Source organism: Melopsittacus undulatus, chromosome 7 (assembly GCF_012275295.1).
Source record: "Melopsittacus undulatus isolate bMelUnd1 chromosome 7, bMelUnd1.mat.Z, whole genome shotgun sequence".
NCBI classification, from domain to species: Eukaryota; Metazoa; Chordata; class Aves; order Psittaciformes; family Psittaculidae; genus Melopsittacus; species Melopsittacus undulatus.
The window spans coordinates 47,559,584-47,631,672 of record NC_047533.1 but is presented as its reverse complement, the minus strand read 5'-3'; the positions used below and the strand labels follow the sequence as shown (position 1 = coordinate 47,631,672).

The following is a 72,089-nucleotide window of genomic DNA, read 5'->3' as shown; positions in this document are numbered from 1 at the left end:
GTACTGAAAATGTGGTTTCTGCTGACATAGGTTTATACCTGTGTTAAAATGAAAATATGTTGATGACGATTTTAGTGATTTTCACACAAAAGGATTTCTGCATTCAGATTACAAACACATGAAAGAGAGAAGAGTGGGAACTACAAACTGCTTTCTAGGTTGACATTGATTTTATATGTGGAATTGATAGACAGATCTGTGACTGCTAATTAGGAAGGGGACAATTCCTTAGCTCAGAAGGCATTTCTATTTGAATTCATTTATAGCCACATTAAAAGAGGATTATGAAAGTGTTTACCTTTTTATGTTCCAGTTAGCAACCATATTCACAGCATCTCAGCGTTTAAAAGATTTTTATGCACTGTCTGGAAAAAGATTTGTACCTATAGTTTTTCTTTTGTAAACTGTATTAAAACTAATGTCATCAGACATTCTGCTGTTGGCAAGAGGCAATTCAAATACTAATCCAGTTACGTGCTTATGGGGGAGAAAGTGCATGTAGGCACCTTATATCCCCAACAGGGTAAGGTTACTGGAACTGAAGGGTGTTTTGCCTAAGGATATTGTTTTTTCCTAAAATGTGAATTTTCCTGTAATGCATTGCAGCTGTTATCAATAGGAAGACTGTAGGGAGCTCCCTGTGGAAGCAGAGCTGCAGCTAGCTATGAATATCGTAAGGGGTCCTCTGTAGCTGCTGGCGCTGCTGGCTGGAAGTTAGCTAGCCCCTTCTTTCTGCCTGTCACCATCCTCTTGGTCAGAAGGTGGCTGGAGACAAACCTCCTTTTCTCCAGCATATCAACATTACTTGTTGTGCTGTTGGATTTCCTTTTGCTCTTTCAAATTTATCTGGAAAGCCTTGGATGCATGCCTAGAATTCTCTGGCTCTGTCACTGCACTGTAATGCTGCTCTGTTACTGGGCCCCTGATGTCTTCAGTGATGAGGGACTATGTGTGCAATACACAAAAACAATTCCTCAGTCCTGCTAGTCTTATATCATCCTTTTCCCTGCTTCCTTCATTTCAGATAACTCATTAGTGAGTTGTAACAACCCTTCTTGCTTCCTCTTTTCAGTGACTATAAAGGAAATTTAAGTAGTAATTGGGTCCACTAAGGCCATGTACTACCTCTTCCACTAGACTTGAAGCAATAGTTCAGTTTGTGGTTACTTGGCTCAGAAAGAGACTCAGCCCAGCAGTCCCATCCAAGAGGCAGTCATGCTGAAAAGCAGAAAAACTCCAACAGTTTTATCAAATTCCAGAGAGATTTGCAGTTTTTCTTAGCAGTAGGATGCTTGTGGGAACACATTTCATCCTACCAGAAGCTTCACATTAGTTTAGTGTTAGCTTCATCTGAAATATGAGCTTTCTGGAATTGGACAAGTGGATAAAAATTCCACAGTTTTTATTTGAGCCTTTTCCTATGATCATTTAATGATTTCACTTTGTTTGTATGAGTTACAAACTTTGTGAAATACAGGACCTCATTTCTATTCAGGCTAAGAGAAATGTGCTCATTTAAGTCCGTAGTTTTTAAACGAATGACTGCTCTTCAAAAACCTGATCACCTGAGGAGCCATTCCTTCCTGCACAGCATGCCTTTCATTTTTTGAAGTCTCCTGATAAAATGATTACATTGTTTCTCTATACGAAATACTAATTCATTTCAACTGAACTGTCTTCTTTTTTTTGTCTGAAGTGCTGTCAAATAGAATCTCAGAAATTACTTTTCTTACTAGAGGGAGAAAAAAAGCTTTCACCAACATTTACCATCATTCTTACCTGTTCTGAAAGCAAAGTGTCACTGGAAACTTTTTAAATTAAATTTGAAGAGGACTGATGTATTAATTTTATTTCAGTGTGATTTATAATCCACTCACCTAAATTTCTAAAACTACTCATACATAATTACACATACAAATCCAATACCATTTTTTATTTTGTTGTTGGCCCTGTTTGATGGTACTGTGCTGTTAAAAATATCAGCACATTGCTGAACTTCAGGCTGATGGGGTGAGACATTCAGATAATTTGCTATATGAGTGACATGAATGTGTTGCATCATTCATAAAACCTGTTCATTAAATTTTTTATGTTTTTCTATAGGATACAATTTGTTTTGACACATTACAAATATTGAGTATGGAAGCTTAAACACTGATGACTTAAGTTACTAATAGTTTATTTCTAGGTAAAGGTTTTCAAAGGTATGATGGTATCATGCCTTTCTAGTGTACCTTTCATCCTTCTAGTGGGTGGTAGCACTCATTGGAACTCCCATCTGTGTTTTTGAAAGTCCCTACTTTCAGGCATAATTTTCTGGGCCTGATTCTAAAACATTTGAACCCTCCTGCTTTGGGGTTGCATTCAGTACTTTCAAACACCAAACACATTCAAACACATTCAGCATATTCAAACACCAAATTTTCCATTTGTACTTGGAATTAGAGAAACCAAATACTTAAGCAATATTCCTAATGCAGAGAAAGGCAGTATGTGCTATATATCTAGGTTTCCCTCTCACTCATGATAATAATCCTTATGCAGATAATTTTGGTGATCTTAAGATTTCAGGATATTTTGAAGGAGTCCTACATGCAACAAAGTAGAGAACACAAATGCAAGACCACCATGGAGTAACGCTAATAAGACAGCATATGTAAAAAGTTCACCTGGAGACTGTATTGATCATAGAAGATCATCTTAATCATAGATGAAAGAATGCCAATACTAGTTAAATACAAAGAATGATTGGAAGGGGTCAGAAGGGAGTGGCATATGTAAATATATATATTTTGCATAAACATATAAATTAAGAGGTTGAGAAATTTTACATTAGAAAGTGGTACCAAGCATTTCCAAAAGTACCTACCATAAGAACAGCAGTACTGTGTTATTTTGCTGCTTCAGTATGAGTTTTGAGCCCCTAGGGAAAAAGAAAAAGCAGGGCTGTGATAATAATGTAACAAAAAAAAACTAAAACAGCAGAGAAATTAAGTTACAGGCCAAGATGAGGACACACACTCTTGTTTACAAGTCTTGCATAAGACTGGTGGAGATGAATGTACAATACAAGATCTGTTCCGCTGCTGTCTTGCTACAAGTCTGAACTAGACCTAGCAAAAGGGTGAAAATACTACTTGGCAAAGGCTTCAAGTAATTTAAAATCTGTTTTGGCTTATATAAATAATGGTTACAATGAAAAATGGTGATTTAAAAATCCTTAGGAAAGAAATATTCAGGGAAAAAAATTACTTGGAAGCTCTTTTCTGAATAAAGAAAACATTTCATCCTGAAAATATTAGAAGATACAATAACAAAGAACTGAATAAAGATGCAATTACAGTTATAAGAAATTAATTTCACAATGTCAAAATGGCACCTAGCTTTGATCTTTTCAGCACTAGTATTGAAGAACAGGAGAGTTGCAAAGATTTGGGAAAGGGAGAGAGCACCTCTGCTCTAGAGGAGGAATGTACCAAGATGAATAAGAGGATTAGAGGGGCTTCTGACCATGCCGGCTGAAGTGGGTGCTGCTCGCTTGGAAGATGAGGATTGCAGTATCAGAAATATTATCCTTTCTCCCGTGTCTCCCTCCATGCCCTGCTCCAAGCTTAGTGTGCATGGTGGGCTGTTTTCCCTCTCAGGCTCTCATTAAACAGATCTTCAGTTCATGCTTGCATCTCTTACTTAGCATAGTTGCTGTCACCAGTAATATATTCTCTTTAATTCTCTTTCTCATTTTCTTCCCTCCATAGACCTCCAGAAGATATCAGGAAATTTGCATTTCTATCTTAACAATGCAATACTTGAGAACAATGAAGACAACTCAGAACACATGCAACTGGGAATGGCATCACCAACAAGTTCCTATTTGACATAAACGCAGGCGTGCCCTACATAGCTCCTTTGGCTCACATGGCTCCTCAGTCAGTCACACTCCTCTTGTGATTATAGCCCTTCAGTTATGATTTTCAAAGCAATCTCTGCATACCTTTAATGAAATGGGAGAAGTCAGTACTCCTTCATTCCACCCTTCTCCCACCACCAGCAGAGAGATTTACAATGAAACAGGCTTCTTAAAAATAAGCATTAAAACAGCTAAAAAGTGCTGGAAATGTTAACATAATTGTATCACATGTTATCACACTTTATGTCAAAAGTGGTTTCAGGCATGCCTATATCATTCTATATAAGAGAATTGTTACTTGGAAAGCTAGTTTTTTGTCTCTTTTGGGTTCCTTTTTTTGTTTTTGAAAGGAAAATGGGTGGTTTAGTTTCAATATCCAGTTTTAAAATGCTGCCTGAGTGTACTATCTTGTTACATGACTTGTTTTAGAAGACTTTCCAGACTTTACCGATTGCATCCAAGTGTTTCCTCAGTCCACCAACATACGTTTTAGACAAGCAAACAACATACGTTTTATGCAAGCATAACATTTAGTCACTCCAGGACAGTTGCAGGTGTGCCTGAAATTAAGCTTGTGCTTCAGGTTTTTTTGTGCCTAAACTGGTGACAGAACACCTCCAAAGATTAAAGCCACAGTTTCAGAGTGCAGTCTCTAACAGCTGCTGCTTCTGAGACTGTTCAGTAAAACAACAGGATTTGCCACTCTGCTTCTCTGGTGTTTGCTGATGAGTTTTTAAAATAAAGATTACTAGAACAATGTCGTTGTAGTTCTCATTCTCATATTAATGTAATGGATTGCTTGTCAGCAAAAAGGAGCAATGAGCCACAAATGGTGTGACAATGGAGAAAACATGTCAGCTTTGTAATTACGAGTTAAATCTGAGGTGTGACTGTCTTTGCTATTCAGAAAGAATGCCACTCAGATTGAAAATACAACCTTATAAGAAGACTAAAGAAAAAAGTCGTGCTTAGAACAACCTTGAGTCCACATGCGGATATCCAGCATTCAAAACAGAAAAATCTAGCTCAAATATTGTAGATAAATACAGTTGAGTTCAGTGCAAGAGTAAAATGTAATTCTATCAACACGCATAAAACCCCTAAAGGATGGCAAAATGAGAACTTCTTTCTGATCACAAACAATTAGCAGCTGGCTGACATCCCACAGTAGGAAGATTGGCATCCTTTTCACATTTTATTCTAATGAGTGTAACTGTGAAAATAGCATTATTAACTAGGTAGGCCCCGGTCCAAGACAGCACTTAATCTTATCAGCAAGAATTTTAACCCCAACATACGGCTGAGGCAAATAGGTTAGTAAGATTAAAGAGCGATTAGTTGTTCTCAACCATGGTTCAAGGAAGTGCCTGTGCGTGCAAAGAACACTTTGCTGTGTAGGTCCTGGAGACATCCAGTCCAAGCTTTCTTGTTGGCTTTCCTCTAGGAAGGATTAGGGAGTAGGGATAGTGCCTGCTGAAGGGGCAGCATCCCCAGGACAGTGCAGGCTTTTGGGAGTGGCTGGAGGAGAAACAAGCTGAACCATCAGTGGCCAAAGCAGCAAGTGGCACAATACCACTTCCTTTGGCCTCTCCCTTTGTTTGCCTTACAAAGCCCAGCTTTGTCATACTGACAACCATTTCAGTGCCTCAACAAGTTGTAGCTCAGGCTATACAGGCTTTACATCTTCCTCTGACTTGTCCTTTGGAGGCCCTGCAGCAATGCAAAGAAATTGCCAAGAAAATAAAATTAGGCATTTACATTTTGGATATGTAGGGTATTTCTTGATCTGAAAAGGAAACCTGGTGGGAAGCAAATGAGAAGTGCAAGTGATGCCAGCCAGTACATTAAGTCTCACTATTTGTTTTGGGGTGGGGTTTTTTTTGGTGAAAGGTAACTTGGTGAGAAAGCTCAGTTTTCCTTTCTGTGTGTCAGTATCTCCTGCAGCGTAGCATATACCTGTTGGTTCACAAATTATCTTTGCTTTAATAGCTGTGCCTTCCAAGCCGTGCTAAGGTTTCTTATTCTTTTTTCCCCCTTTGAAATTGTTATCTTTCCCATTCACTGTTCGTTTTAATCTACTGCATGGCTGCCTTTGCCTGACCACTGGATCTAGCTGAAACAATACTAGAAAAGTTGTATTTGTTAACTCCTTATGCTTTCTTTTAAGTTATTTATCCATATATCCTATTTCTCTAAATGTCTTTGGTGACAGCAGTACTAGATTTTCAGAAGACTTTTGAAGTCCTTGATTTTGACTTTGGAAAATTATTACCCTTTTGCTTATGGTTTGTTTTGTTTTGTTTTTTTAAGGTATTGTTGCTTTTTTTTTTCTTATGCAAGAAAGAAACAGAATTCACACAAAGAGAAAGCCTTAAGAAAACAGGTGTCTTGACCCTTTAGCCTTCTGTTACAGCCCTTCTGTACTACTTGGAGTCTTTCATCCTCTTTAGGAACACTCATGATTATTTTAGAACAGTTTAGAAAGTTCCTGCCCAATTACTTCATTGCAACATCCCAGCTAAGCAGCTTTTCTAGGCTGTGTGAAAGCTTTGAGTGCTCGCCAGGATATTCTGAAGCACGTTCCATCAGAACATGCTGCCTCCAGGAAAGCTGGTGGCACAGACTGGTAGAACAAATTTCAGTTAAGCTACACCATCAGAGAAAGAGAAATAAGGTTAATTTCACGAAACTATCAATATTCCCATTCACAGATCTACCACCCAAATGGCTTTTATAGCAGTCTTTGTTCTTTTGTCATCAGGGACATCTCTGTTTTTTATGTTGTCTGTTACATGTTTGGCATACAGTACTTGAAAGAGTTTTCATTGGGTTTCATTTATCTCAAGCCATAGAGTCATAGTAAATAACCTGTCTAGTTATGTCGAGGTCGAAGCAATATCTTCTAATGTAATTACAAGCCTATAAAAGGTCATATGCAGGTCCATAATGCAGTATTCATCACTGCAATAACTAATTTAGAGCTGCCTGCTGATTCTACCTGGTTTTCATCAAAATACATTGAAACATCTGTCTGTTTATTCTCCCTTGTAGACACCTATGAAATCCATAGGTCTGCTGTGGGCTGGTGCCTTCCATATCACTGGGACACAAAGAGGTGGTCCCATTTCTTACAGCTGATGCTACCTGAAGGCAAGCCAGATTTTCCAATACCCATACTGAAATATTACTTCGTGCAGATCCAATATTATTTAGATTTTAAAGAAATGCTATATTGGGCAGGTTAAAGCTCCTCACTGATAAGAAAAATCAATTCAGCCAAGTTTGGTGGCTGAAGTGTTGTGACATATATTTGCTCATCCTTTTCTTCTCCCTGATGATCTAATCCATAATCCTTAACTCTAAAATGTAGGACATTATCATATCTTTTTGTCCAAGACTTGAATGGTATGTGCTGTTATGTGCTTTGGAAAGCTTAAATTGCCATTTTAAAATCAGTTGTGTAAGCGGCCTTATATTCTCGTCACCTTGAGAGCGGCTGAAGGTGCACAGAAGCCTTGGCACACCTTCACATATCCTTGCGGCATTTTACAACAAATGTTCTTGAGACAGAAAGAGCCAAAGTCACATGCTGGAATAGCTTAAAGGATATGCAAGGTAAGACAAAAATGTGGTGTTTCTCAGAACAATCCAGCCCAGCCCAAAGGCGTTATTTAATGCACTCAGCACCCTATAAGGCCCTTGTGAGAGGTTACAATTGGTTAAAGACCCTGTGCCAAGCCCCTGTAGAGAAACAAGTTTAACTCAGGGGAAAACCCAATTCAGTCCCCTAAAGGCAGAATTTGGCTTGGAATCAAAAACACAAAAGCAGAAATTCTCCCTACCTACCTCGCTGATGGAGGGACACTTTACCTGCTGTTTGCAATACAGACCAATGTCACCTGCACTTTTCCTGCCAACAAAAAGTTGTCAACCCAGCTTTGATATTTATTGCTGGAGATGTAAAAAGTATGAACACCCCAAAGCAGTTTTTCTGTCTCAAACTCAATTTGCAGCACAGGCTACAAAGCTCACATAAAACATCCTTTTCTTCTGTTTGGCAAATTGAGTTCCCACTGGGTTTTTTTCCTCCACTTCAGAGAAGGAATGGGATGTTTCTTCCACATAGATTATTTGTGCAGACATTCTCATTTCCGTCATAGCCTCAGCTCTCCCCTTCACTTGGTTAAGCCTCCTTGAGTCTCAGTTGGGCCACAGTGGAGGAAGCTGTGTTCCAAGCTGGATTACCTTCCTCATAGGATCTTCAAAAGGACATGGAAAAGGGATCCAAGAGCCTGCACTTGAAAATTCCTCTGTACACTGTCCTAAGTGATTGCCCTGGGTGATTCTAAAAGGCATGGGTGGTGCTGAAGTGGTTATGGAACCTTCTGAAGGGAGATTTCTACTTTCAACATTAGCAGCCTTCATGGTCCACAGAGCAGAGGTTTAATTTAAACTACAAATATGAGCTACCACAGGCTGAGCTAGAGTGCCCATGGTGACTTTGTAAGATTCCTGATGGAATCTGCTCTCCCCTAGCTATCAGTCAGCAAAATCTGCAAAATACACACAGCTCAGGACTAAAATGTATGCAGCCTTTTTTTTTCTTCCCAGGTATTTCAGGTGCATTTTTTTGCTAAGAGCATATTTTGCTGTTAATGCACAAACTGATGATTCTAATAAAAATATCTGAGTTCTCAGATTCTCAAAAAAAATACACCTCACATTGATCAAAGTGTGGCAAACAGTGTAAGAAGGACTGATTTTAAATTATGCACTGCAGAATCGTTTGAAAATTTCAAAATACATCATGAGGTAACTTCGAAAATGTTTCAATCAGCCTTCAAGTGGCTCAAAAATCCCTCCATTCTGATTTTGCCCTGTCCTTACTGATGCTGTAAGCACTACCAGCAAGGCGCTAATGAGGATTTTTTGTGTGTGTGCAAGCTGGGACATATCTCCTAACAAAGAATTTGACTAACCTGACAAGGTTGCTTCTCTATAAACAGCCAAACATCTGTCAGCCTGTAATGACTTCTTCTGATCAATAATGACATGGCCAAATTTGAAATTGGCAAGCTGGAGGCAAAAGGCTTTGTACCATGTTACTAATCTTCTGAGCAATCCAGTCTGCTCCAAGGTGCTGCTTTCTAATGAATACATTCTACACTGAAAATGACAAATGGCTTCAATTAAAAAGAGATGTTTGGGAAAACATTCCTGTTGTTGAATGAATGATCCTATAGTATTACTCATTTATTCTTTTCTGCCACCGGAGTTAATATGCCAGTTCTATAAACTAAAAGTTTCTGTGTTAATCAGGAACAAAGATGCCCAGGAGCAGCATCAGCTTGGGATGTGAGCCTTTTCTTCTGCAGTTACAATGAAATGGGCAGCACAGGCTGGGATTAAGAGAGATATGCCTCCAGAAGCATCATTGGTATCTACAGAATTGAAACCCTAGCTCTCTTAGGGCTTTACAGTCATTACAGGTGCCACTTTGCAAAGACAGCAAGGATTGCAGACACTGCAACAGTAAGGGAACTAGTGGGCTTAATTACCACAAGAGAGAGAAAAGCTTACTGGTCTCTTGTTACTATGAAGCAACAGGAATGAGGAAGAAAGACCTGCTCCTGCAAAACCGAGCTTTTAACAGGGAGTTTTGCTTCTTTACTCCTCCTCCCAGATTATTTTTCATGCTGCCTCCTGCAAAACAAGCACCTTCTTTCAGCATTGGTTGCTGGAGACAGGAATGGAAAACTAACGCAGGAGTCTAAGTGCACAATAGCTTGCTTTGTGTACCCCACAGACCTTCTGACTACTTCAATGGTGAGCTTTTCAAAGTTAAGCTTTTAATTCAGATTTTCAGGGTCTGATCCTGACATTCCCCCTGAAGCCTGAGGTCACGCAAAAGCTGTGCAGATAGTAATGTTCCTCACAGAAGTACACACCAAGCAATCCCGAATCCATCTGAGTCACAGAATGGAGCATTCAGGAGGTGAAGAGGAGAGACGATGCTAGAAGAATTATAAATCCTTGTCTCCGTTTTAAGTAAACTATATTAGAAACATATAATTGTGGTAGGGCAATAAGAAATGCAATGAAATTTACTGGCTCACCTAATTTGATTATGCTTAAGTTTGCTTCTTAATCATTCTTGAAGGAGATGAACGGGAACAGAAACTCTATAGCAGCACCAAAGCTTTTCGGCCTGAGGTCTTCAGATAAGCAGAGGCTTATGGAGGATTTGCACCCACTCTGCAGCCCCCAAATCCTCAGGACTCATCAGGCTGTGACCAGCTATCCCAGCATGAATTTGAGCAGCCCCACTAATTTACATCTCACTCCTGTTTCATTGCTGGAAGCCACAGAAGCACCTGACAGATCACCCAGCTTCACTCAGCCTGTGCTGCCCTGAGTGATGTTGCACAAGGAGGCTCACATCTCATTCTCTATCTTTATTACATGGAACATGAAATCCACCTTAGCTAGATATCAGTGCTATAATTTATTTCAGCTTTGTTACAAATTTGAATTCTCTGCTTCTTCTTTTCTACTGTATGAAGTGCTGAGGAGTCTGTGCAGATTTACAGTTCACTGATCTGTGCTGAAAGTATCTATTATGATAAGCAGAGGAATGAATGGAAGAGAAAATTGTCTCTCAGCACTCTCAGAGAGGTGAAGTTCTCAAGAACAGCAATCATGAAAGTTATAAAACAGCTACAGTTTGCAAGTGTGGATCTGAGCACATTTCTCCATTAGCTCTAGTGAACTGCATCATACTTGGGTGTATCTGTCAGTATATTAATGTCACTATTAACCAACTGATAGAAACAGGGCGTCTGCAGAATCCCAGAGTGAGAGAAATGAACACCAGCAATAGGATTCAATTCGGTGGTAAATGTATTCATTTCCACTTAGAAGCAGCTATACAGAGCAATCTGAACTGTAATTCAGAGATGTTAGGAACATTCAGAGGGCTTTAACCTGAAGAAGCACCAAATGTCACTACAGTTATACTTACATAGCAGCCCAAACTGCTGTGTAAGAAGTCATTTAAAGGCTCAAGGTACTTTGAGAATTTTCTTATGCTTACACTGATATTGCCAGGGCACCACCTTTGTAGTTCAGTGTAATTTTTTTACATCATTTTTATAAGGAGGATTTAAAGCTCTGTCTTCGAAAAATCAAGACAACTTTTGTCCCAGCTTCAGTCCTGTAGTTTTCTAGTTCATGTACCGCGTATAATTTGAAGTACTAAGAAGGAAAAAAAGCTCACCTTGCTAGCCAGCTTGTCTATCTCCCTCAACACATTCTCAAAGCCAGGATCCAAAACATTGACGTTTTTTATTCTTGTAAGTACTGAGGAATTATCACAGCAAGAGAAATGTAAGAGGCTCTCTGGTTCTTACATCACAACAGTGCTAACCAAGTGCTATCTGCAGGATTTTCATCAAACACAAATCTACACCTCAGCATAGGGAATCGAGGCTATTTGCAACAGCTGCTGATTAATTTGATTGCTATCATGCTTGGGGGTGGCACTGTCTCCTTTCATGTCTGTCAGCACTTAACAGACAAGAATGGTTAATTGTAATTAGTAACTATCACTAAACCTGTGCCAAAAATCAACTTGACTTCAGATTCCTGGCTGAAATACTAGTAGCAGGTATAAACTGTGTACATTTCTCTATTCGTTCCTCCCCAAACCAAGCAGACTTTTCTGGGCAAGAGAATCCTTAGTGCTTGTGAGAAATAATGTAATGGAAGAAGAGCAGAAGAGCACAATGGAAGGACCTAGATCTTATCTGCCCTTTCATTCTCTTGTGCCATGTGTGCCATTCAGCTGCACCTTAGCACTTTGTCAGCTGTGGCAAACCACTGAGGTGGAGCAGGCATCTTTTGCAAGGGCTCTCCTACGTCACTGGCTCAAGCTCTCTTGGTTTTTGCAAGCTGCAGCTGTAAGAAAGTGGAGACTTCAGCCTAATTTCCAAAGGAGAAGAGCCAGCGTCATGAGTTATCACAACTAGCGCCCAGTATATTCTACACCCTACAAAGCTGTGCAGTGACTTAGGTGCTGAAATGTCCTAGGGTGTTAGCTCAGACAGCTGACAGGGTGTAATCATCCTGTTGAAAAGTAGGGCTAGCCACCACAGAAGAACAAGGTAACACTTGGACTCTCATGCATCTCCTACTGAAGGCCAGGCAGCCTGTAGGTGGCTTGGACATCAGTTAGTGTAACCTACACTTGAGACACTCTGGCAATACAGGACTGGCTTCTATTGCATAAAGCTTCCCTTCTTCCTTCCTCTGCTTAGGAAGTATCTTGGGAAAGATGAAGTGGTGCAACTGGAGTGGCAAATACAATTGCTGATGTAAGCAGGGATGCCAGCAGCCTCAAATAAAGAGCTGGAAGTGAAAGGTGGCAAGAACAAAACATGCTGTGAATGATTTGGACATAAAAGTGTGTGGCAAACAAGCTCTGGAGAATCAGTTAATACATTGTAACTCATGTATCAGTACCTCCACAGACTCACAGTTCATTCAGAGATGAGAGGTATTCCTCAGGATTTCCAAACGACAGTTGGAAAGCAGTAGGTGTACAGGTGGTTGTGAATGGATTCCTATCCAAAATAACAACAAAGAAATGAGGCAACTCGAAGTCCACACAGCTGGAGTACAGACTAGTGAAGATACACTTGAATAACCTTGAAACTAGCTGAAAGGAGTGCTGCAATCAGCATAAGATGTCAATTAACTCGTTGTTCTAAAACTGCAGTCAGAGGCAAGCTGGGAACATGGAGGTGTCTCTTTAATCATGGCAGTGGAGAACAGCCTCTCATTTCTGTTGCTGCTTCTGGCCAGGTGCATGTAGCACTTGCAGTGCTGGTAGTTCCTGGAGGAACATGTCACCCCATCCAACACCAAGCCCTTTGTGACCAATACCATATGCCTGTTCACAGGTCTGGTGCTGATTGCCCAATGTGGTGCCACTCCCCCTCATTTTAGCCTGATTGAAAGTGCAAAGGAGAGAACCCCCTCCCATGCACAGCCTCCTCATTATGACCCACAGTGTGGTGCCCTTAAATAACACCTTTTTTATGTAGGTCTAATTGGCCAATATATAGTAGCTGTTACTGGCTCCTTTGAGTATCACACAGTGCACTGGGCGTGCCTGTATGTGATTTATCATGTCAAACTCATATTCTTTTACAAGGTATTGTTCCTGCTTTTCTTCTTCCAAAGAGTTATTGAGTGAATTTCCTTCGTAATTAAGTGCTTCTCTTGCCATTCCCAGCTATGGAAAAAATGACAAAGGGAAAAAATGAAAGAGCCACCGCCTCAAATTGGTTTGCATTCATCAGGGTTGGCTGCCATTTGAGGAGACCAGCAGATGTCAGCCTAAATTGAAAAACGGAAAAGAAATACTGTATCGTGATGTTAGCATCTCCCATGCCAGATGGGAGCCTTACGCAGCACGGCAGGAGCAGTTAGCCAGCAGTGCTTAAAATTCAGTGTTGAAACAAGTATAGTTATGCTGCACGCACCAATAGTGTATTTTGATTATAGAACTTAATTGTATCATAGATCAATGATAGTTTAATTTATGAGGATTGATTTTGTTAATTCAAGCAGTTCAAAAGGCACTGTTAAAGCTTCAGTTCATTTAACTGTATCTGACTTAAGCTTTGCTCGTGCTATCAGAAGATAAATGACTGTATATAAACTACTACCTTCACCCCCCTATTTGTATATTTATTTCAGCATCTGTCACTAACTGTGAGTTACATTTAAATGCAAAGTGGTAGCTGGGCAGGATACAGCACTGGGCTTTGAATACTTACAATCCAGTAACAAAAGGATCATATGATTTTTTTGCACATGCACACTTACTGATTTTTCTGACGTTTTATTATTGCCATGTCCCTGAATTTCATAATAAGTAATTGTTGCACTCATCTAAAACAGCAACATGACAGTTGTGAATGCTGTGTCAGAAGGAAAAAAGGATGGGCAAACCTATTCAAGACATGGTTTATGTACACCACAATTTACCAGCTAAGGTATGAAAACCCAGCATTCACTACAAGCAAGCAGAATGTTAGGTTTCCAAGAATCTCATGGGATTCTTTCTTGAAGGTCCAGATCACATAGCCAAGGTTCACATGAAATCTTTCACATTTTCCCAAAACTGACATAACCCACCAATCCACCCCCAACACTTCCCTGTCTCTGTTTTTTCAGGCAAAAGATCTGAGAATTAGAAAATCAGGCAAATTAAACCCAGCCCCCACCCAAAAAACCCCAACCAAAACCCCCAAGCTCATGATTTTTCTACAAGTACAGTGCAATTTTTGAGTCCTGAGAATTCTTACCCTAAATGTGAAAGCAATTTCCTGAAACAAGTCAAATCACAGGGTGGGACTGGTTTGTCAAATCCAAGTAGACTGTTTTCAAGGAAAAGCATTCATACACTCAACCCCAATTTCACACTGACTCTTGCTTCTTCCTCTGTCTCTTGTTTAATCTGGTAAAATCAGATAATACTCACTCTGATCTTGTGCTGCCTGTGAGAAGCCAAATCCTATGCATCTTGCTGCAACCTCTGCACTTTACAATGGGCCTGAGTAGACTTTAGGCACCACAACCAGGCCATTGACAAACATGGGTTTTGACTTCTTTGTTTTAATTTTTAATCGCATGCTTATCCTGTACCACTTGCAATGGAGTTTGGGGAAGAAATGAAATCATAGAATCATATAGAATACCTCGAGTTGGAAGGGACCCACATATTGATCTGATGAAAAAAAGAGGTAAAGGAGATGCATTTTTCTATGGAGACCCGGTGAATCTGGAAGGCTTCACCATGTGATAAGCATGAACTTTACAGAGGTGCTTGAAAAGCAAATAAATCATCTTTCTGTCAAAGAAGTGTCATATCATAGGAGACTGCTGAATGGAAAGCTTTCCGAATACCTATGCTGATTCAACAACATTGGTCAAAAAAATGAGAAACAGAATCATATCTATCATTATTAATTTTATGCTGCAATGGTAGGGGAAAGTACCTCTTCCTTTCAACCCCTGCCATGCCAGCTCCTCAAGCCAGTTTTGCTTCACCTCTTTTGAAGTCAGCTGAAGAGTGCTGACTCAGACCATCTGATGATTTCTTGAGCTTCTGGAAAGAACAGCAGGAAAAAATTATTATATAGTTGACATTCATAGCATGGCCTAAAACACAGGTTACAAAAATTGAGTCAGAGCACAAAGAGAGAACAGCACACAGGGAAAGATTAGCCCACAAATTTTAAGTTGCATTACAACAACAATAACTAATAAAAAGGATAAAAAGCAGAATAGAGAAAATGGTCCAAAACACATTCTTTGTGTTCGTTTCTGTCCCCTCTCTATTCCTTCCACATCTTTAACATTCAAAGCCAACACACTCACAGTCAAGTAACTGTGGCTTCAAGGGTCTCACAAACTACACAGACAGAAGGTACAGCCAAGCTTTCCTCAGGCACGTCAGCAATCAGCTCTTTCCCAGGCCATACAATCCCAAATCTGCTGCGCGGTGACTCTCCTGTCCCCTTGGATCAGGGAGCAGGACATGCTCTCACTGGGTCTTCATGTTTGCTTCTCTGGTTTCAGGGGTTCTCAGATGGATTTACATTTTACAGGATGGTGGGGAGAGATGATCAGACAACTCTGAGCTCCCAAAGAGAATGCCATCTTTCCACTTCAAAGCACCACAAAGAAGTGTTCTTGCTTCTGATTAAAAGCAGATCTTCCCAAAGTCTCCTAGGCAGAGGAATGTTCTTTCCCTGGAAGTGGCAAATTGGAGTGGACAAAGCAGAGCAAGCAGGCTGATCCTCTCACCAAGTTTTCCCATTTCAAAACAACCTTCATGGGCCCCATGGTGTTTCAATTTTTTGCAAGCTTTACCTGTAGAGTAAGACCATCTTTTCCCAGACTTTCCTCTTCACATAGCACAAGCTATAAGAACATATAACAGCAGGAAAGGAATGAAGCTGTAATGATCTTTAATAGGTTTCTACAGACTAGCACAGAGACAAATTGATCTGGCTTTAAAAAGTCAGGACTGTATGAAAATAAGCTCTGCTCTTGATAAAAATCTTTCAGTTCTTCCCCTCATGGCATTAAGCCAGTAACCCCAATATAAATTTGGGTCTAATTTTGGGCAAAGGGATGCTTAATTCTAGTCAAAGAGGTGTGCTATCTGGATAAGATAGCACTGCCTAGCTAAAGAATGACTCCAAGTTACACAAAAAGAAAGTCAGTGGTAGGGCAAAAATATATTCTCAGTGTCTCTCCTCTTTGTTTTATCTTGCTCACCAGCTGGACTCCTTCTTCCTTCCTTAAGAGACCTGAATCCATTTTGGAGCATACCTTGAGTCATTTTCAAGTGTACCTTGAGATGAACTTTAGCCCTCTGGAAATCACACAGATCTTATGGATGCTAGCTAATGTATCACTGCCCACCACCATTTCACCCCCGTATTAGCTTTTTTATTTAGTTGTGCTATTTTCTGTATTTTTCTCCTTTGTTTCAGTATCTCTTGTCAAATACTGCTTTTCCTTTGTCACTTGCTGCTTTCCACGTTTGGATGCTCCCCTCCAGCAGCACAGTAGCCTCCAGCTCACAGTACAGCTTCTTTCATGCCCTGTGAGGCATTTCCCTTAGTGCTGTCTTCTCTCACTCGAGTATGTAGTTTCTTTCATCGTTATCAGGATGCATCTCACACCTAGGCTGTTGTGGGTTTTGTTGTTGTTGTTGTATATTCTCACCACAGTCTCTCTTTTTCTCTCTCTCCCACTTCCATTTTCTGGTGACATTCCCAGGCTTGGATCCCGCCATGCAGCCACCTGTTAAGAAGCAGAGAGTAGGAGCCTCTGGGGAATGAGACTGTCATATTTATCTGCTCAGCACTAAGTTACGGCTGTGGGCAGGTGGTGTGCAACTTGTCACGGCACAAGCACAAATGTATTATTAGATTGGTAGCAGCGTTATAGCTGTTTAAAGGGCACAGATCCTGTAGGAGAGAGAAACTGGAAATCTCAAACAGAGCCACATGGCTACCAGAGGAACATAAGTGAACTCTTGACAGTGTAATTATACTCACCAGAGCACTCAAAAATAATTGCTGTCCTTAAGAATCAAGCTGCTTGTTTTAATCTTAATGGGGAAAAAAATGTTTTAGATGGTATTAGTATGAAGGAAAGAGAAGCCAGGCAAAGCAAGATGCTTTCCTTTTGTTTTCATTGGGTTTGTCTTTAAGTCTTGAATTGTTACCCTTCTGTATGTCTGCACAAGAAAATAATTATCAAATTAGCAGCTGTAAAACCCAAGCTCATTCCATATGGTGGGATAAAAGGATCATGAGGACACATGTATGGTAAAGACACTGAATTTGGAGGATTTTAGATTTGCAGAAATATCTGGCAATTCATGTAAAACTGGCAACATGTGATTAAATCAGAGCGAGTTTCCAAAGCAAAATGTCACTATTTTCTCAAAGATTGTAGCAGTTCAACAATCTGGACAGTTTTGTAGACAAATTGGGTTCACAACTCCTAGGAGAATAAAGGGACGCTTTGTGACTTCAAAATGGGCAATTTAGATCTGTTAGCTGCAAGGAGAATTAGTCTTGTAAAGCAACGGGGTGTGAAAATGAGGCAATTTTTACAAAAGTTTACAACTATTTCTGTGAAAGCATTTTTGTATCTATGTATCTGAGGAAAAATCTCTTTGAATTTTAAAGTGTTTGTCTTCAAATGTTTTGGGGACTCCAGAGGAATACACAGGTTCAAGCTCACTGTTTGAAATGCTGTAACAAATAGTCCCATTCCAACAAGAAAGTATTAGACATCAAAGCTATCCCAGGAGGAGAGGAAACAGAATCAGTCAGTGTATTTTAAGTTCCTTTTCACAATCAGAATATATAAAGCTATACATGACACCAGATTAGGAGCTAGGGTCTCTGCAGTTACCAGTAAGTGTAGCTTTACTGAAGTTGGTTTTTACGCTAGGAGACATTGAAGTCTCTCATCTCTCTTCATCTCTGGGTGTTTGAGGCACATCCTGGTTACATGTGAAACCTACCATCTAGAAATTGTTCCTGTTCCCACTGCTTTCCAGCTGGGTGTCCCCAAGCCCAGGCTGATGAGATGGAAATTGCCATCTGCCAGAGAAGTGAGGAAGGGAAAAAGCTGCAGCCTTGAAGGAAAACTACCCCAAAAGGAGAACTTAATTTTTTAAGGCTCACATGAATCAGCTTCCCAGGGATGACTGAAGTGTTGTTCACAGGCCAGACCCTAAACAGGTAGAAACACAATTGTTGTCTTTGTAAAGTTCATAAGAAAAAATGGAACAGAGATCAGAGATCACACAACACACACCCTTAAAAACATACACAAAGATGCACTGAGCTGGTAGAGAAAGGTGCCATCCCCTAGGCAATTCCTTTTACACTCCTGGATTATAGGACTAATACGATTTGAAAGCAAATTCCCAAGCATTTGATAAACCAGTGAAGCATCAGCATAACAATGATGGTGGAAATTATGCTGAATGTTGTCTGCTCCAAAGAAAAATAGAAGATCAGGGCAGCATGGATGTAAAATTGAGCACTCAAGAGATTTCACAGTGTGTCTGGAGTGAAATGGCAGGAAACAAAAGCAAGTTAAAAGCATAAAACTGCATGGGATTCACTACAGAAAGATTGAAAGACTGCAGAAGTATTGGCCACTTCTGAGGTGAACTGCTGTGATTAATTCTGTCAGGTTCAAGAGACAGGTCCAACAACCTCAGCACTTGCCACATGCTGTTCTCAGCACATGTGAACACATGGCTGGTGCTGCAGCTCTACAGAGGATAAGCATCATGCTGTGGAAAGATGAAAATCCAAATAAACATTTCTCATTAAAGGTGTTAGCTGGGAAGTAGGTATATAACCAAAACTGTCATTGCCAGCACTTCTGAAAATCATTGTGGGAAGAAAGGTAGTGAAATGGATGGTGATGAAAGACAGTCCTTTTATCACCAGACATTGTTATTTAAGTCAATAGATGAGAAGCAAGAGCTATCTAGTTCATAAAGACAGCAGTGTAACTGGTTATAGGCAGCACTTCATCATAGCACCCTGCTTAGGAGAAAGTTACCAGCATTCACACTCTTCATAGATGGCAAACAGACATTGCTGCTCATAATAATCGCACTGGTTGCAGGCTGTGAGGCTCATGCTCATATCTTAGAGTAGCCTGAAGGTGAAAAGGTACAAACACAACAGGAGACTAGCAAGAAAACCTGACTTGAGCAGGAACGTGGCTCTTAACCTGTCAGTGCTGTCAGGCAGTTCTACTTCTTTGATACTTCAACTTTGTATATGCCTGCTGTAAATGTTAATTTACTTCTGTCAAATACATTTCTTTTTTCAACATCATTGCAGTAAAAAGTACCTGCCATGCACACGTTGCTCCATATAGCTCTATTCCATCAGAAAGGAAGAGGGACACACAAAGAGCTCAGGATTTATTCATTGTTATAAGCACCTAAACAAGAGATTTTGAACACTTTGACACATATTTTTGAAGACTTTGACACATATTGCCATGAGCACTTCTCTCGAAGGATAGCCTTCCTCCCTCCAACAAGTTCAATAGAATTACCAGGCTAAAAAGCTACAAAATCAGCTCCCTATTTTTAGCTTCCCTCAATATATACTGAAAAATTATTGGACAACTTTTGATATAATTTTTAAAGTCTATCTTGTGTTTTTTAATTGCAAAATGTAATCTCATTATTTTCTTAAGTATTTTTGTAATAGCTATTACTTGGCTTAAATGTGACTGGGCAATTCTCACTTAGATAAGGATTTAATTTTTTCCATGGCAAGTTATTGCCAAAGTGTAATCAGAATTACATGCAGCTGACATGAGGTAATTTGACATGAGACAGACAGTTCAGTCCATCGGTTTATTTTTATCAGCCCTCATAAGCCAAGGGAAGCTCTGTACATGCACGTTAATACACAAGATGGAGTTAGGCTTGTAACATGCCTTTATAAAGTATACCAAGGTTTTGATCTAATACTTGGAGATAGCACAATAAGAGGGGAGATTGCCTGAGATGCCCCCAGCTGAATCATGCTCTTCCCAGTAACAAAGCAAGCAAGCTACTCAGATCGACTCAGATTCAGATGGAAACATAAAGCTTTTTTCCATCAATAGCTTTTCTTCTCTATTTTCAATAGCAGAGGAAATTCTGCTTTCAGGTGGACATCTAGGCTTTACTTGTGCTTAAGTGCATTAATCAAATATTTCATTTATTTATTTTGCAGATCTATATGTTTTGCCATTTATTCTCTGTTTTTAGTAAATAGGAAGTTTTTCTGATCAGCACAGAACTTTTCACCTGGCTTTCAGCAGTGGTAAAAAGTTCCACAAGACTTCCCTATACACTAGGCGATAAATTCACATACCACTTCCTGACTAACTCTTCTTGCAATGTTTTTAATTATTCTCTAGGTTTAATTGTCCTCTTACACCTTTGTATCTTTGAACCTGCTTCAAAACAGACCAAGGTCTATCTGTTGGCTTCAGCACAACTGTGTGACCATCGGTATATCTTCCATTTTTCACTGCCTGTACAGAGCCTTTGGCACACGTATGTTGTCTCATGAATAGTCACTGGGAGAGCAACCTCAGAAAGTATAATCTGCAGACAGAGATATGACACAAGCTACTAAGTGAGTGGTCAGACTGTATATTCATCTCCAAAATAAAAAGTGTGGCACTAAGTAGCATGAAGTTTAAAACAAGGGACTACTAAATAGCTTCTCAGCCATATGCAAACAAAAGCGTGTATGACCTGGTTGTAAAGTAATTTTTGCCCAGTAGCTTCCCCTAGCATTGCCAAAGAGAATCCACACACAAGCAACAATGAATTACTGTGTTTATGTACTAATAGACTGAAACAGTAGTCTACCTCTTCTTCCACACAAGCTTTTGGGAGTTTTGTAGTGTACAAAACTAAAATGTTGGGAATTTGGGTGTCCATAGGACTTGGAAAACTAAAAATAACTAGGAATCAGAAAAGGATTTGGGCTTATTTTACAGCTTAGAAGAAGTCTGCTGCAAGGATATTGCATCAGAAACTATTTCCAATGTCACCACAGTCCCATCATTCTAAAAAACAGTGGACAAGTAGAAAGAAATGCAGATTAGGAGACAGGAAATGCTGAGAAAGCTCAGGGCTGTGGTTCAGCTCAGAGTCACAGTGAACACACTCAGGTGCTGTGACAGCCAGAAGAGCATGTACTAAGTGTACCTTGGCAAAAGGCTTCACAGGAGCAGTGGTTCAGGCTCTCAACTGACACTGGAATTTGTTGTGAGGCTTCATACTTGAGTGGTAACACCAAACACCCACCAAATAAGCTTCACTTCACACCACAGAGGCGAAGTCCCGCAAAATAATCTACTTCACACAAGAAAAGATGAAAACTGGTTTCCTAGACAACAACATGAGGAAAGTTATTTTCTATTTGGAAATAATTAAAAATGAAACCTTTCTACATCATAGAAGAGATCACTATAAAAGCTCACCTTTCATACAACATCTGTCAGCTGGGCATCCTATTTGTTGGTGAACATTCTCCTTTATTGCTCGAGTGCATTAAAATATCTTAGCTCTAGTTTATTTTCTCTTAATTCTTCTTCAGGAAAGCATATGTATTGTTATTAATGCATTTTCTTCAAAGTTTTCAATCACTTAATTTTGCAGGTGTTTGCTGGATAAAAAGCAACCTGCAGACTGCTCAAAGTGTTGTTGTTTGTAAGGTTCATCAAACAAGCAAAAGGGTGTGAATTTATTTTATGCTTTACTAGGTACAAACATGGCCTGTGTTATTTCCCTGACTTATGCATCTGTGCCTTTCCTTCAAAATTATTTAAGCATATGACCTTCCTTGGGCCATATGCACTAGTTAAGTCAAAGTCCAAACTTACGCAAACAGGATGAGCCCACATACAAATTGAAGGGTGCAAGTAGATCTGTGTCTTCTGCTCTAGATGCTAAGAGCTCCTCACAGCTCTTCTGTTTCTGTTTAGCTCACACAAACAATTCAACATGATGACCTTTAGCACTTTTTGGTCAAGATAGGCTGTATTTAATGCATTGCTGATGGTTTTCCACGATTTCCATGGAGTGAAATGTCTCTCTTCCTAAAAGCATAGTTCTTGTTTTCCCAGAATTAAATTAATTATGATCGTGTGTATCTATTAACAAGCTCTAGAAATGCCCAGCTGTTGGTGCCAAGGTAACAGCGTGATCAACTTAGACCCTAGAAATTACTGACAAAAATGGTACTTGAGGTCTACTGTTCTTCTAGAATGTGTCTAAACACTAAGCCTGAAAATTGCCTCTTACTTGTATAAGCTGGTAATAGCACTTTCTTTGTCAGGAAGTAATAGTAAACAGTTTTCTCACATGTATTTTTTCATTTCAGTAAGAAGCAGTAAGTAGCCTAGCAATGGATGGGTGAACCTATTTTTTTGTCCCCTTTCAAGGTAATTTGCAGAGGAGACAGAAGAGTCAGATAAAGCTGAGGATAGTTCTCAGTCTAAACATGTTCAGTAATTTTGTTTTAATTGCCACCATTCTTGACATTGCCATTACATAAGACGGAAAGATGCTCTAGCAGATGTTTACTGTCAGATTTATTTGAGACATACAAGCCTTCATCACACTAAATCTGTATGGATATGAGATATACTGATTTCCAATAATGGGTTTTCAAAAGACTTTTGGTGTGCATAAAGAACTTCTGGGCACTTCAGATCATTTGTATAGTACCACCCAACTCCTACACATCTGAACAGCAAACTGTCTGAAAGTACTTGTACACTATGTGTAAACAGCCATGGTCTGTTTTGTTTGCAACTTGCTTTTTCCAAGATAAGAATCTTCAACAGCAACTACCAAAATAAATATTTTCAGAAACACTTCAGTTTGTTTACATGTAATATGTGAATGCAGAAGAGTGTTTTCAGCTAGCAGCCACCACAGATTTCTGAGGGTGGGGAAGCAGGGCAAGGAAGTTCATTATGAGCCAGTGTGTTGGTTGTAACATATCTATAGCAACTTCAGTTAGAAAGCAGCTTGCTGATAAAATTTTCTTTCCAAGCACTCTTAACTGAAGTCCCATCCTAAAGACAGTGTTTCATTATATCTCACTCTTGACAGCTCTTTCACCATCACTGCTATCATATGAAAAGGGAGAGTGGCAGCTTTGCAAAGAGAAAATTACTACAAAGGGACTTTAACTGTGTATTTTAAACACAAAGTCATGACGAATACTTGCATTTCTTACAGAACTCTGCTGAAAATGTGATTACACCAGGAAGGTTTAGTAAGTACAAAAATTCCATCCACAATAATTAAAGAAGATACCCTTCTGCTTTTGATAAGACTCTATCATGGGAATAGTATTTCACTCAGTCCTTCTATCATTCAGCTGAGCATAGAGAAAGAAGTATGGATTAAGCAAATAGAAACTGGATAAAAAAATTTAGACCTTGCTAACCCTGTAATACAGCTGATGGCCTGAAGGCATTACTGAAATCTGTAGAACTGTTAGGCATAGCTTCTGTGCCAAGTAGCAGCCATCAGCAAAAGATGTGTATAGCCATGCTATACATTTTTGTCCTTTGGAAATGTCAAAAGCAGTTGGGTTGGGTTTTGGTTGTTTTTTTCCTTATTTTATTTTGCATTGTTTTGTGCTCTTGTTTACCTGCCCAAATTTAACTGCTAAGAAAATTCAGTTTTGCAAATGTCTCAGTGCACTTGTTATTCCACTGTTAAAGGTACTTAATCATGTGATACCCACTAATTTTGATGGAGCTTAGCTGCAGTGTTGTTTCTACCAGATGCTTTCAAGTAAATGGCTGAATTCAGAAATGATGGCTTTCTTCTTGCTTGCTGCCAATGTAGACGTTATTATCTCAGAGAGAAAAAACAATTGAACAAAAATATCCCAGAAGTATGGACAGACAGCAGTATCCATAAGTCAGCATCAGGCAAGCATGTGCCAACAGGGAAGTTTGGCATGAACTGGAGCAAAGCAGGGTTGTGCTGGCTATTCAGCTAGAAAAGGTACGCGAGGAAAACAAACTGCTGATCTCAGCACAAATACTAAGTATGTGAGGGGCTGGGGAGTGTGTTTAGTGATAACTCAGTTGGTACAGGTAAGGAAAAGACAATGCAAGCTCTGGAGTAAATTGGAAGGGCTTGTCAAAGCCAAACCAGACAAAATGTTGCCATGGGTATTGAGTCACCCAAATAAAGAGAACACCGTGCACTCTGGAGTACAAAGGCTCAGGATGGCTTTCTGGTCCTTCAGAAGGGCTGTGGGTAGAGATGAACATTCAGATTTGTTGCCTGCTATCATTAGAGAATGCAAATCAGAGCATGAAAATGAAAGCAGAGGGTGACAAGGTACCTTGGGAACTATCTTTTCCTGCTTGATGCCTGAAAAGTTCCCCTGGGAGTACAGGCTGATTGCTGTCTATTCTGCATAATGGTAGGCTGACTGATTTTATTGATCCTCAGTTATTTTTCAGTATTGTTTGCTTCATTAGTCCAGGCAGCCCTGGTGCATAGACACAGGCCCATAAATAACCTCAGCAGCCAATGCAAACCTATATTCACAGTGAAGAATCTGCGTTTTAGTTTTTAACAAAAGACAAATCTGAGTATATTTAGTTTTAATATATCCAAAGAAAGACTTGAATGGATTATTGTATAAAAAGGGCAGTGCACGTTTATTATATTTTTAAAATATTAATTTTTCCATATTTTTTAGTAGTGCAATGAGAGATAGCTTCAGTAATATTTTCTATGAAGGAAATAATTTTCCTATGTGTTACTCCTACAGATGTAGTTTAATCAGAAGTTTTACTCTACCCCAGTGAATATTGAGTTTTGTGAGAAAAGAGGAGAAAGAAAAAAGGAAAGAAAGCCAGTACAATGACATAAAAACAATCTGGCTGCCGGGGGGTAATAGCGCCTGTGAAAATGAGGACCCAGCTTGAAGAATTTAGTGGCAAGGGCAGCAAGGGCAAAGAAAGTCACATTAAAACAGAGATGCAGTCTCTGGTGGGTCATTTGAATTTCATCTGCAGAGTAATTTTCATGCCATTTAGCCATAGCCACAGCAGGAATGAAGACAACTAAACACATTAAAATGACAAAATCATACAAGGAGAGATTTGGGCTTGTGGTCATTATTTTGATAAAATTCAATGATACGGTAGGCTGAGTTAGTGTCATATCAAAGATTTTGAGTGTTTATAGAAAAATATGTATGTGATAGGAGAAAGGTAGTAGCACACTCGTTCAGGGTTCATGGTACATTAAGAACTCATCAGGTACAAAAAAGAAAGAATTTCTGGCCTCAAAGAAAATGAAAAATACAAACAGTGGCAAAATATCCCAACCTGTTAACAAGATTTGCAGTTGACTCTCAGAATAGAGTCAACTTTCTGTTTATTTCAGATCTTCCAAGGAAACATAGGCTATTTTAACAACTATTTAGGTGCTGCAAGATTTCTTAACAATTAATAAATAGATTTAAGGCCTTAAAAAATGGGCTTGGATTGAAGGTTTTCATCAGTTCTCAGTTGCTGTGCTTATCCACAAGTCATGGTAGGATGCTCCCCTGAAGATGGGAAAATGCTGTTCAGTGCTGCACGCTTCTGTGGTTCAGGTAGCCAGTGCACATAGGTACACACCCACAGACACACTTCAGTTCCAGTGCTCCTGGTGGAGAACGTTGTTTCAGTTTTGAATAACATGTACTTTTATATACCTGATGAAAAATATTGTGTATTCTTTTATCCACATACAGCACAGGAGAATTCAGTCATTTCACTGACATTCATCTTAAGATCTGGTAAGGTACATAAAATATTACTAAGAGATGAAGTTCCTAACAGTGTAAAACAAAATAATTCAGGGAGCTTCAAAACACCCTAGGCTTAAAAAAATTGGCATAAATCACTGGAGCACACCGATTAATGATAACTGAATGGAAGGCCATGGAAGGAGGGTGTCTGCACATTTAAGGATAGCTGGTCAAAGAAGCCATCGGAAAGAACAGGCAGAGACAAACCTGCCTGACACACAATGAAGGAGCTGGTCAGTGGCACTAATTGGTAAGGACATGTGGAGTTTGAGAACGTTTATTTTTTCAGCTGGGAGGATGACAAAAGGGAGGGAGACAAACACACAGAGAGGTAAAACCCGATCAATTAGCATTAACAAAGGCAATAACCAAAAACAAACCTGGTCAGTCACACCAGTCCATGGGATAGCAAGAAACTGCAGCAACCCAGGGCTTTACAACTGATAAGAATGCAAACCTGAGGGTTTATGTCTTCAGGTAGCCATAACCTGAACTTCATTTTCTTTTTTTTTTTTTTTATTGGATTAGTGCTTAGGAATCACATTTCTGTTTATGTAGATTGAAGTTCATCTTGCCCCAGTAGTTAGTGGGTACAATGCAGAAACAAACCGAAATCATAGATTTATAGATCTCAAACTTAAAAATTTCTATGATTATCTCATTTAATCTTGTGTACTTTATAGGCCAAAGTTTACATGCTAAAATCTGTGTGAAGCAACTATAACCATGCTTGCCCCAAAACCTACCACCTAAGGAAAACACAGCTGTGGTATAAATGCTTCAAGCAACAGAAAGTCTCCACCAAACCCACTATATTCACTGCTAAAAATGTGTACCTCGTTTCTAATCTGTATCAACACACTTTCTAATCTGTATCAACACACAGCTTCTAAGTGTTCTTGTTTTTTCTGCTAGATAAAAAAGCAGTTTGTTATTATACTGGTTACATTAAAAATCATGAATCAATTAAACACTAACATCTCAGGGTATGCATTCTGTGTTATATGCAATCTATGATTCTATGTGGTAAATAATGTCAGGCAAAATGAAAAATGAATAAATTTTTCCCAAACAGAATATATACACATGATTATCACTTGATACAACGAGCTAGGCAGCTATCCAGCATCACAGCCATCAGAATTTACCCGTCATCTTTGGTATGCACTCAGGTTGAAAAGGAATAATCAAAACCAGCTATGATTTGTCTTGAGAACTGATTCTCAGCAACCTTGTGTAAGATTTTTTTTTTATGCAATATGAACATAGAATATTGTCCTGGGCTAGATTAATGCTTCCCAGTCATGTTTTTATGAAGAAAATGATTATATTTTTCCCCCCCATCTCCAACCTCTGGACTCCCTAGATGTGAAAATGACTACAAGCAAGCAACTTCTTGGACAATTAGCACTGCAAACACCATCACATTGGTTACTTCGAGAAACTTATGGCTGTTAAAGAACAAAGTAATTAAAGGCAAAGGTAAATCCACATGCAGGTTGTTTCATTTGATGGTGTTTACATTTATGGCAGACTTAGGTACGATACAACAAGTAACCGCTAAAGGTGGTCACAGGTGGATACTTGGCTGGTATAGAGCCAGTTGCCAATCTGAGCCAGACTTTTTGACCGTAATTTAACTCTAATAAAGCATTTCCAGTAATTACTCTGTCAGTGTACTTGTTACTGTTAATATTTTCAGCCTGAAAAGTGAGTTTGTCTATTCCATCAATGACCAGATAGCCAGAGGCACGTGGGCTAAATGATTCAATGGTATATTCAAAGACATAGACCCCCAGATATGGAACATGGAACTTCCCAGTTGCTGGGGCAAATGAAGCTCCATAGTTGACATCCAGATTGTTAAATCTGATGGGTCCTGGAGTCGTCATTCCATATGTATGAGAGGCAAAAAAAGCCACCATAGGTGCATATCTGTATGATCCTTTTGAAAAATCTGGAAAAGAATAAAGAAAAAATTCAAGTAATGTATAAAGGTAACTTGGACCAGCCAGAAGATCAAAAGCAGCTTTTCTAAGTAATATCATCCAGTAGCTTGAGCAACTGAAACATTGCATTTCTGCATAAACACAGTTTCTCTGTATTGTATAAAATGTAGTTTTCTTCACAATTAGGGCCAGGTGGATAGACAAAAGAATAATTTTAGCAACAGCAAGGGAACTTTTTGTTTGTCTATACTATGTTACCATTAAGGAAGCTACTACATTTCTTTCTTTCCCCCACCTCTCCCTCACGAAGTTTTTCCCACCCCAGGATCTCTTTCATTGCTCCTATGTGTGCTGAAGCCAAGAATTTTCTCCACAAATCATATGCAGATACTAAAGAGATTTAGCTCTCCTGACATTAAATGAGGAAATAAGTATAAGCTTTTCTCCTCAAGCTGAGCCTGCACACTATGATTCCCTGCCACTGTACAAATGATTTTATTCACTATTCATATGCTGTCATGAGTAAGAATCAGTCAGACAGCTGCTAAAAGCTACATAAAATTCACATTCCATGTGGCCTGGATGCAAATGATTTGTTTTCTAGATTGAATAAGCACAGTTTCCAGTTTTCTTTCTGAAATATCTTTCAAGGGCTGCATCTTTTTGCTGATGAAAATCAGAGGCATGCCTAAAATGACTTCTTGAGGCAATAGTCCCATGCATCATTGTAGCTACTTGTATTTATACAGCATATATGTTGGTACTGAAGCTAGTATACCCCAGTGATGTGATTTTACCTCCTCCTTTGAATTTCATGATACCATGTTCAAATACATCTATTGTACACTCTCCTACTCTGTGCAATTCACCAGGGAGCTTTCCAGCTATTATGACTGGTCCCAGTCCAATTTAATCCCATCATCTGGTCATATTAAAGAAAGAGATCACGAGTCATCCATGGGGATTGATGTCTTCAGCACTAAAACACAGGACACTACTACTTGAGTTGGTACTCATTAAAGTGAAATGTGAGACCTTTGACCAGCAAATGCTCTCTAATTAGGCCCTGAGGCAGAAGCCTGTACTGCTAGCATATTGTGCTACTAAATTCTGTACTTGCCGACACTCAGAGAATTGTCATTCATCAGCTTCATGCTGCAGTTGGCTCCTCCAAAGGGGTGGCGACAAGCACAAACAAAGTTCTGTCTGTCATTGATACAGGTTCCTCCATTCTGGCATGGGGAGCTGACACAAGCTGAATACTGCCCTGTGATTAAGAGGGAGGAAAAGCAACAACCTCAGCTGCAATGTCATTACAGTGACACTTCCCAAGATTTCAACATTTTGGAAAGCATCTTTGTCAACTCATAAAACCAGTGGAATTTTTGCTCTGTGAAGGCCAACTTCATGTCCTGTCCAGGCACTTCAGATTGTTTGCGAGCCTCCCTCTTTGCCTGAACACAGGCAAAAACCCTAAGACAACCTTCAAGACTTAGCTATATAATTATATACCTATCTAATCATATACCTGTATATACCTTCAAGATATACCTATAGCCTCTAAGAATTACCTATAAAGGCTGAGTTCTGCTCATCTCAGAGGGTCAAGTACATGTAATAAGATGAAAGATACTACATATACAGATCACACCCAGCTGATATGGAGAAATGTCAGTCCAGTGCTGCTAAGCTCTGAGACAGTGACTACTGAGTGTAATTGCACAATGTGTTGTCATAGCAGTTGGAGGGGAAGAACATTCAAGCCATGTTAAAAATTGAATATTCGTATGAAAAATTCTGAATACAGAATATTCCCATATATTTTAGAAAGTCATATCTTTTAGAAAACAAACTTTTTCTTTCCCAGGAACTACCATCAGAGCTCTGGAAAGAATACTCCACACAGATTTACCAGTGATGGTAAATCTAGATTGGTAGGTGGGAACTGAAAAGCCTTTTATAAAAGGGTCTACTTATTGCCAGAGAAATATTGACATGGATCTTCACATAGATACCTCAGTAATGCCTATAGTTATCTTCAGATTCCCATCCAGACATTTCACAGACTGCTGCATTAAGGCAAACTATGTCTATGAGAAATTTCATTTCAGCAAGCAGAATGCTAAAGCACATTGTACAATGACACTTAAATTTGCACTGATGGAATATATGGACTTAAAGAAGCCCAGTAATTCTTTTCACAGAAAATAATACCCATTTCATAATGCCTGAAATAAAGGAATTTAGGACTGTGATGACTGGGGTCACAGCAGAGGCAACTGGACATGAGGAAATAATGTTTTTCTTCTCAGATAATAGTTTCACTGCACACTTAATTGACCTTATTTTTCACTTGTATTTACCAAGCATCCACAACATTTCTGTCATATTTACCAAGCATCCACATGTTTACCAAGTGTGAAAGGAAAGCAGAAATGGCAGGAAAACAGCTGATTTTGCTGACTGTATCATATTCCCAAAATACAAAACTTTGTGTAAGAACAGGGCAGACTGTTGGCTAATTGGCCTAGGCTTATCATAACAAGAAGTAAATCTAAGAAACAGGAAAAAGATCACAAAAAGGAAATGATAAGGAAATTGAGACTAGTGTTTTAACAGTCTGCTGAGGAATAAATTTGGCTGAACTTAATCTTGGAGTTAAATCAAATTCAGACATAGCTTTACCTACAAGAAATTAACCCTTCTACTGCAGCATTGCTTTACAGCAGCTGGGGAATGTGCTCCATTTGCTAAAACTAGGAGAAACTGTATGGGGGTTTGTACAAGAATTCTCAGAGTTAAGAAGCAAATGCCTCTGATATCCACCGAGAAGGTATCTCTGTGTAACTTCCATGTAATCTTACAATAGCATGTTTTTGCTGTCATTTCTGGCTATGGCTGCCCCTCTGCCCAGTATTTTTGTTTTCCTTCTCCTTGCTGAAGGGCATCCTGAGACACTATGTACTTAGTTTCTGCTTGGGGTAAAGATGCCAAGAGGTTCAGATTAGGAAAAAATTTGCTACTATAGTGCATATCCTATTTTCAATTAATCTTCACAACTTAGTATTGTAGATGAGTAGAACAGAGAGACTTTATAAATTAAATTAAAGGCTTAAATTGCAGCTGTTAATAGCATAGAATAAACTGAACGCAGTGGCTATTTACTCTCAGTATGGCAGGAGTGAGCAGAGCCAGTTAGTGCTGAGTTTTGCTACTCCTTGAGAGGGCAAGCAGCCAGAAGCTCTTTTGGGAAATACACTGCTGTACAAATAGATCTTCAAACAAATAAAGAAGCTCTGTCAGTATCTATTGGGGTGTTGTTTAGAAGCAAATCAAATATTCAGAAACGTAATGGTCTCTTTACGGAAAGAAGTGATTCCAGTGGTTCAATTTGGAAATGTCTGAACAGGAAGTAACTTGCCAACATTTTTCAATATTTAGTTATCTGTAACCATCTTTCAGGAAGCCCTGGGAGATTGGCGGAGCCTGGAAACCTACTAACCACAGGCTCACACAGGGTCAGACTGGTTGTCAGCCTACAATTATTAATCACCTCTGGCTTTGCACTCTCAAGTCTGACAGTGATAGAAGTGATGCGCTTCCCCAGTAGCCTAAATACAAGGAGTGCCAGGGAGCACTGGGAGAGGCAGCCCCACTGGGGCTGGCACCTGGGAACCAAGGGTGACAGTAGGGCTGGTGCCTCACCTGGAGTGGTGACAAGCAAAGCATAGCAGGTCGATTGTTGTAACCAGGGTTAGTCACAGCCCAGCAAGAATGAAAAGGCCTGGGAGATAGGCTTGATCTGATCCCAGGCCCATAGACAGGGTGTGCAGTTTCAGGGCTAGGTCAGTATGCCCAGGGCAAGTAAGGCTATCAGTACATTTGGGGCCCTGAGAGGGAATTCAAAGTGCTGTGCAGGGTGTTTACAGTGCAAAAATTGCCACATGGATAGTGGCTGAACCATGTCATTTGCCAGTTCCCAAAGGACCTCTCATCCTATAGACGCATCTCATCAGGATTCATGGACCTTCATGCGCACCTTCAGGTTCCTTAGATAGTCTCAAACCTGATCTCCTACAGCAGGTGGTTCTGCATTCTCCCATTCCCCAGATTTGCCTTTTCAATGTGGCTAGAGCATTCACCAGTGAAGACCAAGGCAAAAAATTATGTCCCAGGTAGTGTCTTCTGTTTCCTTCTGGAGAGAGTCTGCATTTTCTTTGGTCTTCTTTTTATCCCTGACATACCTACAGAAGCTTTTCTTGTTGCCCTTGACATCCCTGTGCAGATACCCAGGACTTTGGGTTTTCTAACCTGAGCTCTGGCTGCTCAGATAATTTCTCCATATTCCTCCTAGGCTATCTGCCTTTGCTTTCACCAACTGTAGGCTTCCATTTTGTGTTTGAACTTGCCCAGGAGCTCCTTATTCATCCATAAATGCCTTCTGGCATTCTTGCCTGACTGTCACACTGAGCTTGGAGGAGGTGATCCTTGGATATTAACCAGCTTTCTTGGGTTCCTCTTCTTTCAGGTCTTTATCCCCTGGTACTGTACCAAGCAGATCCCTGAAGAGGCGAAAGTCCATTCTCCTGAAGCTTGCTACACACCCTTCTCACTGCCCTCAGGATCTTGAACTCCGCCATTTCATGGTCACCACCAGTCCCTCCATGCTGGTGAGAACAAGCATAGCCCCTCTTCTTGCTGGCTCTTTTGTCATACCACCAACACTTTCCAGGAACTTTACGGATTATTTATGGCCTGCTATGCTGTCCCTCCAACAGATATTGATGTGGTTCAAGTCCCCCATGAGGACCAGGGCTTGTGAATGTGAGGCTGCTCCTATCTGTCTCTACAGCGCCTCATCTACTCTGTCTTCCTGGTCAGGCAGCCTGTAACAGACCACCACTATAATGTCACCTTTCCCTGAACAGCCATTAATCCTGTCCCATACACTCTTAGGCAGTTCCTCATCCATCGCCAGGTGGAGCTTCATGAACATAACATATTATTACATGCTACATACATAAATACAACACAGCTGCACTGTCAGTTATTCATGTTGACAGCAAATCTGAATAAAGCCAAACCACAACTAGTACAAGATACGCAACAAGAAACTGCATTCACCTTTGCATGGCAGCCTCTAGATTCTCTTGAGAACAGCACAGCACTAAATGTGAAAATGGAACTGAGCAAAGCTGCCTTCATGCTGCATCATGCATTTCTGCAGTAGAATAGCTCATTGGAAGGTAAGAACAGACTTAATCCATATCCAAGACTAATAAAAATCTTACTGCATATTGTTTCTTTAAAAGCTGTCACCTCCCCTTTATCAGATGCTTGAATTTGTCTTAAGACCATCATTTTCTTATTCACCCCAATACAGTTCAGTATCAGGAAAACTGTTAGATTTTCTGTCCCTCACACACATATTGTAGCCTTCAGCTGACATACACCTTTTTTGTTCTTTTTTTCATCCATTCCACAATATGGGAAGTCTCCAAACCTGTATGTCCCTGCATATGCAATGCAGACTTGCATTCTTTCCCCTTCATTTCAAATAACTACTAAGTATTACTTCACGGCCAAATCCTGGACACATTAAAGCCAACGAAAATCCAAATCTGTTACAGCAGGATCAAATATTGAACATACTGGAATCAATGGGAATTTTCATTCACCTTTTTCTAGAATTTTATTCTAAATTTTAATTGAATTTTTTAATTCAATTTTTAATTGAAAAAGACAATCTAAGATCAAATACATTTTAGAATTAGCCATTTATGCCTTAGGGTTTCTTCCAGAAACTTTAGTAGAATCAGCACATATCTCTGGATGATCTCCTGGAACTTGAGAGAAAAAGCTTTCCTGGAGAAGTAAAATATACCCAGGCTGAAGATAGATACTTGTTAATTAGAATAATGGTCTTTCTTACTTCTTTAACTTACAGTAATGTAATGTATGAATTTACTAGGCATGAAATACCACTGAGTGCAAAAGCTCATTACTGATGAAAAGGCTGCATAAACATTGCTATGTAGAAATGTTGCTTAAAAATAGGGCTTTTCAACATCTGCAAAGATCTGCACTTTCTGTAAGAGTAAGCATACTTCCAGTGTTATCAAGTGGGCATTTATTAAAATTCAGCATGAGATAAATAATAAATAGGAAATATATTAATTCAATAATATGGAGTAAAAGAACAGAGCAGGTGGCAGCTTCCTGTGCTCCAGGCAGGTAGCACTAGTGACATTTTCCAATAAAGTAGAAGACTTGGGAAAGATTAAAGGCATCACATCTCATTTCCCCTTAATTTTAGTTGTGATCAAGGGTTTTGAATTTCCATCCTGCACAGTGGCACAAACAGGCAGAAAACAGAAATGACTGAGAAAGAATTGCTATTTCTAATATCAAAATATTCAAATTAATTTGTAATAAGAATTTGGGAAATTCTGGTGCGTGACTGCCTGTTGGAATAGCTGTCTTTTCTCTGTCAGCTGAAATGACAACCAAGGACTGAAATCCTTCAGTAGGGATGGCTTTCAGCAGAAGTCAAGCTACTCATGGGACTGGGGCTTCAAAAAAGATCCTTTCAATTGATCACTGAAAAGTGTCTGTACCTTAGACAGCAGGAGATGAGGGGGGAAAGGGGGAGGTGTGAAGAGGGAAAAGGAGATTGCCCATGGTCTTATCACATGAACAACAGTGGTAGCTCTTACTACCCCTCCATCTACTTATAACATAGTTTCAGAAATATTTGTAAGTTTAAGAATACTTTACAGAAAATAGTTAGATCCGGGTATTCAAAAGTATCTGGACATCTCTACAATTTAATATCTGTCTCACTTATTCTAATGTGAATTAGAGTCCTCTGGGGATTTCTAGACACTTAATCACTACTCATTTTCTCTATTTTGCCTGAAATTATATTTCCATAAAATATTAGCTTATGTTACTGGTTTTCATTCATATGATTCAAAATTCATAACTCTATTTCTATTTCTGTGAATTCATCCACATGAATTCATTTCATATGATGATGTTTGAATTGAAGTTCAGAAGCAAATCTCACTCAAAACATGTTTTTAAGAATGGCAGCTTCTACTCAGCTGAGATGTTCTCTGGATATACTCATGTCAAACTTACTTTATTGTCTGGGATCCTGATTCTGCGAGAACACACTGTTGTAATTGTGACTGCACCAGTAATCTCAATGGATTACTGAAGGAGTCAGCAAAAGCCTCATTTCAGTGATTTGGTGTATTCATTTGCCTCAGGTTTTTTTACTCTTCATCCCCACTGACATTGCAAAGCACTGACACAGTTCTACAGCTTGCTTTTTTTTTACTGAAATTGCTAATTGAGATGCAGGCACAAAATTCTTGTAGTTTAGACTTTGTCTAAATTGACAGTTATGTTTCAAAGGTCAGGTACTCCGCTGAATGTGTGTGCATGCACATGTATCTTAAACTGATCAGATGTGAATTTATTAAGGAAAATTAAATGGAGCTTCTAGGTGTCTTAGTGTCTCATCTTTTACAAGCAAGAGATTAGAGTAACCTCAAGTTCCTCTGAAACCCTCTTTTGTACTTTTTATTCACCTTCAGTCAAGTTCTGCCACTTCAATTCATCACAATGGTTACATAGGTCTTTATTACAAAGACTCTAGTTTTTAATAGAGTAAAATGCATTACCTGGATCTATAGTATTATCCGTGTTTCTCTGACTTCGGCTTGCCAGGCTCATGGTGACATTTGCTGCTCCTTTTTTCAATGGGACTGGTTTCTTCATAACTGGTTTTACCTGCTTCTGAAGTTTGGTGATGTTGTTCATAGCATTTGCAATTGACTTGTCAACGTGCTGGGTTAAATTTGTCAAGATAGTTCCTGCTCTTATTTCAAGCACAGATTCAATGAGCTCTTTGAGGCCTCTATGCAGGAGGGGGATATCTGGCTGAGCAAGTTTAATTAGCACAGGTATACTCGCATTCACTTTATGGATGCTGCCATTCATATCATGACACAGCCCCCAGGCTTCGTGAGCAGTCTTGTTCAGAAGTGGAATGATGTTTGAGAAGCGGATTGACTTTGCTTCCAGGGCCTTGATTCTGGAACTCAGTGTCTGGAGCTGAAGTGAGACCACTTGCTCTTTCTCTGTTGAGACTGCTTTGGGTTTTTTCAGTGAGACACAGTTGTTTGACAAAAACTTGGAAATTTTTGACTCCACATTCAGAAGGCGAATCTCATGGTCCTTTGATTCCTCCACTGAATCAAGCAGCTTTTCTTCCAGGCGGCTGATATCTTGTTGTTGATTGTCCACTTTTGATGATGTATCATTTAAAATATAGAAAAGTCTTCTGAAATTGTGGAGGATAGCTTTGTCAGACTGCTCATATGGAAGACCAGAAAGGGATGGTGCTACTTGTAAAGAAAATTCATACTTCTTGCCAACAAGCAGCATCTGGAGGGATTCATTCAACTGTTGAAACTGGGGAATGAAAGCCAGGAGGCTGTCCAGTTTCTCAGCTCTGCCACAGCAGACTTCAGTCTCATTTCTTAGACCATGTAATGTATCTTTCAGTACATAGTTATCTTGAATAGAATCAATAGCACTGTTTATCACTAGCATAGTCTTGTTTAATCCATCTTCTATTTCCATGGAGCATTCATTAATACGACTCTCAAACAGTTCCTGATAAGCCTGAGATTCATTTTTAAGTCCTTCCTGAGTTTCGGAAAGCTCCTTAATTGCAGAACTCATTCTGTTAACAACAGTAGTGAGGTTTTCAAGCTTCTTGTTGATTTCTTCAGCTTGAATTTGTTGTTCATACTCTGAAGTCAGACTAAAAGGTATCCCTTGTTCAATCAAGGGTTGGAGAATCTCCATATCATAACACAAATCATTAATTTGCTCATTCATTTTGTCTATCTTATTGTCCAATGGAAGGACCAGGTCAGAGAGACTTTTGTTTAGGATACGCACATTCTCTTGAGCTGCTGTCAGCTGTGTTTGGAAATCCCTCCTGCTCTCTGACAACATGTCATCACAGACCCCCAGAACAGAGTCTTTCTGATTTTCCAGTGTAACACTGAGATTGCTGATCTTGCTGTCTTGGACTCTTAAGTCATCATAGATCTGCAGCACCATCATTCCTTGTTTCTTTACTTTCTCATGCAATGTGAACACATACTCTGTAACATTGTACTCCATGACTTTATCTGAAGGGATGTTTTGGCTTAAAGACTGGTCAACTGATAACAGCTGCTCATGAGCATCTTTCATTTCAGTAAGAGTCCTATTTAAAGATTCATAATAAATTACACTTCTTGACTGTTGATGCTCCAAGTTATCCTCCAAGGTTTTCTGCTTTTCCTGTAAAGCTTTTATAGGTTTGTCACAAATGAGGGTCACTTCCTCTTTCATTTGCACTATATGGCTCTTTAGCTCCAGAATATCAAGCTTTGTTGGCACATTTTCTTTCTCCTGAACAAATCTTTGTTGGGTTTCATTTAGATGCTTGGCTAACCCCTTTGTGTTTTCAAGATCATCTGACAAACTGGATATTGTCTTGAAAATGTGAGCCATGCTTTCTTGCATTTCACCTTGAATTCCTTTAAAGTGATCTCTGACAATGTCTTTGACTAATTCGTTAATACTTCTGGATTTGAGACCTTTGGGAAAAAGGATAAATAGAGAAACAATCAAACCAATTCTTCTAGTGCTATCTAATTTTTTTCTACAATGTAAGCACAGTGCTTTACTGAAGAGATACACACACATCCCTGCCACTATTTACTGATCCATAGAGCAAAATTTAAAGCTGATAAATGCAGTATTTAAAGACTCATCACTGTTTCTCCAAAATCAATGGCAGTTTTGCTATTATTTTGAAAGGGCAAACTCAGAGTCTGTGGTATCTCCTAGCTAAGCTGTTTCTGAGCACTGAAATGAGGAGTTCTGTGTGCTTTTGTGGCTTGCTCATGAGAAAATGATGTGTCCTTTCTCCACTGGGAAAGTAAAGAAAAAACCACTTGCTTTATCAACGTTATGGTCAAGAAGTGAAAGAAGAGATTACCTTGCTAATGTATGTATGTCCTAAGTGATTATACAACATGCTATAGCCAGAAAGAAGCAAACAAAAAGAATAGCCTTACTGAGTATCTAAAGTTAGCAACAAGACAACTGCTGCAAAAGGCAGACATTTTGAAGGTACACATTTTTAGTTAGTCTTGCATACAAACTCTTTAAATAGCTCCTAGAAATACTGATCCTGAAAAGTACTGGCAGAGGTGGGCCTGTGGGAATTCTGCTCCCATGAATAACAACCCATCTAAGGCTATATGGGAGATGTATTTTGATAAGACAGTCATAAAACTGTTCATCAAGAGTGTTGCTACACTTTTTAGTTAATTAGAGCAGTAGTTCTGCTGTGGTATGAAATTAGACATGTGGTTTTGATTTGTTTTTCAAATGTAGCCCCTATGTGCAGCTAAAACATTCCTTTCATGTTTTTTCTAAACACTATGAACACTTTCAGCCAGCTTTTGTTATAATGGCTAAACCCTTCAACCTCTACAACGCCTTCATGACCACCAGTTCTCCAACTAAAGCTGTATTGGTAAAGGCAGAAATCTGCTGCCCTCCTCTATTTTCCTCCCAATTAGTGCATACTCTGGATTTTATTGTTTCATCTCTAAAACACCAAGGTAGGTTCTGAAACCTTATTTTAAAATACATTCTCAGCAACAGCTGTAAAATGGCAGGAAATCAGACCCATGAAACACAGCACAACTTGGGGCTCCAAGGGTGCAAAAGTATTCTAAATAAAACTGGTTTTGTTCAGCAAGCTAGAGAGAGGCCTAGTACTACTACTATTCAGGAGATCCATTTGATTTGTATGTTTACACCTGGAAACAGATAAAGTAGTCGATTATAATTGCTTTTTATGAATTATGAGTCTCAGTCTTCATTATTTCTGGTAAAATGAACAGTAAACACCCATGATCCTTGGGGGATAAATCTGTCACTTGTTCAGATGGTGGTGGCTTTTTTTTAAGGCAGGATTTAACAGGCAGGTGCAGTAAGTTTGCTAGTCTAGAAAAGAGCCACTTCAGAAATATAGCATGAAGTTTCCTAAGCAATAAACTCAACTACTGTCAACTGTGGCCACAGATGTCACAGCAATTTTTGCACAAAATATAAACAAAGTAATTAAGAGATAATAATGAGATTGCCTTTATTTCACTTTATACAACCTCAACAGCAAGCGAATACCTGGACAGATGTATACACATGAATATGCACACTTTGCACAAAGAGCTTTATCAGTGAACTTCAGTGAAGGAAAAACAGTAAGCAAAGATACCTGAGAATAAGGATGTCCTGGCAGCTGAGAGGAAGAACCAAGATATGGATGCAGAGTAAAATAACTGAGATGTAGAGAAACCATTGTAACTGATGACTTGGGCAGGTTGCTTTATGATGCTGAAAAATGTCCTGTGCTTTAAAAGACACTATCCGCTGTGAAGAAAAGTTTAATGGCTTTGGAAAGAAACAAGGTTACTCTATACCTTCTGTGAGGAATTAATTAAATTTCTCCATCTCAGCAACACATCTTGATAACAGACCATCCTGTTGCAAGAGGTCTTTCACAGGATCTATACTGATGTTTTCTTCCTGTGACAGTCAAGAAACTGCCAGTCTTGCTCTCTCCCATTCCTACTCTATTTAGTTGATTCACAATTGGAACATAGCTCAGCTCTTGTTTTCAGGTTGTTTTGTCTTCAAGAGGGTGTAACTTGATAAAACAGACAGCTTTGGATTTCCCTCCCTTACTTGATGGCTAGGACATCTAGGTATGTGGTAAGCAAGTGGTATTGTAAAGTTCACTAGGGGCTGTAGGAGCATGCCCTTCTACAGAAAGACCTGATCCAAACTTGTGCTGTAGGTGGCAATTGGGTATATTCTTAAGCTTGTGCTGAGAATCTGTGAATGTAACTCAATTTCCCTATTGCTCATTTTGAAACAGAAAGGTCCAAATTACCTGTGAACATTACAGATCTTTTGCACTTTTTATGAGATTATAAATTTTAATTTTAACTCTCTGGCTGAAATCCAAAGTGTGTAATTACTCTGTGTCAACATATATTCCCTTTGTAGATTCAATTATTTGAAGAATAATGTGCAACATAAATGTATGTACACAGGAGACTGAGTTAAGGTCATATATCCAGCTGTAAATGACATTTCTGACTTGGAAGTGATTAACACTCCATTGTTGAGTTCATTTTCAAAGGACTGTATATTTTAATAATGAAAAGGAAAGAAGTCTATAAAAGGGCTTGATGTGGAGTGAAAGGAGGAAGAAAGACTAGCGAGAAGTAAGCAGGGTTTACTAAATTAAAAGGAAACATCAAACTATTTTCTCTAAGTAAAAAGTAGAAACAGTCTCCTGAATACTGAAAACCATTTTTAAAAATGCAGGTTTCACTAATCCAATTAGGGGATCATATCAGTTACTTCACTAAGTGTGGCCCTCTATAAACAGGTGACAGGTTTGTGGGACCAAAGTCTATTTACAGATGAAACCAAGAAATAACAACTTTGTAAATGGTACTGAATTTTTCGTTCACAAAAAAACAGACCTCACTCCTAACAAACCCTGATACAAAGCTGGGCAGCCATAAGAATTTCTGTGGTAAGAAGAAAACTGATTAATGGATATGAGCAAAGGATCTGGGCACCAGGGTAAGAAAATGGAAAAGCAAGTAAGGTAGGAAGAAGTCTGAATAGTATGAAGCAACTACAGACACCAGTGCTTCAAAAGCATGTTGCTTCAGGATGGCAGTAGTAGTGGGGAAAGCTGTGTTTTCCTTCAGGTGAGCTCCTAAGAGTAATTTTTAGCAAGTCTGATATTCCTATACTGCACATCTGTACCAGGTTAGAGGACACCATGAAAACTTCTTCCAGCACCTGCTACTATAGGATGCTCTTTTCCCACTTGGAGTATGGCTGATTGATATTCCCTGGACAGAAACTGCAGTTGCCCTTTGACATTACAAATACAAGCCAATGGAAACTCTAACCTTGCTCTCTCTTTCCTCCTCACCTCATTGCTGATGTTTACCTGTATACTATTCAAGAATAACCTCTATTGGAGGACTCACAATTTGAGTCAAGGAAAGTAGCTGATAACAGTATTTTCATTAGTAATTTGATTAGGAGATAGATGGAGAACATAAATCAAAAAAGGGCCAGCAACTGGAGATTTCATCTAAGCAGGTATAATATATATCATTGCAAATAAAACCAATAAAAGCTTGAAACACATTTGCACAGAAGTGTGAAATAACAGGGTCTTTTGTACTGCATGTTTTAATTAGAACTTGGACCCTTAAATATAGAAAGGGAATGAAGAAGCAGAAGTACAGAATGCAGTAAAAGAATGCTCTTGGAATAGAATAGAAATGACAGCTAGAACGAGTGGAATACAAAAAAAAGAATGAAGAGAAAGCAGAAGGGAAATGTGACATATTCAAAGATAGATTAAATGTATGCCCAAGGGTCAAGAATGCCATCTAGCAATACGTGGAGAGGTGAAAACAGGTCACCTACGTGAGAGATGAGATCAAATTGATCCAGGGTACAAGAGGGCCATCTAGCATGTGACACAAGCAACTCAGAGGACTGAACACAGAAGAAACAGGACCACACTTGGTAAATTTGAGGGGTATACAAAAGCACTTAATGTTTGATTTATTTTTATCTCAATGTAAGAAGCTCCAGTTCCCTCATTTCATTCTCAAACAACGGGAAGTTTTCTGGATTCTAAAGTGTATAATACAAACAGTTTGGGAAAAAATTTTGAAACGTGAGAAAAATATTGTATACCAAGGAAATTAAAGCATCAGTCTCAATGTGATTGTTAAGCACCATTTGTAGTTGGGAAACAAACAGCTGCAGGATTCACAAAGAATGGATGCATAATTCCAATAGCAAGAGTTTGCCCAACCTCCTGATTCCTGTCCATGTCTCTCATCTACCACACAAGAGTACAGATGTTTATCAAAGGTAGCTTGATATGATCAGAGGCAAATTATTCAGATTAATGTTTACAATGTTATAGATACAACAACCACAGAATTCCTTATACATTTCCCCTGCATATGTGAATTATGTATTAAAGAATATTACTTAGACTTGATAACAAAGCAAATAGTACGTCTTTTAGCAGCTGCTATATAAACAAAAACAAAGAAGAATATTTGCAGAAGCTCTAAGTAAATGAAAATGTCTCAATTGTGGTTTAAGTTATCACGTAGATGTTGCAGTGCCCAAGAATGTAAATTCTTTGTTACTATAAAAGACACCATAACAAATGTCAAAATAAACAAATTCCTCTGCCATGGTATGAAACTAAGAGAATTCTTCCTATAAATGTTGAGCAAGAGAATAGGATAGCTTATTAATGGTTTTAGTATTTTTTTTTCTGGCACCTTTAACTGCATGAATTATTGCATTAATTTATTTTTCTTACCTTTCAGAAAAGACTCCAAGTCTCTGCCCTTATCTTCATTGATTTTGCCTTCCAGAGAAGAAAGCATTTTGCTCACATTATTCATCGCAGCAGCAATGCTGTCAACTTTCTTCTGTAGAAAAGTCAGTTTCATCTCCTGGCTGCTAATCCTCTCATTCATTTTTTGTATAAGTGCTTGGTCAGAGAACAAGATGAGAAGAAAAAGATCCCAAACCTTTAAAACACTTGCAGGGAGAAAGTGTAATTGACTTGACACACATTAGCTGGAAGTGGGGTGAAAAGTTTCTAAATTTTTAGTCTTGAGTGAATCATCTTAATTTTTTGTCATGTATCATGCATTAGTGACATTCAGAAGCACAGCAGTAACTAATTACTGAAGCATCTGTATCCATTATAAAGTAATTCTCCAAGAGCATTTTGAATGGTTAGCATATTTTAATCAGCATAATGCCATTTTCCCTCCGCTTAGTACCCTACAGTATATTCAGATAATTCACATTTAGTCTATCTCCTTTAACACAATCACAAAAACCTGGATTTTTACTTTCAATTTATGACATAACTTTGAAAGGCTTGTGTTTGAAGGAATACATCTTTTCAGTATTGGGGTCACAATAAAGGTTTGTTCAACATAGCAACAAAACAGCTAAGAGATAAATGACATTGGAATAATCATTAGCTTGCCATTCAGAAAAGATGCTCAACCTGTGAAGTCAAGTTTGTTTCAAAACCTGCCCAAATTGATCCTGACACTTGCAGTCTCTTCAGGTATAAAAAGGCCTGGTTTTAAGATAGGAACCCTTTAAAGATAGGTAATGATGAAGAAGGCCTTGGTCCTGCAAATTAGGACTCCATATGACTTTAGGTAGCTATCTGAGTTTGATAGCTGACAGGAGTGGGGCTTAGCCTGTGATATTCAGAAGATGCTGAATCAAAATTAAATGCTCCAATTACTGTAAGCAAAGCTACAAAATCTCTTCCTAAAAATTCAGCCTAAGTGGCTTACCTTAGATACATGATATAGTATCCTACATGATCAAGGCCATACTATGACTTAAACTGCTAGGCAAGAGAAATATTTATTAGTATAAATGTACAGTATATTTACAATACAATATCAATAGTATTGCTATTGATCTTGTGTCATTTTTCATTATGGCATCAGTGTCTATTCCCATGACAGTGAACAGTTTTAATCAGGACTTATGTGCAAGCACAGGAGTGTAAAAACTGAAAAAAAAAAAAAAAAAGCAAGTTGTATGTGAAAGAGTACATTCTTCTGACCTGAATTTTATTCTTCAGAATTCTAGTATGTAACAAATACATGTATCATATCTAACTCAACAGCATTTGAGAAAACCCTGAAAATTCACTAAGTGCACCGCTCAGTGCAGATGAAGCATGCTGAACACCAGTGAGAATGCCCTCTTGTAAAGGCATGGTGATTTTGAAATTCATGTGGTAAAAGCTGGTGAATAAGGCTGGCTGGTTTAGGTTAGAATGTTAGTACCTTCAGCTGCTTACTTTGCCCATCGTGTCTACTTAACACAGATACAAAATTGTGTTCGTAACTCAACCACCTAGTTTAGAGTCTGGCAGTTCTCCCCAGTGGCAATGTGGAGACAAGCCATTGTAGGATCTGTTTTGTCTGAATACTCTTCATCATAATACTGCTCTGTGACAAAACAGGCACATCTGGAGGCTTCTGCTCCTGTTTGAATTGTTATGAGAAAGAGATCTGAATTCTTTACTGGCTTGTGCATAGTCACATAACCAACCTGCAGTCAAACTACACAGATGAACCTGAAAGTGAGGTTTATAAATAGCATAGCTGCATAGTAGGAGCTGGAAACAAAACTTGCTTTTAGAGTCCTCGCAGTTGCTGGTGGAATGACAGGCCAGGGCTATCAGTCCTGGCAATGGGCTCAAGTCATGTTCACGGGGCTTACAGGGAGAACAGGTATTTCTCCTTCTGAACTGACCCCATTTGATTTAAAAATAATTGAAAAGCAATTAACATGGAGCTCTCCTCCTCCCTCCACACATATATGGACGTAAACACATACATGTGTACTGTCTCCATAAACCCTGTGGCAGCCTCAATTCTGACATCCCATTCACCCAGCATGCGTGAATATCCCAGCACCAGAACACTATACTGACAACTGCAACACACATACCTAAGAATATAAATCTTATTATATGGTTCCATAAAATGTTTTTGAATATAGGTCAACTGCATGAGTGACAATTACATAGAGAAGCTTTTCCTGCAGCAGTCACCTAGGGAAACTTCTCAATGTAGATCATTATTTGAATAAAAGCATTATTGTTACTAACCAGCTCTTACAATGCTGAGGTCTGTACATGCCCTTGCAAGAACACACTGACATGTTCCAAATCCTTACAGTCTAGACAAGCTGAAGTGAACACAGTACTGAGCAAATAAATAGTGTAATAAGAAACAGTCCCAAACATCTGTATAAAGCTATATACTGCCCTTGTGCTGTTTAGCTATTTGATCATCCTAGATAGAGTAGCTTAAAACACACCTAAGCTGCACTGGCTAATTTTTGAAGCACAACTGTACTAGCTCTGAAAAAAGCACCACATTTTGTAATATGTAATAAGAATCACATATTCAGATAATACCATTAATGTCACTACAATTACTTTTATGCCCAATGCTGGTCTATGCTACTCCTAGATTTGATTTAGGTTTGGTTTGGGGTTTTTTTTGTTTGTTTGTTTGTTTTTGGTTGGTTTTTTTTTTAACTTTGTTTGGTTGTTTGGGTTTTTTTTCTGGTAATTTCTCCCTTTTACTCTAATATAATAGCTTAGATATTTCTATGCAGAATGACTTTCCTGGGTTTTCTTCAGTCACAAAACACTCTATAAATGCTAAGTTACTGGTACCTTTAAATCCGGTTTCTTCTGCCTGTGTTTACCAGAGAAACATACCACTGAACCATGACTAGAAACTCTAATGGTTCATTCAGGTCCTTTCAGCACACAGGGATTTTTCCCAAATTGTTTTTGCAGTGATCTTAGTGAGTCATGTGGTCAGTGATTGGGTTAGATGTGATAGTAATTATAACAGCTGACCTGGGCCATTGGGGTCCTGAGGAGCTCCTGGTGTTCTCTCACTGACAGTTCTGCTGCTTTCAGCCTGGTTGCTGTGTATAAGTGATTGTTGTTCTTGAGCCAAAAGAGGGAGAAAAAGGAAAGGATGTGAGCGAAACACCGAACATGACAATCACGATTCCACAACAGTTGCTTTCTCTCTCTATTCTGTAACAACTTTATCAAAGCCTAATAATTTGCAGTGATTCTTATTACCTGCTTAGTCTATCTATAAGAGAGGGTTGGTATTAACATTAAAGTGTCAAAACTTGCTCTATAATGAACAGAATTTTGCAATCTCCAGGGCTAAAATATCGTAGAGAAATATTTTAGATCAATATAACAATAGTACAAAAGCAGTACAGTGATTGTCAGCTGTAACATTATTATTTTTTTATAGCAACAGAATTAGGTGTATTGAAACTGATGATTTTTTTTCAACAGATTACAGAGTACACAAATCTTTGACCATATAAATCTTCCTACATAAGACAATGAGAATATTACATTGTTACAGCACCTAGAAAATAAAAACATTTCAAAACTTCATCAAATTCCAGCAAATATCACCTGAGATTTACAACCAGTACATGCATTTGAAAACTTAACAAGGGGAATAAGTTTTTAAATATTTCCTCTAGTTGTAACAGATGGGATTTCCTGAGCTTACTTTACAGCTCAGCTCAAAGATTCCAAAGCAATTTGCAAAAAGCTAGAGTACCATTATTATTATTTCAATATTACAGTTAGGAAAACTGAGGTTCAGAAAAATAAAGTACCATCACTCACAAAAAGTAGGGAACAATTGATAGGATAGCTGGAACTGAACTGGGATTTCCACCTTCCTGACTTACTTTTCCAGCCATTAGGCTTAATTGTGTTGCTTTGACTTCATTATCATTAAAGAAAAAAAAAACAAAACAACCAAAAAAACATACGTACAAAGTAGATTGTACATTTTCTACTGTAAATTCATACCAATTTTTATATGCCTGCTCAGTTCATGAAGCATTTTGAAGTGAATTTTGTTCCAGCTGGAACACATCTAAGGAATGCTACTTATGTGATTTTCAGTCTTCAGTACAGTACAAGCAGAATAACTTCGGTATGGTGACATTATTTTCCAGTTCAAATATTAAGACTAGTTTGGCCATAATGTGAGTTTCCAAGGAAACAGAATGAAATGCTGAATCAAGAAATTCCCTTTGTTTCATCAGCATCTTAGCAATATATATGAAGACCAATAGTTGACATTTAAAGGTGCTGTAAGGTGGTTTATGTTTCAAATTAAGGGGTGGGGGAGTTACAATTAGCACACAAACTCAAAGGAAAGGTCACTGAATTTACGGACTGAAAATGTCACAGAATTTATTTAAATCAACTGATAAATACAAAATCGTCAAATAGTTATCATTTCAATAGCTTCAGTTATCCTTCTGTGGCATGGTTATTGACAGGAGTTAAACACTTGCATTCAGTCCAATTCATTACACAAGATTTATCAGATGGTGATGTGATGATATAATCTATGACAAGAAAGTCAGTTACTTGCATGTGATAAAGACCAGTGGATCAATGTTCTTTTATTCTTTCATTTACTGATCTTTCTGTTGCTCTAAATGTATTCACTACCACTGTTAGTGCTACAGGCACCAAGGTTTTCTTATACTATCCATCTTATCTCTGATCCTCCCTATTAAATCAATTGCTCCACTCATAGCTTCACATTGTGGAATACCTAAAAGCCTTAGTTTTAGTCACTTACGGAGTTTCAAGAATCTATATATTTATGGCTGTGTGCTTGTTTTACTAATGCTTTAAATGGTTCAGATAACTTAATCTCTGCAAGATCCAGGATATAGTATCACTCTGTTGGAGCATGCCAGTAGTTGAGCAAGCCAAGAGCCACTTCTAAAAGCAGCAAGAAGAGTAACCAGTGATACATACATGCAGAATTCAGAAGAGTAACCAGTGATACATACACACAGAATTCCTACAAGACAATAAAGCATATTGTACAGTTATTAAATGCCATCACTGTATAGGAAAGCTACTAAGGCATCATTAGAAATTCAGGGATTTCATTTGTGAAGCAAATTCAGGAGAGTCACTGGCAATATCGCTTCTACTGTATCATTCTTCTAGTGTGTCTCAGTCTGTTTCCAAAGAAAGTGCTCTGACGCATCATATGGTGATTAAGTCTTATGTACTGCTTGGTCCGTCAGCTGAGATTCCCCATCCTGGATGCTGAAGAGCAGCAAATGTGATGGGAGCACCAGACTGAAACTCTAATATATGTATGCTTTAAGGTAGAAATAGTCATAAAATTATTTGCATGAGACCTTTTAAAAACTGGATCTTCTGTGTTCATTTTAAGCTAAAAAGAAAGTATAAACCAAAAAATTAGACTACTAGACCGACCTTATAGGTGCCATTTACAGTAACAAAGAAACATCAACAACAACAAAAAGAGGCAGCAATTTAAAGTGCTGAGCAATGAGTTCTCCCAGTTTGTTCAGGAGCTTCAGGGTCTTCAGCACTTCTGGGTATCAGGTAACGCACACAGGAATTTAATATTAAGCTCCTATTATTGAATATATTGGCCTAGATGTATAATTTATTGACCCATGTATTTTTAAACATAGAATGCAAAATGATTTCAGAAAATATTAAAAAAAATGGAAATTGGATTTTTTTTTCTCAATATATTTTTGATGAAGCAGGACTAGTTGAAGGGGAATGCCTGTGGGAAATTTTGTAGTTTCCTACCATTCCCTGTGTTTTAAGGGGAATTGATACCTTTTGTGTCTGCAGCTCACCCCAGAGGATAGTACTCTTGTGTGGAATATTTTACAGCCATCTGCTGGAGAAATGACATCACTACCATGAGAGAGAATTCAGTGCTAGTAATGGCTATGGCATTGTCAGCAACTCTGAGAACCAGCTGTTTGCTCTAAACCACAGCCAAGGCAGATGGAAATGAATTCATACACATTAAGTCACCTCAGCCTCAATCTACAGAAAACCTGAATTCGAATACAGCATGATCTATATTTGAAGATGCATTTTCCATTTCTTGAAATAATTTTTGACATAATATAGTATTAAGAGAACACATGTAGATGAGCAAACTGGGATTTCTTACCTTCAGACATTACTACATGCACATTGTTTTAACTTTTCATCCTTAAACTGGAGAAAATGAAGCTGTGTTAAGTAAAAATGACATAATGAACTTTTCAACTCAGAAATTATAAACCCTTTCATTTTAGCAGTTTTGCTCCCATTTAGGCATTCGGTATTCCCAAATAAAAACAACGATATTTTATTTGTCCAATAATCCATACTGCTCTGCTTCATGAGACTTGTAAGAATTTATGTCTGTATTTTTCCCTTCTTAGAAGTTGCATTGTCCATGCTGGACTAGGAACCATTTCTTATCTAATTAGGTCATGTGTTGATGCATAAGAGGTAAAGTTAGAAACAGTGATCTGAACATGTGTCTTCCCACAGGCTCCTCTGTCTCACTCACTACTATATTACCTTGAGAAGCATCTGTAGCCAAGCAGTTACAATGAGGCTACCAAATACAGTTTACAGATGTCTTGTAATAACTATCAGATGGTGACAAGTGTTTCCTCCTGCCTAGACTGTCAGACTGAAATAGTTATGTATGATTTCACTTGGTTTGAAAGAGAAGCTCAACCACAAGGCATTTCGAGCTAGCATTTGCTACAAGCAACCCACGTCACACTCAAAGTGCCTTCCCAGGGTCTAAACCATATTGTCAGAATTCCCCAGTTCTCTTGGCACCCTTCGATAAGAGTTCTGTTGAGAAGATGAAGTGCAGCGAGGCCAAGTGGAGAGCTCAGAGTCTCTGGAGAGCCCCACTCAGAGCTTACAACGTCTCTCCCCCTGCTGTTGCAGAAACGAAGTGCCTGAAGACAAGACTAGGGCTCCCAGCTGTTCAAGTTCATTAACTGACGTCCCTTCGTGGGAATTAAATAATACGGCAGGGTTTGTGCTGGTGGTCTGCACCTCATGGGAGGCATGATTCCAGAAGCGGGGAGGAAGAGCCTTTCTGACATAACACCTTTCATCCCAATCTTTTTAAGCACTTCTACAAGCATTAATTAATTAAATATCCCAGTGCCCCTGTGAGATAAGTGTCATCTCAATTTTCTAGATGGGTAAACTTGCATATGCAGATTATAAGTGGCTTTCCCAAATTATTCAGCAAGCCAGAAGAGGTTTGAAAACAGAACCCAGGAGACGTAATTTCAAGCCTGCTTCTGTAACACTTGACAACATTTTCCTTTATTCTTATTTTTACACAGATGCCACTACAAATTGAGTTATACAGCTTTTTTTCCTGGTCAATGCTTCCCTGTTTTGATGCCATTTCAATTTTATCAGCTGTAGCCTCCCCCTTCAATAAGCATTTTTAAATCTATTTTTGCTAATGTTTACATTTTTTTTAAAAGCAAACCTTTAAAACACCTGATCCATGCTCATTGGACAGCCTTGCTGACTGCATCCTGCATTAATATCTGACTTCATGCTCAGCTGCACAGAAGAGAATTCTGTGCCTGCTGTGGTTCTGGCTCTTCAGTATTGAAATTTCTCTCCTGGATGTGAATAACAGTGATTTCTCTTCATTCCTCTACATTAATTTTTAATCACAGCCTCTACTTTACCGCTGCTGATTGAATTCCCTACCACATCTAATGGCCTTTCTTGTAATATTCATTCATTTAAAATATGTATGCTGATGCCATATCTTATTTTTCAAGGCCTGCTTGTTTAAGGCCAGCAGCAAAGAAATAGCTATTATACAGACATTAAACTACAGTACACTGCCATACGTTTGATCACTAGGGCAGAGGTAAAATGCTCTGTTCTGTCAAAAAGGGCACAATTTTACAGGGATCATGTGCAATACCTAGTAAAATTCAGTCACTGTTAAAATGAACTAAGAAAGTCCTACTTGATTCAGAGGGAAACAATGTTGATATATTATTTTATCATATCTAAAATATATATTTTAGAGCCTGAAACTGAAAGCCAAAAGAGTCACAGTGCTGAAGATTAATTTTACAGCAAGCATTCAGTAGAGGACCTGCATTTAATATCTCCACCACTGCAATATTCAATAACTAAAAGGTCAAAAGTAGAAACACCAAACACACTGTATGCAAGCTCCATATTTTAGCAAAATAGAATAGGATTAAAGATTTTGAGAAAAATTTATTTTGAGCTGTATTTAGAGTGGAAAAAAGAAAAAGACATTCTGCTTAGCTATTCTGGAAATTCATGTGCAGGGAAGAGTCAAAAACCCAAGCATTTTAATTTACTGTGCATCTCTCCTGATTTTAAATTAACAGGAGAGACTTTAATGATTTTCAGCAGAGGCATTTGCTCACAAGTCAGATTGAAATTTGTTTTCTTTTGTTGAAGTGAAGAGTTTCAAATTCTTATAGCTCTACATACCTTTGGCTTGGCAACTTTGCCCACTATATCCAGGACAGCACTTCCACTCCAGTGATGTTACTATTTTATGTTTGATTCTGTAGGCTTGGTGTGTTGTTGTCTGGGACCTGCAAAACAAGAACATTTTAAACCTAGCTTAGGTGACCAAACAGGAGTTGTAGGATACCTATATCAGTTGCATTATGTTCTTACATGTCAAGTATATCCTTTCACTAACTGCTTGAAACAGAATGTGAAGCCTGACTAGAGTTTGCTGTTTCAATAGCAATCACAACTTTAATATTGCAGCCTTCAGACCATCTGCATAGATGTAAAAGGAACCTGATGTATATTTAGTGCTGTCAGACTTCTTTCCTGAACATCCTATTCAGGAGTCAAATAATGCTATCTTTTTATGGAAGATATTACAATTAATATCTACTAAACTGACAGAATGAGTCAAAATACAGTTGTGATATACTGCTTTCTTTGAAATCACTAAAAAACCCTCAATCACAATGTATTTAGACCACACCAGTTAACATTTGGTGTGCACTGGAAGCCTTCCATTCTGATTACTTTAACCAAAAACATACAACATTAATCCAATAAAACGTGTTTCCTCTAGAAGCTGATGAGAGTATGGCTAGGTAATTATGATGCCTTAGTTATTACTGTTATAGTATGTAACTGCAATGGCAGCAGCAAATTTGTTTCTGTGTTCCAACACATTCTGCATGTCCTGGCTATCCTGTCATATCTTTTAGCTTTCTTAACTTCACAGAGAAGTCAGTTTAGAATGAACATGCTTCTCTAAAGCATATAAAAGAAAACAACTACTGAAAACCTACTTACCTCTTTTAACATGTTAAATACAAAGTTTGAATTAAAAAATAGTAGTACAGTTCTGCTCTTTGCTAAACACTAACATGAAGGACACCTCAAATCTCAAAAAGTAAAATGATAAAATTATTACAGACATGCAATCCCTGTCCAAATCATTCCAGGAAGGGGGACAAATTTGAAGGCTGTCAGAAAAAAAAAAAAAAAATTACTCCCAAATGAATTAAAAATAGCCACCCTGTTTTTTACACTGTAGTTAATATTGTCACCCCTTCACAAGGGATGTAATATTATGTATATTAAAACACTCACAGCAGCTGGCTACTGTGCCCCCAACTAGCTTTGCCTATGAGAAATGGCCTTTTCAGCAGCAAGAACTCAAAAACCATTAAGATGAACTGAAATCAACAGAGTTCTCAGTTATTTTGCTGTATGCATGGTCTTATTTTATGATCAAACTATCTTATTCTGCATTAGCATAATCCATTCCTGAATGCATTTATAAGAATGAAGTAAGTGACCATGAAAGGAGTTAATCAGGAATAATGATCTCAAAAATAACTCTCCATGCAGAGAAGCCTCAGAAATTTATATAGGAGAGACTTACTTATTTACAGGAACAGTACAAGGAGCTAATTTTCGTACCAAAAAAAGAAATTGGAGTTATTGCAAATCCTCTAGATCAAATTAGAAAATAAAAAAAAAAAGTTACAACCTTTCAACCATAGGGTCCATTCCATAGTTTTGAAATAAAATTGATTATATTTCAGTTAGTAAATCCTAAGGATACTCTATTCCCGGTTTCATCTCAAAACTTCAGGCATGTGCTACCATACCATCTAGAGGACAATTCTCAGAATAGCCAAACTGATTTGTAAGAGGTTTTTGAAATATTTCAAGGAAAAGATGTATTAGAATCTCTGTTCTGTTAGTGCTGGTTTGAATTGCTATTTTCTAGGCACAGGCACTAAAACCCAATTTCGCTTAGTACTGAAATGTGAAGTCTGAAGAATACAATGCGGTACCCAAACCACAAAGGACAATCTGAATATGTTTAGTAGAAGCATTATTTACAACTTGTATCCAGGCCAATTACTTTTTCTAGGTTCACTGCTTAACCAAATCTGTAACAGAAATAAGCACCCAGCATAAAGACAGTAACAAAAATATTTATGCCTCTCTGTGGAAGCCTTTTGCTCCAACAGAGCAGAAGCTTGGAAAACTGCACAGAGAGGATTTCTTTGCCTACATACACTTTAAAGCCTTGTACATGTGTACCTTCATTTACAGTACTCTGGAAGAGTGGAACAGGCTTACTTGAAAACTTCAAACTGATCAGTGGGTGCCAGAGTGAAGGCATGCCAAGTCATGAGTTTTTACACTTGCTATAGGAACAATTCATGAGCTTTTATACTTCCTATAAGGACATGTGAAGATGAGTCCTGGAAACATGCTAATATGATCCCTTCTGTTTTCATTTTCATTTCTAAAGTTATGGTTGTATGAATTATGTAGCTGGCAATAACAAACATGCAAGTTCTCTTTCTTCCTGGTTCTACACACCTTTGAGCACACGATCCAATACACCAAGTCCAAGGTTTTGCTCTGCCTGATGAGAAGGTTTCCAGGTTGTCCACTACCACTGTAGGTATGAGTCTGGTATGGACATAAGCACACCAGTTTCTACAAGACAGAGAAGACAAATAAAAGTACAAACAACATTTTTCCACACCAAGATGATATATAATACTTAAAGGGAAAATTTAAACCCACAATTTTTGGATCAGACCAAGTTCCAAACATTAAGTTCAGTTTCATGCTGCCAACGTAGTCTTGGGCAATTAGTCTTTGTGCTTCAGCTACCTGTTAACAACAAAGGAAATAGACAATCTTTTCTCCATCTCTACATATATTTATATTGCAATCTAATTTTTTCTTGGAGCACCAAGTACAAAGAAGCTCTTCTAGACTGCAGTAATGACAAGTCTAAAACACATCTACATTTCAGGTTACAGAAGCTGTTTATCTAGAATTCTAAGGATTGCTTAGTAACATTTTTAACCACCCATAACTTTCACTTTATGGATAGACACTTCTACTTTTCCTCCCTTTACCCAGCATGAGAACAGGTAGACTGTGTTTTGTAGTGCACTTTGAGATCAAAGCCACACATGGCTTTGTGCCACTGACTATTGCTTCAGAGAAGGAAGTCATCAAAGTTTTGATCACTGCAACACAGGATGTAAGAGCTGGTGACTGCAAGGCCAGGTTTGTAAGAAAGGACTCTAAGGAGGTTGCAAGAAACAGTAAACTGCTAAATCATATTTTGAAATCAGGGAACTTAGTATAAGCTACAGTAGAGAACAGAAATTAAGTACAGATTATAAACTGAATAATGGCTCAGGAGATATTTGTACAGAGAAATTATGCCACAGAAATCTATTAGCATTCTCTGTATCAGAAGCAGGTAGACAAAGGGGTGATTTTCAGAGGTTTTTGGCAAGGTCACTCAGCAAATGTCATCAGAGGGAAAAAAAAGCCATCTGTCACATAGCGAGAGGATAGACCTGGTATAGATTAATAAGGCATAAATCAGAGAGGTGAAAGACCAGCTAGCTTTCTCAAGAAAGAGCTTATCAGCAGAATCCCATATGTATATGTAATAGACATTATATTAAGACATTAATGAGAAGTAGAGTAAGTGAATAGGGAGATAACAATCATTCTGTGTAGTGAACCAAAAGCTGATCTTGAAGAATTCCAAAAACCTCATGATGCTGAATTTCCACTTCTGTTTTTTTTCCTGTCAGAACAGGGTCATATGATGCAGAGTCAGACACAAACAAAGACAGCCTTGTACATACAGTATGACTACCAAAATTAACTATAATCAGGAAAAAGAGCTTGGAGTCATTGTGATTATCTCTTTGAATATGCTAATTTAGTAGCAAGCATGAACTAAACAAGTGAACAAGTAAATCAAATACATGAAATTATTAGGCAAGGACTAGAGGACAAACAGAAATCACCACCATTTCAGCACATCGACTCCTTATTGCTGTATATGAGTTTATGGTTAGTCTACAGTTTAAATACAGAATTCAGGTTCATTACTACATCCTAAAGAGGTGAAAAGAAAAGCAAAAATAGAAGATGAAGAACAGGACGGATGGGAAGTCATAGCATTCATTATTTGGTCTATCTTATGACAAAAAGGCATCAACCTTTAAAGATTTAAATATATAGATTTAAAGAAATAAAAAAAAAAGGCTCAGGGTAATGCTTCAGCACAAATGTAGATTGTGCCATATTTGGAAGCTTGGGAAGCCAAAGTGGACTTTTAAAAGAAGTTAAAGTATTTCGTGAAAGAACATGCAATTAAGGTGCCATCGGTTTGTTGATGTTTTAAAACTACAAAGTTGTATCTATAACCACTGTCTCAGGAAGTCCCCATATGCAGATTGGATGACATCCTGAAGAAAGTATTACTGCATTTCTGCTGGTGGAACACATGTCTATTTGGTCTAGTAGTGATTTTCTTTTCCTATCTTAGTACAGCCTTTCTTAGGGTCATACATTATTCCTGTGTCAATGCTGAAACAGATTTCATTTTTCACTTGGTAAGCTAGTGACAAAACATTTCAATTATAGAGACAGTGAAGTATTTCCATATAAATATTAGTGTACGAGAACTTCGCGTTTTAATTCCTGGGTCATGTTTTACTGTCAAACTTCGTAGTTTGTAGTAGTTTTTGTAGTTGTAGTAGTTTTTGTTAGTGTTCCATAATCCAGTAAGGAAATATATGTTTACCTCTGAAATCAGTATCTTGCTATGGGCTTCTTCCAGTAGAAATCAAAATACAATTAAGACCAGATTAGTTCCACTTACTTATGTGGCATTAGTATAGATTTACACTGCTTCAAACAAGAACAGTACAAAACATAAAATAGTACCAGCATCTATCGTTAAGTGATTGGTTTTGTCTATTGAAATCTTACCAGTGCACTCACATTAAAACAGAAATGCTTTACTTGGAGAATGATTCCTGAGAAAACAGCAGGACAAGCTAGGAAGATACTAAGTAAGACCAACAAGCTGAACTTCTCAGTATTTCTGCTGCCAGTACTGTGCTGCTCCTTCACACAACACGTATCGTTTAATTGATTAATAATGTGTTCCATATAAAATAGGATTTTGTTGAGTCTCTTTGATCTGATTTTGCCCACTCAGTCTCCACTTCCTTGAGAGTTTTCATTAGGATAATATTTCTCTTTTAATTGGGTATAAAAAGGCTGTGTTTTTGCTTGATGCTTCCACTGTGTTTGGTCTCCTCTAGCTATAGGCTTTTGTCTGTGTCTATAAATTAGAGACTCCATGAATAAATATTTGCCAAAAATTAAATGCATCTCTCAAGCATAAGCTTAAAGATTAATCACTCTTCTCACTATCTCTGTTGAAGCCAGAAGCAACTCTGTGCAAGTCTGAGACACATAAAATTGGCAGAATAAAAAGACTTAAGACTTCTGAGTTTTGCAGACGGATAGCAAAGTTACTTACACCACCCCCCTAGTTGGGACACATAGATCATTGACAGTCCTATGTGTCATACAGAGACTAGCAGGAGTAACTAAGTAAAAGTGATACGCACAGCTGAACACTGCCAACAGTCAGAGGGGGAGAAAAAGATTGTAACTCCACCCTTTTCAGCACACCTCTGCAACACAAAGTAAGACGGGCACCCCCTCTTGCCAAGCATTCAGTAGAAGCAGGACATAGCAGGACACCAAATTACCTCATAAGCACAACCAGAAAGATAGTTCTCCCATGGAGCTTCCTCTCTGAGGATCAGGGAACAGCAAGACCAGGGTTTCTCTCTAATAGAAGGAGCAGCACAACCAATCACATGAGCTAACACTGACTCACCAGCAACATACTGTACTACAGAATCAAAAATAGGCAAGCAGCCACTAAATGACAGAAACAAATCAAGCAGCAGCCCAGCAATCATCAAACATAAGACTAGATAACAAACCAACTCTAAGAGGGCTGCTAGTGATAAGGACCTTATATAAAGAGAACATGGTTAAGCCTGGGCTTAAATGGAGCCCTGGCTCAAGAGCATGGGTAGAGGTTTCAGGTGAGGTTGTTTAGGATTAGGAGGACTTGTTGGTTTGCTCATGGCATTATCACTGAGCTTGCTCATTACAGGCATGAGGGCTCTATATCCAAGATTAAAAACTACGTTTTTTCTTGGAAATGCAGCACAAGGATTAAAATAAATAATCTTTTAGCCTGTAAACTGGATACTAAATGTTTTTCAGCAAATGCAGGAAGTGATGCTGGGCTAGGCTGTCAGTGGTCTATTAAGGAGTAGCTTTAACTAAGCATGGTGATTTGCTAATAATTTAAACTCAGTACAGAATGTTAACATCTAAATTCCTGAATAACTCCTAGCAATTAACTCATGGCATATCAGGTCTGATCAGAAGACATCTGAAGTGATAATACCACCTCAAGCAGTTTGCAGTACCACACCTCTTTTACTGCTGCACATTACCTGTCTGAAAAGAGAAGGCCTGAGGGTTAAAACCTTTGGGCAGTGAGTCCTAAGTTTGCTATTCCTGCAAATAAAGAATGCAAATATAGGACTCAGATTTTAAAATCTGGGCTACAACAAGCAGAAATTAGGTTAGGACTTGAGTTTGTGGCTCCTTAGCCTGTGTTCTACCCTCTTGTGCAGGCCTGACAAATCACCAGAGAAAGGGGTGAAGAAGAAGACACATAACAGTGTTGTCAGTGACAACTTTTCTGCAGCACACATTGTCGGGGTAGAACTTTTGGTAATTGAATGACACTTTACATCTGAGCAAATGTGGTCAATGTGAAGATAAAAAAGCAAAAAAAGGCATAAAAAGCAGTTGTTAAATAGATGAAAGCCCTGGAATAGAGAGTCCAGTTAATAAATAAATAAATAAATCACTCTTTAATATTGACAATACCAATCCACTATTTATCATTATTATTGAGGGTGGCTAGCTTCAAGGAAACAGTTGTTGGAACTTGTACCTTTGGGCATGCCCTTCAAAGGAAAACAGGATACAGTACATCACAAATGTATCCCTAAGGACTGCTCTTGGTTTTTAAAGGTAATCTGAACTCAGCCTCTGGTCTCTACCAAAAATTTAACTCAACTTGAGCAGACTAAGGGGTTTAGTTACTAAGGGGTAACGGGTTGAAACTTAAATAGCAGAGGTTTAGACTGGATATAAGGAAGAAATTCTTTACTGCTAGGGTGGTGAGGCACTGGAATGGGTTGCCCAGGGAGGTAGTGAATGCTCCATCCCTGGCAGTGTTCAAGACCAGGTTGGATGAAGCCTTGGGTAATATGGTTTAGTGTGAGGTGTCCCTGCCCATGGCAGGGGGGTTGGAACTAGATGATCTTGAGGTCCTTTCCAATCCTAACTATTCTATGATTCTATGACTGTTTCTATTCAAAGTATTTAACTCGTTCTTAAGCAACATGAGCGCAATGTCTGAAGCTGGGGTTTTTGCATGGCCCAACAATCTTTGATCAGGTTAAACTGGAGGAAATATTCATAGCAAAAGTGCCCCTGGTGTGACTCTTAATTAGGTTTATGCTACCAATGAAATAAGATCATTAAGAGATGTTAAGAATGTAAATATAATTTTGAAATCAAATTATCTGAAAAAAATGCAGCTTTGAAAATAGAAGATGAAGCATGGCAGAAGAGCCATGACAGGCTGTGTTAATGCAAAGGCAGAACAGAAGACAACTGATTTGCATAACAGGACTTTAAACCTGAAAATCCTTTTTACCCTCCATGGAATCATATGTTCCAGAGCAGCAACACAGGCTATCAACATGCAAGGTTTTGTTGAGAGCTGCAGGAGCAGACATTTCTTTTGCATTGAAACTGATTTCAATCAGAAAAGCCATATTTAAAACCAAAACAAAATCCTCACAATGTACAACAGGAATGCAGCCTGTATAGAGTGGTGCAAGACCCCAACTGGCATAAAGCCCATGTGACAGATTTCATGCTCCTCTTGCATAGGCTGGCCAGAAAACTCACTGGTAGCAAGGTGCAGGAGAGTACACTGGGTCCCCAGGCTTTTGAAACAGCTTCTTCATTTGTTACATTTGCAGCAGTGTTTCCAGCTCAAACCAAAGCACCACTACCCAAACTCTCCATTAAGTGTGGCTTGACTGTACCTGAGAAGTAGAGCAGAGTATGAAGAGCAGCATTTTTTTCCTTCACAGCCAATAAGCATGTCTAGTCTGCAGCTTTGGCAGGCCTGAGTCCTCTGGGGTTTAAAGCCATTGCAAATTCAAAGTGTTGAGCAGCTAATGGGCCACAGAGCCTGCCCACACATCTGGAGCCAAGCACTTACAGCTGGCAGGGTATTACTGGGACCCAGACAGTGAGCTTAAGCCTGTCTTTAGCTTTTGGGACCCTACATGTCATGTACAGCTTATGCAGATTTTACATCAATACCCTCTCCAATAGGGTCCTTTCCAACCCTACCTATCCTACGATTCTATGATTCTTCTCATACTGGAGTGTTAGTTTTTTCACAGAGGAAACATTCCCATGAAGTATTTCTTCATTTCCACAGTTGCCCAGGAAAATAGAAAGGATGCAGCCTGGAGGTAACTGTGAAGCAGAAGTAGCTTTGGGGCAGTTTTAAGTAAGGACTTGCCTGCGCTGGGTCCATGGCAGAAAACCAGTGCCCAGTCTACATGAGTATGTACCAATAATACATGAGTTTCCCTCAACTGGAAAAAATCCCCACCTTATTTCTGATATGGTAAGGCAGATTACTGTAGTTTTTCTCTGTGTTCAGCTGAATCATCCTCAGTGATTTCCACCAGCCTCATTATATGGAAATACATATATATATATATATGGAATGTGGTGTTAATGACTGGGCAACATCTTGCAACTTCAAAAGGATGTGATTCCCTGCAAAATGCAACTTCTCCATCCACAAAATGAAACCATGTGGCCTACGGAAACCTGTCCTGTGGTGCACAGCTATTAAAGGAATAGTAGGCAATGCCTCAAGCAGTAGTTACTGACTTATTTTTGCTTAAGCTATTGTAAAAAGCAAATCTGTTTCTGAATTTACTGTGCAGCTTTCTGAAGCCAGGCCTGACTTTATATGGTGAAAAATACGCCACTTGAAGTAGCTGTGTGTGCATGTGCTCATAGGTGTACCCCTGCCTCATGATTTCCTAACAGTCGAGAGCCCTTAAACTCATATTCTATGATTCATCTTTGCTTGGCTGGCATGTTGCCGGCACTCCTAAACCCTCGCCTAATTCGCAATTAGCACGGCAATTAGCAGAGCTAATGCTGTCTTTGGTGCAGCCCGCGTGCCCTGTCTGAGCTGCCCTCCCCACCCAGACAGGCGGCAGCGGGTTGCTCCGGCCCTCCCCGCGGGCTGCCAGCACCGTGCGGGAGCCACCGCCACTGCCCGCTGCTGCTGGTGCCAGCTCCTGGCGCCTGGTTAAGACCTCCCATGGCCCCACAGAGCTGCGGGTGCCGAGGGGAGGGGGAAGGAGAGGGGCTGTGGCGGGGGCGCTGTGAGGCGGGGAGGGCTGAGGTGAGGCGCTGCCGAGTAGAGCCAGCAGGTGGCGGTCGTTGCCCGCTGAGGCGGAAAGCTGCTGGCGGCTGTTGAAGCTCAGCGGTGGCTGCGGACCGTGGGACATCTATGGTTCTGTGGCGACAGCCGGCCCGCTCACGGCTGCTGAGGGGACCGGCCTGTGTAAATTCGGGTACAGCTACATCGAGTCGTGTGGCTCACCCGCACCAGCGCTCGGGGAGAGCCCTGCTGCCTTCCGGGCTCCCAGGGGGTGCTGAGGGAGAATGGGAGGCCTGCAGGAAGGAGGGCAGCAAAAGAAAACCATAAATTCGTTTTACTCCAAAGAAGGAGTGCTGTGGCTGCTTGCTGGTGAAGTTGTCTGGTCTGTGACAGGACTGTTATGAATACATTTGTGGTCGGTGGAAATATTTCCGTTTAACTGTAGCAGGCTTTGAATCAGTCCTCTTGACATTGTGGCACCCAATGCTGCTGAAAAGCAAAGTGCTAACACCAAAAAAATTGTAACTTCCTTAGGGTAGGAGGGTAAGTGAGACTGCAAGGACTCTTTCTACAGCATATTCCCACTGTCAACTGTTTGGATACATCACAGACTCATAGAATGGTTCCAACCCCATCCAGTTCCAACCCCCCTGCCACAGGCAGGGACACCTTCCACTAGACCAGGTTGCTCCAAGCCCGTCCAGCCTGGCCGTGAACACTGCCAGGGATGGGGCAGCCACAGCTTCTCTGGGCAACCTGTGCCAGCGCCTCACCAGTCTCACAGGGAAGAGAAACACATTGCCAAAGAAAAAAAAAGCCGCAAAGCAACCCTGACAAATACTGCCAGCTGCAGATTATCAGGTATACATGTACACACTTGCTTCTGCTTGTTTGTAGGAGGTCCTCAAACCACTCCACAGGAACACCAGTGGCAGTCAGGCCACAAAGGGTATAGATTTTGGGTTTTGCCCCTTTCATATTATATCTGAAAATCAGTTAGTTTTATCCATGAGTAAATTAGATTACCTGGCTTTTAATAGAAATGCTATTGAATCAGCCCAGCTGAACATCACTGAATCATGAAAATGAAATTATTGTGTTGCTGAAGGAGTACAAAAGGACCCAGAGCTGGACCTGTTGCTAAAGTCCATGTACAGCTTGCTGGTTGTGCCTCATTCACATTGTATGCAGTTTATTCATACTTCACAGAATCGTTTCTGAAATACCAATCTCAATTCTACACCTGTTTGCATTTCGTATTGTCCTTTACACCTCAGCAGAGGGTATGTAGAAAGATGCTACAAGCAGCCGAATCCTCTAGAGGAGAGGCTGAGAGGCTTATTCAGGCTGGGGAAGGGAGGACACCTAACATCAGTTCCCCAAAGGCTATGAAGAAGTTGGAGCTAGGCTATTCCCAGCATTACATGGCAGGAGGATGAGACAACAGACCCATACTGAAACAAGAGAGGCTCAGCCTAAGTATGAGAAACTTGTTCCCTATGGGGACACCCAGGCACTGCAGCAGGGCCCAGACAACCAGCCCAGAACATGGAGCTAGTACCTGACTGAATCAAACACCAAGCAACTTGGTCTGATCTTGCACTTTGACTTGCAGTGAGTAGGAGGTTGGACCAGGACCAGTGACCTCCAGAGGTCCCTTCCAACCTGAGTGATTCTATGGTACTGTGAACCTATGATCTGTGCTTGTATTTCTGTCTCCTTTGGGTGATACAGTTGTTCTTCTGAATACAGTCAGTTATGTGCATTCAAACATAAAACCATATAATTACATGGTATGGAAGAAATCAATTTTTTTCTTTCTTATGATGTTAGGATCTTTCCCAGTCTGAAATACCATTACACAAAGATCAGAGTATCAGCCCTGAATTTTGTTTGTATAAAAGTACATTGCTGTGATATAGTTTCAAATTTCTTTAAAGCACCTGCCAAGTTTGGATGATGAGAGGTAATGTTGGTTGACATAATGTAAACACTTTATAAGGACAGCAAGAACCTTCACAGGGTTTTATTGCTATTGCAAGGGAGATGATGTTGTGGTTTCAACAATTTCCTTTGAACTCCACTAGGTGACTACAGAGACCTCTCACCTTTTTGATACTAGCGATATAGTAAATTCTGTATCCTTAAATGAACATCAGTCATCTTTCAAAAATATAAGCTGTAGTTCAAAGAGAAATTATAAATCTGAACCAAAATCAGTTATTTTTTTCGGTTCACTGCCTAGCTTCCTTTGCTCTGAAAACTCATACATGAATCTCAGCTGAAATAAAAATTCAGTACTCACGAGGGAGGGACCACAAACCAATCAGATTGGGAAACCTGTTCTGCATGCTGTTTGGAATGGAAAACACAGACAGGCTCTGAAAACTGCTTCTGATGCATAATATAATATAGTATGTGATTGTAAAATATGTTATAGGATACGTTTTTTAGCCCTGAGAAACAGCTGACTTGTTGACACTGAAGTATCAGATGGAGGGAATAGTACTATTTGTTTAACTTTTTTTTTTTTTTTTCAGGACTCAGGGTCCTGACATTTTGTCCTATCCATTACAAAACACAAATTCTACTCTTGTCTTTCATTTCCTTTTTTTGTGTATACAGTGCTGAAGCCTTGGACTGTGGACAGCCTCTTTGTCTCATCCAAGTTTTTATTTACTGTTATGATCAGTTGTATGTCCTATCTTGCGCTGCAAAAACTAATTCACAATTTCCACTTATCTAACACTTTGCCAGTCTGTTTTAGCATATAAGAAGTTGTCTTGTTTTGAACCAGATCAGCTCTTTCAGACCTTAACTCCCTCTTTGTGTTCAGAACCCTCCAAAATAATCAAACTTGCCTACAGCTGGAAGTTAGACTTTTGAGAAGATATCCATAATCTGCTTTGAGAATTATCCAGTAAAACACATTTGAAAACCAAGACAAACTGCTCTTTAAAAGGATATTAATTCTGCATTTTTCCCTTTGGAATATACATTTATTTTCCATCACCTAATTGACCCAGAGTAGAAAATGCATCAAGGTAATTCTGGGCTAGCTTATAGTCAGTGCTTCTCAGATGACCTTCAGTGGTACTTGTTTTCACTGGTTTCTTAGTCCTTTAAGTAATCTACAGATAAGGATATTGTAGTATGTTAGTGATGGCTTCTCTACTTAGAGAAATAACAAAAAAAAAAAGTCTTTATAACTGACAAAAGGAAAGTGTCAGTCTTCTAAAATGTCAGTTATATTGAGATTTGTAAGAATGCATATTTTCTGAACAGACTTGAGCAGATGGTTCTGGTGTACTTTAAATGAAAGGCTGCAAAGGGTTGAATGCAGTGGCTGGGAGGCAAATTCTGACACTGTCCAGTTACGGTAATCCTAAACTATGCAGAGGGCTTAAGAGACATTAATAGGGATGGAAAACACTCTGTTCCTACTCCTTGTTCCCATGGCAGATGAAAAAAAGAGCAAGAGCAAAGATAAGTGTGAACATCAATGCAATATTTAGTGTGATGAGATGAATGGAAACCTTTATTACCATCATTAAAAAATTTCAGAAGTCACCCGTATAGTAGTGCCTGATCTCATAAAACCTAAATGACCAGACTCTGAGGAGGCTAAGAGGAAAAGGAGTTGGGCTTTTTACCTTTTATAATTACTTTGTGAGTGTCTCAGAAGCAACCTGGGTGGTGATGTGATTTTTCTTTTCTTTGCAGTGCTTTTTCCTGTGCTACTGAAAAGAGTCAGTCATGACTCTGGCAAGCATCAGTGCTGAAAGGTTGTCTCGGAGAACCAGAACTTTTGATTTTGCTATTTCCTGAATATTTGCCTGGTTTTCAGAAATTGTTAGTTTATCACCTACAGTACAGTATTGTAGGACATTTTTTTACCTTTTTTCTCTCCCTGAAAGACAAAACACCCTACTGGTACCTCTGGGAGGCAGCTCAAGCTGAGTAAACCCTCTCTAGCAATTACTCCTCCCCACCTCAGTACTGGAACCTCTTGAAAAGTGACCACCACCTTGGAGCAAACATGTCCTTTAATTCATTCTGTGCATGGAACAACAGCAGTGGAAAAAAATTTCCACAATACATAGGGTGTAATAGCACTAATATAAGCAAAAAGTATTAATTGCATGGACCTTTTTGCAGCTCTTGCCCTATACCAGTACTGCTGCTGTACAGTGTGCTGTAGTACCTCATCTGCATGATGCAATAAGGTGTCTTGCTACTTCACAACAGCAGTCTCAGCTGTTAATAGTTTCACTTCTGTGCTCAGCAGAAGACAGCACCAATCTCTAAATACTTGCATTAAAACTCTCTTTACAGTAAAATTTTGATACTGTGCCACATGCATCATTATGGAACTGCATAATTATGTCCATTGCCCCATTTATTCTGTGAATGAAATAGTAATAAAGTAGTGAATACCAGCACTTGGCTGAATGATTTGGTTTTTAGGACTGCAATAGGAGTAACGTTGCATTCAGCATGTGTAGGAAAATTAGATTGTGGGCTTGCAGCCCACATCAGAAGTTCATTCAAGATGCCGCTGGATAAGAGAGGTTCATTGCAGAGATCTTCTGCATGGCTGGAATACAACATTGTGAGGGTAAAGCAAGCACTGCTTGTCAAGCATCCTCTGACACTTAACTACCAAGGCAACCTAAGTAAGAGGTTCCTCCTTCCAGGTCATAATGAACATACCTAATGAGGCAGAAACCTAAGCCATATATGATTGTATTTATTGTAAATGCACACTGATGCAAAAATCTTAAGAAATCAATTCAAGAATTGTTCTCTGTTCCATTAAAAAGTGACATGATGAAAAGAGACTGTGAACCTTGCATTAACTAGGCAGTTAAATCATGTTTCTACGTATGTTGCACGTTTGAACCATCTACTGAGCTTACCCATTCATTTTAATTTGTCAGTACAATGGAAATTCTACCAAGCTGATACAGGGAAAAGCAATTTCTAGGGAGAAATGCAGAGGTCTGTTCATGAGAATGAAATATTTCAGCACTCCTAGCACATGCGACAGCTGAGGAAATCTGTCCCTGGTGCTGACTTTATCAAACCTTTCTGTGCTTAGTAATAAAATACCATCACCTCACCACTACCCAAAGTAATGGCAGAGGAAGTCTATGAAGACCCTCAGTGGATTCATGATAATTGGAGAATGTGCAATATACACATACTAAGAGAAAAGACTAATGTAGAACCATCCAACAATGCAGAAATAGTGTGGTTAATTTACAGCCTGAATGAATGTGTCATGCATTCAGGAGCTGCCTTGAATAATAATTAATAACATTGGGTTCAATGAAAGGATGAGTGTGCTAGCCTCAGGACTCTGCCTCAGACTTCCACCATATCACCACTGTTATTTAATATGTTTTATATAGTGAAATACTGCAATTGCCTCTCTCCACAGGCAAAAAGCCACGTAGCTCACATACTCAATTGAAAAGAATGTATCATCTGTTTTCTTATCTGACACCAAATTCATGCTCACATTTAATGTCTCTGAACTTTGGAAAATCTCTTTCTCTACTGCTGAAGCACAACTCCGTTTTTTTAGCATTTCTTTTTTCATTGATATGGATAGCATGAATATTTGAAGATTGGCAGAAATGAAAGGAAAAAAAATACTTGTTTGTGGCGACACAAGCTTACATTTCAAAGCTTAAGTCAAAGTCATTACTAGAGTGAAGAAAGGAGTTTTCCTTCAGCTCAGGCCATTCCACATACGGTTCCTCTAAAGTTTCCTTACCATTTTGAAATCTTGGGTGCAGGACCTCCCAGAAGTGGGGATGCCTCACCAGTGAAACTACTCTTCTGAAATAGTTTGAGAGTAGGCAACTACAGAACTTATAAATTGTGTCCTCCTGTACCTATTCTAAGGTTAACTATAAACTTGTTCCACTTCACTGGAAAAGAACAGGATTTTGTTGCATTTTCATTCCAGCAAAGAATAAGGAAGAGTTTAGTGGTTTTAGAGATATGGATATGCCCAATATTTTAGCACTTAAAATATGACACTGGGATGTGATACAGAGAGGCTCAAAGTTAAGTTTTATTAACAGCAAAATTTTAAATCTGCCTTTAGCCCTGCTGACTGTACTCCTGCCTGTTGCATTATGCCTCTGCCCTCAGAAGTTCTGCTGGAATCTGAAAAGCCAACCTGAGATGGGTTTTTAAAATGAAGTCATGGTTCTTTTTCAGTAGGGAAAAAAAAATAATTTATTCCGGCAGTCCTAATAGTGCATTTCTTTCAATAAAATTAAATGGAAACTTGTCAGAACGCTGATGGCACTTGTGGGTTTTATTGAAGCTGATCAGCCTGACCTGGAGGTCTCCACACATATACCCTGCCCATGGGCACAAAGGCCCCAGTAAAGTTCACCCCAGGACTGCATTCTCCCTGTGCCAATCCTGACCTGCAAGCTGACATCCTGGCCTAACTTTGACCTTGCCCCATCACTATGGACTTGCCCAGTGATCACTGGAATGTGATATATCCTGGTCACCATCACCAGATGATCACTGATCCTGACTCACTATTTGCGTCCCCAACTTGATCTTGGCACTGCAGCCTGACTGTGCCTGTCAATTTGGGCTCTGGGGTGATGCTAGCTCCCCTACCTTGCTGTGTCCTACTTGCCAGACTGAATGGTTGTCAGAAATATTCTTCAGGTGCAGGCTTTGAAAATCCATTAAATCTTCCTAAATCATGCTCTTCTAACATTTTAATGTGAATTTTGCAAAAATAGAGTGAACCAGAAGAACATTTTTCCTACTCTGGTTCTAGTATGGACATGATATGTGTATATAATATTGTCCTCAGATAATCTAGGGTAGCAATAGCAAAGGAATTATCTTGTAATTAAGCCAGTAAGGCACACATCCTCCTTCAGAAAGGGGCATTTGGATAGCTAAGTTTGTAAAATGAGCACACATTGTACCTCGTGGGCAATTTCATAGCCCTGGAGACTTTCCAACAAAGTATATGCATTGCTATTTTAAAAATTATAAATATATTGAAAAACAAATGCTCATTTTTGTTTTGTTTTCCTTCCTCTTGTCTCTCCTTGACTTCTTCCTATTGTTCCTTTTATACGGAGTCTTATAACATCACTGTCTCTGCACATATGTTAACACAATGGGTTGTCATAAAGTTTTACAGAGTCATGCAGTTCCTAAAAGATCAGTCAAAAATTCAGGTTGGAATACAAACTATAACCAAAGAGTTGCTCTAATTCAAAATAAATTCAAAAAGCAAATTGTATTTCCAAATTTCTTCAGAGGTAGTACACTTTACAACTATTAAATCTGCTATTGAGTCATTCATGCCGAGCTCAGGCATTAAAGGAGCAAACCTTGAAGAAACCCGTATGTCTTTATTGGGAGTTTTACAGCATCTCTTTCAGTTTATTTGCAATAAAAATGCTTTTCTCTTTTTTTTTAATGAAAATATATGCTAGAAATGGATTTAGGTTGTGCTCAATAACATCTGCACATAATAAATAAAAATGCTTGTGTTCTTATGCATAGTTTCTCAGCAGCAGCTTGCCAGGTGTTTCACAGCAGTGACTGCTAACACTGAGCACACTAGATCTGGTATTTTTTCATGAGTTCACTGAAAAAAACATCAGTCACAAGCATCTGTATTATTCATCCAGGTCTAATTCATAGGGAAAGTGGGACAGAATAGTTAAATGACTTACTTATATCACAGTCTAGGGCAATGGCAAAACTGGAAGAAAAGCTTAAAACATCTTAGCTGATGTATAAGCACTTCTACACAGTAAGAAGACTTGTAACAGAAGAATCTTGATGTAAAAAGGATCAAGCCACACCTAGAACTCTAGGCATTTACTAGAGAGAGGCTACATAGCCCAGCAGTTTGTGAAAAGAGTGGGCATTCAGCATTCTGTTTGATGCTGGGGTTTGTGTAGCTAGACGTTCCTGTAACTTTGATTAAAAAAAAAGATCTTCATGTGTTGCACAGCATGTTGCTCCTCATCTGCTTATGAAATACAGTGCTAGCCAGTACAAGGTTTGCTTATTTTGCCTCTCTGCAGTTCCAGCTACATCCTATTATGATAAATAAAATATGAGACCTTGTTCACCAGAGACTAATTTTTTGCTTTCTTCATATTTATATCTTATGTAAAAGATTGAAATGATATCTGCCAATTCACAGAGCTTTCTGAAGATTCATGTCACTGAAACACTATTCTTGAAAAAAGCTGAGAAAGCCAAAGGCTCTAAGGTTGACATATGTTAGGACCTATTTTAATGGAGATGCAGTTATCAGCTCCCACATGCAAAGAGAACTCATTTAGCTCAGGTTAACTAAGACACTCTGCCAAACACCATAGTAAGGTGTGGTAACAGATGACATTTACAGCTGGAGGAGTTTGCTAGGCAAGCTCTCTGGGAAACACAGCTCCTTGCTGGTGTATCTCTTCCAAGCGGAGGCAAGGGACTCCTTTCCTTTGAGTCTTTGTGCATTATTTCACATATGTATGATCCAAACCATGCTCAGGACAAGGGGAATATTTCCTTTGAGTTGAAGGAACATTAGCTGTCAGCCACACACACCAAGATAATTGTAGGAGTATTTCAAGGGGGTGATTTATTCTCTTGTGTAAATTTAGGCAAAAGTGTTTTTCCTCCTTTTGGATGCTAACATTGGACAAATACCATAAAAAGAAGAAAGCTATATTATGAAAGCCCCCTCTGTGTAAATACTATGGAAAACAACCAATCTTTTGTGTCTTCAATTTTCTATCGGTATCTGAATATGTATCAGCAATTAAGTGAACCTTGTAACATCTCCAAAGACATATCAACGTCCCCAGTGAGAATTGGAGACACCGGGGAACAAAGTAAACAAATGAGTGTTCCAGAGCTATAAAACTAGACAGTACAATCTGATATGCTCTGTTACACATAGCTGTTATGTACTAAGTTATACAATTCTGAATATACATCCACCTGCAACTCCACTTTTCATAAGCTTTTATCACAGAATAAGATGTTTCAAGTTGTCAGACATGGATGCATTTCATACTTATTTGCTTGTATTTTTAATTTGGTGGAGAAGTTTACAAACACCAGAATTTTTAATAGATTCAGAATGAAAAAGTGCATTTGTAAATTTTTGCTCAAAAGAAAAGATATCACAAAAAACTGCCACCAAACAACAAAAGTTTACTGTGCATAAAACAGGGAGGCAGCTATTGTAGTCCTTTCCTACCCATATATGGTAATGAGTTTCATGTTGGTTTTGAGATAACTACCCTGAGGAATAAAATATTGCAGCACTTAGTCTGTTATAAATACATGTTTTTGACTAAATACTGCAGGTTTGGTCCCTTGCTTGTTTCACATGGTCTTTGCTTCAGAAAACAATTTTGCTGGAATTACTAGGACTCCTGCCAATTATCTCACAGAGAACAGGAAAATAACCATTCCTAAGCAGTACATAAGAGAAAAGAGAAAACATGAAAATTCCCTTACTTTCCCCTTGTAGTTTCAAAGCCGGATGCTTTGGAGCTGACATCCCACTGAGTGCTGGTGATACCAGTGCTGTGGGATGACTGCTTGAGAGATCTCCCTGTATCTGTATCCTGGCTTGTAGTGACCTCTTGCTGAAAAGAGACCTCTCTAGCATTGCTCTGTAGAGTTGTCCCTTTGCTGCTAGATGAGCTTCCCATCTTATCTTTGTCAGAATCACCATCACTATGTCCATTTAACAGGCTTTCGGGGGTAGAGGTTGAAGGATTAGATTTCTTCACTGCTTCCATTCCAAGGGTCTTGACAGAATATGCAAAAGGAGGTCCCTGTGAGTCACTTGCTTCAGCAGCTTGGATCTCAGAGTGGTGTGACCCCACAGTTGTGGATGGAGACAGGGTCAAGTCTGAGTGACTTCTCTGTGTTTCACGACTCTGGCCTGTTGTCCATAGCTTTCCTGGAGTATTAAATCCAATGCTGCCACTCTGTAAGTGCAATAGCAGCAGCAAGAAGATTGTATTCTTCATTCTGCTGGTTTGTAAAAGCTCTAAGTTATCTCACATTAATTTCCCCAGCAAGAGATCCTGTAGCTTCTCTCTCTTAAGCAGCTGCTCATACAGTGAGCCTACCAAGAGGATGCTCTGACAGGCTTTGTTTTTGTAGAAAGGAAACAGGTTTTGGTGTTTCAAACTGACTGAGGAAGCCTGGTTTCCTGTTTCTGTGGATTCCTCTGCAACCTGTGACCCTTTAGAGAGTGGGAGCCTGGCAGCCTTTGTGGGAGGAAAAAAGAAGTTTCTGCAGAAGGCACAGGATAAAGATTAATGGTACAATGGAAATGTGGAAAAATATGTACTGCAAAGTAATCCTGAGGGATAAAACCTGAAATTATTAGGTAATTTTCCTTTCATATGTACGTGTACAGAGAACAGAAGTGACTTGTCACATGTGCCCTTTGGGTAGTTTGTACTTATGACCTTGTTATTGAAAAAGCTGGCAGGGCTGGTATGTTACATAAAGCTGAAAGTTTGCTGTGTCTTCTGGTTTTAGTTTGAATGTTTAAGCACAGTACTGCCAGAAGTGGGGAGATGATGTGGAAGAGGCTCATACTGTATTCATCATTGTACCACAAGCCTTTGAACGTAATAACTTACCTACAGGTCATTGGCGATTTATGCCTCATCCTATTTCTATAATTCATGCTATGTTGTGTATGAACTATTTCTATAGCATTACCCATAGCTGCCTGGTGTCATTTCAGATTAGAGTACAATAAGCACCTATGTGAGCCCTGCCAAGGTGGCATATGATCTATGATAGGCACGTGCGCTTCTGAGGCAGGACACTTGAGGACATTTCAAATTATGTTAAATGCTTACATAGGGGCAACTAAATCCCAGCCTAAGTCCCAATTGACTGTAACTGGAGTTTAGACATCTAGTTCACATACAGATCTATATTTATGGACCACTACATCCATATCTCTAAATCTGCTAGCTGAATCCCACTCATGAGCAAGACTGAAAGGAATATCCTGTAACATTCCTTCCCTTCTGTTGCATACTTTGCCAACTAATTAATTACAATTATTATTATTCTAAAATAATATTAATTGCAGCCTAAACATAGTAAGTGTAATTTTACATGCAGAAAAGATTTTAGGAGATGAATACTCAGTATAAAGAGTAAAGACATTTTTTTACACTGAAGGGTAGCTGAATACTGGAGCAGGTTACACAGAGAGGTTGTGGGATCTCCATGCCTGGAGATATTCAGAACTCAACTAGACAAAAACCTGAGAAATGTGAGGTAGGCCCTTCTTTGAGTTGGGTTTTGGGCCAGATGACCTTTGTATGTCCTTTCCAATCTATAATACTCTATGAAATTATGCTTGGTAGTTGCAAGGTTGAATACTGCCTTTGGAGATGAGGAGAAGGAACCTTTCCCCCTCTACTGCCATTCTCCACCTCTCTGAGACTAAGAAGAGTTAGTTTCTTGTTGAAGGAAAAGAAAGGGAAAAGAAAATTGCCGAAGAAATTGCATAGAGAAATGTAACATGTCATTTTAAAGTAGGGACAAAGCAGTAATGGAATAGACCTGTCAGGAACCGGAAAGATCTGAGAGGGTATCATCAACCTGTTCAGAAAGC

General features: G+C 39.0%; 1 protein-coding gene across 1 annotated transcript; it reads right to left on the bottom strand.

Moving 5' to 3' along the window:
- Positions 1-26,405: 26,405 nt before the first annotated feature.
- On the bottom strand, positions 26,406-70,470 carry MMRN1 (multimerin 1). The gene is made up of 8 exons (XM_005148667.3): positions 69,950-70,470; positions 53,368-53,487; positions 50,985-51,089; positions 45,475-45,575; positions 42,370-42,543; positions 35,528-37,504; positions 28,957-29,103; positions 26,406-27,844 (listed from the first exon to the last, which is right to left on the bottom strand). The coding sequence occupies exons 1-8, from the start codon at positions 70,468-70,470 to the stop codon at positions 27,423-27,425; spliced, it is 3,567 nt and encodes a 1,188-aa protein (XP_005148724.2). The 3' UTR covers positions 26,406-27,422.
- Between the last annotated feature and the right edge of the window lie 1,619 nt (positions 70,471-72,089).

What these genes read in the sequence shown, in the direction of transcription:
- MMRN1 (XM_005148667.3), bottom strand. Translation starts at nt 70,470, where the DNA reads ATGAAGAATACAATCTTCTTGCTGCTGCTATTGCACTTACAGAGTGGC. An exon ending in CTTGGAGTCTTTTCTGAAAG is followed by an intron (nt 37,505 to 42,369) that starts GTAAGAAAAATA and finishes TTTTTCCCAAAG; the next exon opens with GTCTCAAATCCAGAAGTATT. An exon ending in GGATAATACTATAGATCCAG is followed by an intron (nt 29,104 to 35,527) that starts GTAATGCATTTT and finishes TCTTAATCACAG; the next exon opens with GGCAGTATTCAGCTTGTGTC.